The sequence below is a fragment of the Eschrichtius robustus genome, chromosome 9 (assembly GCF_028021215.1).
Source record: "Eschrichtius robustus isolate mEscRob2 chromosome 9, mEscRob2.pri, whole genome shotgun sequence".
NCBI lineage: Eukaryota > Metazoa > Chordata > Mammalia > Artiodactyla > Eschrichtiidae > Eschrichtius > Eschrichtius robustus.
This window is the reverse complement of record NC_090832.1, coordinates 70,590,728-70,662,816: the sequence shown is the minus strand read 5'-3', so window position 1 is coordinate 70,662,816 and position 72,089 is coordinate 70,590,728. Positions and strand designations below refer to the sequence as shown.

The window sequence follows — 72,089 nt, the reverse complement described above, 5'->3', positions numbered from 1 at the left end:
TATCTCAGCCCCCATGGACTCATGGGCCATAGCAGAGGAGGGATATAGCTTAATGAGCAGGAAGACTGTGAAACCAGAGACATAGTTAAACAGCAAGAACAATTAAAGGTTAAAATTAGATTATTATTCCCTTTGATGCCCTTCCCCCATGGCATATCACAAAATATAAAAGCGAAGGGGAGGAAAAAAAAAAAAAAAAAACCAGCAACTGAGAAGGTTACCCTTGAGCCAGCCTATCACAATTGTAATATGGTATTTGATAAAAGAAAAGACATTTCCAAAGGCCACCATTATTAATGCCACCAAGAAAGAATTGGAAAGTTGCAGTTTAAATCATTGGTTCTGTGCCAGTTCTCTTTTTTATATAAATATCAATTCTCACTGTGAGCTACTCCACCTTAATTTAGTTAGGAATACGTTTTTAAAACTGGCTGGCTAGAAGGTGTGACTCAGTGGAGGGAAAGGATCATCAGGTAGGGTAATGCTCCATGAATAGCTGTTATTATTATTTAACATTTGTTAAACACCCACAGTGAGCGAAGCACCGTACTAAACCTCGGGAAGTTGTGGTTCTTTCTCTGACAAGGAAAGGCTAGATACACAGGAGAGAGGAACGCTTAAATCTACTGAAGATCAGGGACGTTTATTTTTCTACTCCAACTTTTCCTTGCTTTGCTTGTCAAATTAATACAATTCCAGGTATTAGACTAGTATTGATAGTAGTTATTCCTTACCCGTATTCAGTGTTTTATACTTTACAAAGGGTCTTATATAAAGATCTCATTAGATAACAGGGCACCTAGTCTTTGGAAGATGTGAGCATTAAGGAGAGAGAGTTTCACTTCAGCAGAAGATGAAAAAAGTAAGAGGGGTCAGCTGACCTTCAGAGCATCACAGGGGATGCTTCCCCACTTGGGGAAGGAGAGAGATTTTTAGGGTGGGTAATATACGCACAAAGCAACTGTCCCTCCCACCTCTGTCTTTCAGCCACCAGTTTCTCTCCCTAGAGGCGGTCAACAAAATCAGTTTCTTGTGTATTCTACCAGAGCTATCAAATGCATGTCCTAGCATAAAGTTTACACGTGTGGTATCATACTGGATGCACTGTTCTACACCCCACTTCTTTCTCCTATATTTTGGAGATTATTTCATGCTGCATTATTATTTGTAATGGCTGCATCGTATTTCAGGTATACATGTGCCATAATTTATTTAATTAGTGTGGTAATAAAGGATATTCAGGAGGGTTGGGTTTTTTTTTTGTTTGTTTTCTGGCTGTGTTGGGTCTTCGTTTCTGTGCGAGGGCTTTCTCCAGTTGCGGCAAGCGGGGGCCACTCTTCATCGCGGTGCGCGGGCCTCTCCCTGTCGCGGCCTCTCCCGTTTCGGAGCACAGGCTCCAGACGCGCAGGCTCAGTAGGTGTGGTTCACGGGCTTAGTTGCTCCGCGGCATGTGGGATCGTCCCAGACCAGGGCTCGAACCCGTGTCCCCTGCATTGGCAGGCAGACTCTCAACCACTGCGCCACCAGGGAAGCCCGAGGGTTGGGTTTTTTGTTTGTTTCTGCAAACTTCTTCTGTTACAATGATTCAGTACATATCCTTGTAGAAACAACTTTCCTGTAAGTGGATTTGCTGGTCAAAAGTGTGCATGAATTCGTAATTTTGACAGCTGTTGCCAGATTCTTCTCTGGAACATCTTGAAATTCTCAACTGCAGTGTATAGGAGTGCCTATTTTCCCCACTGTCACAGGCACAGTGTGTTATCAAAATTGATGATTTTTGATAATCAGATAAGAAAAAAATAGAATCTCATGGTAGTTTCATTTGCCTTCCTTCCAATTATAAGACTTTTTTTTTTTCACAGTTTAAAAAACATTAGCATTCCTTTCTGTGAACTCTGTTTATATCCTCTGTAAGATTTTCCTTTTGGGGTGGTTCTCTTTTTTCTGATTGATTTTGGGGAACTCTTTTAATGCTAATGAAATACATAATCTGAATAGCATATATTTTTTGTAGTATGGCATTTCTCTTTTGACTTTAAGGATAATTTTTCCCTTACAGAATTGTCTCATTTTAATAAATTAGTGAATTAATCAATCTTAGGTTTTGTTTCATATTTATAAGTCACTATTAATACAAGATTGTTTTTAAAAGAAACTCCCTAGTTTTCATCTGGTATTATGATTTTTGTATGTAAGTGATTAATCCATTTGGTATTTATTTGGTGTGAGGTAAGGATCTAATATTTTGTTTTTCTTGATGGCTACTAAGTGGTCCCAACTTCTTTCATGGATAAATCACCTTTAAATTTAAATGACACTTCTGTCAAATATTAAATTCCTCCATAGACAGTAATGTTTTGTTAAGACCATTATTCAGTTTAGTAATCTAGAAATTCGCCTGGGTCAATTCACCAGAGTTTATGCTAGAATGACCTCCTGAATCGAAGTAGATGTGTGTGGCAAGGAAAAAGTGATATGTAGGAAACAGAGTGCCAGCTGGCATTAAGATAGCAAATAGGAACAGAGAAAAGTTAAGATAAAAATATGAAGAAAAAGTAGGAAAGATTCCAAAACAAACGCTTATGATGCAGAAGGTGATCTGCATTCCAGGTGCCCTACTGATAAAATAGGCAATCATCTACTCCAATTGCCCTCATTATAAAGTTTAAATTCCACTACGTGAACTCTAGGACCTACCTGTCTGATCTGGCCTCTGCCTACCTCTCTAGCCCAGGATAGGCTGTTACCCCTACTTGTCTTTCAGGTTTCAGCTTAAGCACTATTTCCCCAGGTCTACTTCCCTGACCTGGCCAGTACTGAATCAGGTATTCCGCTTATGTGTCTCTGCAGGATCCTGTGCATTGTAGAGTCTGTCTAGTCTCTTAATGCTTTCACCTCTGTTGTAGACTTTTCCCCCACCCCCCAGCTTTTATAGACCTTTCTCCTGGTAAATAAATTTCTCTCTGGGAGACTGCCCTTTCTCTTACAATAAGCTCAGTGTTTCTGAGGGCGTTGACTCCGCCCAACACAGAGATCCCACACAGGATTTAGAGCAGAGCCATTTTAGCGCCAATCATGCTCCAAGCCCCAGTGCTTGGTTCAGGGATGGGCGTGTGCCCAAGGAGAGCTAATAGGACACAGTGAAACTTAGACTGGGGAGCCTGAATACAGACTCATACCAGAAGTCATCACAAAACAGGAGGCTGAAGAATGAACCAAAAATAAAGTGGGACTAAGAAATGGGAAGACAGAGAACATCACTTGAAGCCCTAGGTCAATCTGAAACCAGTCTTGTCCCTGGACTGTTTAATGATATGTGAGTTAATACATTTCCTATTTGCCCTCAAGTCACATTGAGTTGGGTTTTTTGTCACTCCCAACTGCAACTTCTTAACCTAAAGGTTAAGCTTCTTAAGGGCAAAAACTGTCTTAATGCTATTGTATTCCTAGCACCATGCCTGGAGCACAACAGCCTTCAATACAGATACAGGGGAAAAAACAGAATAACTAATCTGATAAAGTTCTTTCAAATTCTAAAGTGACAATTGCTTCCATGTATTGATATTCTACTTGCAAAAGATCACTGAGACCGGGTTGTATGGCAGAGCCTGGATTCTTTGCAGGGCTCCCTGGGTCAAAGTCCTTGGTTTTCTCATCTATAAAATGGCAACAATAATACCTAATTTGAGGCTTGACGTAAAAATGATGATAAAATAGGACCTGGGAGCGCGCCCCACTGCTGCTCCCAGTGAGCGGCCACAAGACCCGCCACACGCCCCGCAGGCCAAGTCCAAGGTCAGGTGCGTGGGGACCCATCCACGGTGGATCCTGTGGAGTTCTCCATGTGGACCCAGCATTACTCTCAGTACTGCCAGACTGTGTGGGTCCTCAGGCTGAAATTAGTGCCCAAAGTGCAGAAGAAGGCAGACCAAGCCTGGGCTAGGTCCTGGCAGAGTGCAAGGTGCTGAAGGCCATCAGTGAGTGCTGGGAGCTGACGGCCTGGGAGTAGGCCAAGAACCCGGAGCAGGGGCAGCAGCAGGCCGAGGACAGGGCCCCCCAGGCTGGAGAGGCGCAGGCCTGGACATGACTCTAGGAACTGGAAGTGCTACAGCTGCAGGAGAAGATGAAAAACTTCCTCACCCAAGAGAACCTGGAGATGCAGGTGCAAGACGCATTGGACTCCTGGAAGAGCTACAACTGGGCCATTTCTAGCACAGGGCTCCTAGGGGCCCAGCAAGGACAATGCCCGCCCAGGGCCCAGAAACCATGTGTGCTTGTGTGTGGGGCGGGGGGGATTAGGAGAGTTGAGCCTGATCTGAAATAAAGCATCTGTTGCTTCTTATTAGGAAAGCTCAGCCTACTCCAGCACAGCCCTCACCTTCTGGCCTCTGTACCCACCACTTGGTTAGAAACTCTCCAACACAGTGCCCTGTGCCACCCACGTGCATAGCTCTAAGCACAGCACCAGCCCCTGAGACAGGTTCCATCTCACAGAGGAGCAGACCGGGCCACAGTCCCCTCAGGCAGCCAGGTCATCTCTGAGTATCTTTAAGGTTAGCAGTTAGCAAATTACAACCCATGGGTCACATCTGGGCTGCTGCCTACTTTTGTTAGTAAAGTCTTATCGGAATACAGGCATGCACACACGCACACACACACACACACGATGATAATAACAGCACACATAAATACTTATTCTTAAACTGATTATTTCACCCTTTTTCTCCTGTAGGCTTAATCCTCTTCAGAATCTTTACAGATTATAAAAACCACATAGGAACCCTCTAAACTCGGAAAGGAAGGTATCATGGCTATCTATGAGAGGTTACCCTGATTTTGCAAATAAAATTGTTTTCACTCAGCTTCCAGTTGTCTCTGCTGATGAGAGAATGCAAAGTAGTGGATAATCAAAAGTCATTTATACATGTTTGGGGACCTTGTTGTCTGATGAGTTCAGCAGTAAATTTTCCTTCCTAATTGCATTTTGCCTACAGTGGCACCAAAGTGAGTCTGGATTGTGTGAGCGTAGGTTGACCGGGTGATAAAGAAGCTTAATCATTGTGTCGGGCAGGAACAGAAACCGAAACCATTTTTAAATGTTTTTAAATTTTACTTCATGGAATCCTCAAAGCAGATAATCTACAAAGCAGAGCGATAATGTCAACGAAGTATAAGAAATTTTTTTGTTCGACGCCATCATTATGATTTTTAACATAGCATTATAATTTTTTTATTTTGCAATAATTAAAAAAAAATTTTACCTACTGTAGTTAGAGGAACTTTTATTAACTGTAAAATTTTACACTACTTGAATAATCTCAATGTTTCAATTACCATCTTCTTAAAATATCACAAGTAATGGTTGAAGCATTATTCATTATATTCATAAGTTAATGCTGTTTTAATTCTGTGAGTGAAATGGATTAAAAATTCTTTATGGAGCGCTGCTGATCCACAGATCACATATGAGCAGCTGGGCTTTGGAGAACAAAATGATTCCTCTGTGCATGTATGACTGGGGAGCCAGGATAGGAGGTATAAGAGCATGAATTGGTTTGCAGAGAAAATGTAGCAGTCTCAGCTGGACTGGGAACTATCGTCTTAGGTATGCCTAGTCAGATGTGCAGGTGCAAGGCATTGCTAGAGGATTCCCTTCTTAAATGTCTGTAAAGAAACTTAGTCCTGTAGTGACATCAGCATCATGGCTTCATGAGATGCTCCCGTTGCCTCTCCCTTTCAATCTACAATTAAAATAAAACATCCATAACTCAACAAAGGCTCCTCTGCCCAACACACCAGGACGCCAGAGAGATCCACACGGCTGTAGATCTAAAGGTGAGTGGGTTGGAACATACACAGGAGACAGAACCGGGGGAACAATGGAGGTGGTGCCCACCATCCCCGCCGCAGCCCCAGAGAATGCAGAAGCAGCAGCAGAGGTGACACACACGACTCTGGCCGCCCAACACAGTAGCACCTGCAGCCACAGGGAACCAGGTGCAGTGGAGGTGGCACTCGCAAACCTGACAATCCCAGATGTGGCAGAGGCACCTGAAGCCCTGGCTCACCCGCCTCCCCTCACCACAGCGGGGGTGCCCGCGACTCAGGCAACCCCAGACATGGCAGAGGCATCGACCATCCCCATGCCCCTGATGACAACACCAGCAACAGCAGGGACACTGGAAGCTACAAGGCTCCGGCGGCCCCAGAGGCACAAGCAATGATGACAAGGACACCGCAACACCTCTGGCAGAAGCAGTAGAGGATGCGAAGTGCCAATTCTCAAATACAGCCTGAGGAAGCGCAGGTAAGAGAAACCAAAAACTTGTGCTATAGCGCCACCTACTGAAAAACGAAAGAAAGGCCTCTAATTACCAACCTGTTGACTTGATAGAATCAAGTTCGCAAAAAAAGCTTTACCTAAAGAAGAAAGGCGTTTGCTACTTCACATGCACTGGCAAAGGAATAACTCATCAAGCACCATGAAAAACCTTGGTCACACAGAACCACAAGAAGAAAATGACAGTTCTCCAGAAACCAAACTTAAAGTCATGAAAGACTGTGATCTAACTGATAGAGAATTCAAAATAGCTGTCGTGAAGAAACTTAACAAGTTACAAGAAAACTCAGAGAGGCAGATCAGTGGGCTCAGGAATAACACTAACAAACAGAAATAATATTTTACCAAAGAGATTGAAACTCTAAAAAAGAACGCGACAGAAATTCTGCAGCTTAAAAACTCAATAAATTAGATGAAGAATGCATTAGAAATCATTGGAAATAGAGCAGACTATATGGAAGAGAGAACTAGTGAACTCAAAGATAGAAATCTAGAAATGATTCAGGTAGAAGAGGAGAGAGAACTAAGTTTTTTTAGTGAAGAAACTCTATGAGAACTACCTGACTCCATTAGAAAAGGCAACATAAAGATAAGCATATCCCAGGGGCTTCCCTTCCCTGGTGGTGCAGTGGTTAAGAATCCACCTGCCAGTGCAGGGGACACGGGTTCGAGCCCTGGTCCGGGAAGATCCCACATGCCACGGAGCAACTAAGCCCGTGCACCACAGCTGTGCCACAACTACTGAAGCCGGCGTGCCTGGAGCCCGTGCTCTGTGACAAGAGAAGCCGCCACAATGAGAACCCCTTGCACCACACCGAAGAGTAGCCCCCGCTCGCTGCAGCTAGAGAAAGCCTGCGCGCAGCAATGAAGACCCAACACAGCCAAAAATTAAAATTAATTATTTAATTAATTTAAAAAAAAGATAAGCATATCCCAGAAGGAGGGAGCAGAGAGCTTATTAAAAGAAATAACGGCTGAGAACTTCCCAAACCTGGGGGAGGAACTGGATATACAAGTCCACAAGGCTAATAGAACACTTAATTATCTCAATGCAAACAAAGACCTTCTCCAAGACACATTATATTAAAACTATCAAAAGTCAGTGATTAAAAAAAAGAATTTTAAAGGCAGCCAGGGGATAAAAAGACAGTAACCTACAAAGGAACTTCCATTAGGCTATCGGTATATTTCTCAGCAGAAACTCTACAGGCCAGGAGAGAGTGGAATGGTGTACTCAAAATATTGAAAGATAAAAACTGTCTGACAAGAATACTCTATCCAGCAAAGTTACCATTCAAATATGAAGGAGAAATAAAGACTTTCCAGACAAACAAAATCTGAGGGAGTTCATCACCACTAGACTTGCCTTACAAGAGATGTTGAAAGGAACTCTTCTACCTGAAACACAAGGCAAAAGTAAATAAAACTTTGAGTAAGGTGATAACTAGACGATCAGAAAATTGCAACTCTATATCTGAATAGGTTGTTAAACACAATTATAGTATAAAGGTTAAAGGGGGGGAAAATCATTGAAAATAACTATAGCTACTTCAATTTGAAATGAACCCACAAATAAAAAGGGATAATTTGTGGCAATAAAAACATAAAAAAGGAAGAGGAAAAGAATGGAACTTATATAGGCAAATGAAGATAAGATGCTATCAGCAGAAAACTGACATTTTATCTATGAGGCATGTATACAAACCTTAGGGTAACCACAAAACAAAAATCTAGAGCAGAGACACAAAATATAAAAAAGATGAAACTGACAAAAACATCATAGAAAACCATCAAACTAAAATAGAAGACAGAAACACAAAGAAAAAGAAATAATGACGACATAGAGCAGCCAGAAAACAAAAGATAAAATGGTAGTACTAAGTCCTCATTTATCAATATTCACCCTAAATATAAATGGATTGAATTCACCGATCAAAAGACACAGAGTGGCTGGCTGGAATAAAAAACAAGACCCAACTATATGCTGCCTCCAGGACACTCATCTCAGCTCTAAAGACAAACATAGGCTCAAAGTGAAGGGTTGGGACATGATACTCCAAGCAAATGACAGCTAAAAGAAAGTGGGTGTAGCCATACTGATATCAGACAAAACAGACTTCAAGCTAAAAAAGTAACAAGAGATCAAAATGATCAGCATATAATAATAAAGGGGACAATCCATCAAGAAACAAATCTATTAATATATACGCACCTAATTTAGGAGCACCAAAATATATAAAACAATTACTAACACACCTAAAGGGAGAAATTGACAGCAACACAACAATAGCAGGGAAATTTTACACTGCACTTACATCAATGGATAGATCATCCAGACAGAAGCCAACAAGGAAACATTGGCCTTAAATGAAACATTAGAACAGATAGACTTAACAGATATATACAGACCATTCCATTCAAAAGCAGCAGAATACAAGTGCTCATGGAACATTCTCAGGGTTAGACCATATGATGGGAAACAAAACAAGCCTCAATACATTTTAAAAGATTAAAATAACAAGCATCTTTTCCAACCACAAAAATATAAAGCTAGAAATCGACTATAAGAAGCAAGCTGGGAAAATCACAAATATGTGGAGGCTAAACAACATGCTATCAAAGAACTATTGGGCCAATGAAGAAACCAAAAGAGAAACATTTAAATACTTGAATACGAATGAAAATAAAAATACAACATACCAAAATCTATGGGATATAGCAAAAATAATACTAAGTGGAAATTTCACAGCAATACAGGTCTACTTCAAAAAACAAGAAAAAATTCAAAAACAATCTAAACTTACACCTAAAGTAAGTAGGAAACAAAGACTAAACAAAGGTCAAAGTGGTAGAAGGAGGAAATAATATGGATTAGAGCAGAAATAAATGAAATACAAACTAAAAAGACAATAGAAAAGATCAATGAAGCTAGGAGCTGGTTCTTTGAAAAAATGAACAAAATTGACAAATTTTTAGCTATACTCACTAAGAAAAAAAGAGAGAAGGCTCAGATAAATAAAATCAAAAATGAAAGAGGGGAAATTACAACAGCTACCACATAAATACAAAGGATTATTAGTAAGAGAATACTTTGAATAGCTATACAGCAACAATTTGGACAGTCTAGAAGAAATGGATTAATTATTCAGATCAATCATACAACTTTCCAAGACTGAATCATGAAGAAATAGAAAATCTGAATAGACCAATCACTAGTAAAGAGGTTTGAAACAGTAATAAAAATCTCTCAAAAAGCAGAAGTCCTGAACAGATGGCTTCACAGGTAAATTTTACCAAACATTCAAAGAAAACTTAATACTGATCCTTCTCAAACTCTTCAAAAAAATTAAAGAGATGAGAATGATTTCTAACTCATTTTACAAGACTAACATTACCCTGATACCAAAACCAGAAAAGGACAACACAAAAAAGAAATAAAAGGAATTCAAATTGGAAAGGAAGAAGTAAACTGTCACTATTTGCAGATGGGATTAACTTTATATATAGACTCCACCAAAAAAACTATTATATTATAAATATATGCGCCACCAAAAAAAAAAAAAAAACTGTTAGAAATAATAAATGAACACAGAAAAGCTTCAGGGTACAAAATAAATATACGAAATAAATATATGAAAATCTGTTGCATTTCTATACACTAATAATGAACAAGCACAAAGAGAAATTAAGAAAGCACCCTTCATATTCTTAGTTATGCAGGGTTTAAAGACCAAGCAGGATATTTGAAGATATGCTTTGGGCATTCTTTAAAAAAAAAAAAATAACCTAAACTCAGTGAAATGACCCACTTTTACAAGGAAGTCTCTGGTACCTTTCCCATTATGGCCGGTAGCTGTGTACATTGATATATTATTTCTGTAGTACAGTTTTCCAATTTGTATAAAAGGCCCTGAAATATTTAGCATTTGATTCAATTACACTTTGAGGAGTTATCTTAAGAAAATAATTAAAGACACAAAAGACATGTCATTGCAGCCCTATTGATTATAGGGTGAAAGGTCTAAATTTCTAACTATAATGACATATCTGTAATTTTTAAAATCATGTTTTCAAAGATTATTTCATAGCCAGACAAGATAATTACAATACAATTATTAAGCAAAATACACACACAGAGAAAATTATCCTGGATATCTCTATGAGTGTATAGGGGGAATAGGGGAGTGTGGTAGAAAATTTGCCAGGTACTACTAGGGTTGTGCGATGATGGATAATTTTTACTTCTCATTTTCAACTTGCTGTCTCATCACAAATGTCCGTGATAAACATATACAGCTTTTATAAGTATGAGATCTATGTGCTCCTTGTCTGGAGGCAGGAAGACCTGTTAGGAGGCTGTTGCAATCGTCTGGGTCAGAAATGATAAATATGAGCCAAGGCAGTAGCAATTGGAGGGGGGGGGGGTGTGGCTAAGTGGGAGATTCAGTTAGCCCACCCAGCCCACGTGTATCCTCAGCCTAGAATGATCTTCATCTTTGCTCAGCCAGATCCTCTCATTCTTCATGCTTCCATTCAAATGCCTCCTGCATAAAATCCTTCATATTTTGTATTTTGAAACAATCACACTTACAGAAAAGTTGCGGGTACAGTACAAAGAGCTTTTTCTTAAACCATTTGAGAGTTAAGTTGCCAAGCTAATGCTCCATTACCCCTGAATACTTCTGTGTGTATTTCCTACCAAAAAAAAAGATGTTCTCTACATAACCACATTACAACCATCAAAATCAAAAAATTAATATTGAAACACTAATGGCATCTATTTCTCACTCCAGTCATGTTTTTTCATAGCAAAAGGATCCTCTTCAGAATCAATGTCTCTTTAATTTCATTCAATCTGGAACACTGTCTGTCTTAACTTTCATGACCTTTACACTGTAGAAAATCACAGGCCAGTAGAATATCCATCAATTTGGGTTTGTCTGGTATTTCCTTATGACTAGATCCAGGTTAGACATCTTAGTAAAAATAGCACAGAAGCTATACTGTAGTCCTATTAAATGGTACATGATTGCAATTTGTTCTATTATTGGTTATGTTCACTTTGGTCACTTGATTAGGATGATTTCTGCCAGTCTTCTCAACTCTGAAGTTAATCTATCCCCCTATGTAATTAATAATATTTTATAAGGATGTACTTTCAAACTTTTAATTTATTCATTCATTTATTTCTTATCAGTGTGGACTCACCATTCATTTTATTCTATAGGCTATAATCCATTACTATCATAATTTATTTTGAAGCTCAAATTGACACAGATTTGGCCAATGGGAGCCCCTTCAAGGTGGCTTCTCTATCCTTTAACATGTCCTCATTATTCTTTGAGCATTTTCTTGCTTTGTGGTATGTTCCAAGCTCATTTGTACCTTCCTCGTTCCAGACCTGTAACCATCCATTTCTATGGGGTTGGCCAAAAAGTTCATTCCGGTTTTTCCATGCAATCTTACGGAGACCCAACCCAATACAAAGATGCCTGGTTCCCTTAAGAATGGTATTTAGAAACCGAAGTCTGAATCCTAGGAGTGCTTATTGCTTTCAGAGCGTAACTGCTCCCAGGGCCACTCAGCAGACAGAGATTAGTAATCTTGGGAATACATGTATATGCAATGCCTATAAATCCACACACATTTACATCTACAGCTATTAAGACGTCTGTCTGTATATACTGAAAACCATGAGTTCACACTTAAATCTTTTAATTCCACTGAGTTTATTCAAGCTTTCTCCTTTTCCGTATTTGCAATTCCTTTTTCCAACAGTGAGAAATCTGGCTTCCATTAACCTTATTATAGTTACTTATTTAAACACTTCCCCTATATGTAACCAGTTTCCCATCTTCGAAACTACTACTTCTCTCCTGCATAGACGTCCTCCTTAATCCACGAAGGCTTTATATGACCACACATGGATGTCCTCTGTACCATGTTCAGTCACTGAAACCCCACTCCATATGTATACCCTCTTCAACCAGTTCGTTCTGATACTTCCATGCCAGGCCACTGGCCCCATGTGGATGCCCCTGTCACCCTGCTTATGCTCTGATACCCCACTCCAGGCTATCCTACATGTGTGCCCTCCTCACTCCACCAGGCCACCTGATACATGGGCCTCCTCTTCACTCTGCTTACAAATAATAAAATCTTCAAGTTAAGAGAAAAGAGATACTGGTAGAATTTTTACTCTAGGGACACCCTTGACCAAACCCTGAAATTATTAGAATACTTGAAACACACTCAAGGAAAAGTGATTCCTTCTTTTCTACCCCACAGACCATTCATCAACATAATGATTGTTTAAAAGAGAAAATATATCAGTTTTTCCTTATTCAATATCACACACACTCACTCACTCACCGTGAGAGTCTCCTTCACTTTCACTCATTCCTCTGTGGATTGAAAGTTGGCAAAGGAAAATCAAATTATTAATATTTTTCATGGAAAGCACTGCTTATTACATTCTGTTGCTGGAAAGAGGCTCCTCTTGCAGATTCCTTCTGTTTAGACAACTTTAAAACTTCAATGTGAATTCATAATCCTTTCTTTTCTGGCATAGAGAAAATCAATAATACCAGCTTGGCCAAGGTTAAACTCATTGATTTGGGGACAAAGGAAATAATGCTATGTAAATTCAACCCAAAAGAATCTTGGAAAATTTTGATGTTCTTTGACAACAACCCACCATTGAGTCAACAGTTTTTAGCACCAGCTGCCATCAAAATAAAAATATCAGAATCAATTTAGTGCCCAAGATAACTTTCACATTTCTATGTCAACCTCTTTTTCAAGTTTAATATCAGAAGTCTTAATTTGGACAGAGTTAATGTTTACTTTTTAGGAGGGGTGGTTTTTGGGGTTTTTTTTTCACAAATTAGATTTATTTCAGTTTTTCCAGAAAAGCACTATTAGGTTTTACATGATTTTGTCCATGAATAAATTATTCTGGTCAAAATCAATTTCCAGTTGAGTAAAATAAATTATACGTGAATTTGTTATATATATGTTTTAGGTACTATTCTTGGGAGAAAAATTATGTTTTCATCTGGTTCGCAAATGAATCATGACTCAAGAAAGTTACAACTATTGCTGGAGAATGAATAATAATTGTAGGTGGTCAGAAAAATTACCATGACAGGGGAAAGGACAAGAAGGAATAAAATAAGATGTATTTAAAGAGTTTTGACATGAACAGATATAAGAAAACTACCTCCTGGACATGGCAAAGTGGTTGTATATGTATTCAAATTTGTTACGGTGTAGTTGGGAAACTCAGCACGTACATAGAAGCCACTGGAGCCTTTAAGATATTTAATGACGATACACTGCAGTGCATGTATAAATTAGGTGCATGCCTATATCAGTGAAAGTTCCAGCAGGAAACTTAAGGCACAAACTAAAAGGGTATTTGAAGAGATTTTAGTGAAGGGAATATTTACAAAAGAGTGGACAGGATTAAGGGAAGCCACAGGGGTGATGGAGGAGCCTAGGATTGACAGCAATGAAAAACTATTACCACTCATTCCTAAGCCCAAAGAGGCGAGGAGGGAATTTTCTCAGAAGCTAGCCTGTGAGAGTCAACGCTAGGGGACCAGGATGCCTGGCAGGAACTTTGACCTTAGGAAGAGGGGTGCAGAAACTGCCAAACTGCAGCCCAACAAGTAAGGAGCCAGGATGCTCCACAGGTGAGGACGCTTCATGAGGTGATACATGCACCATCCTCGCTCTCTCCGCATCCTCCGACCTCTCCCTGACCAAATCCACACAAAAGCTGAGGGTAGGGGAGCTGGCTCATCCTGTCTGAAGAAGTCAGTTTCTAAAGCCTGAATAGGTTCAAGGGTGGAGAAGGATCTGACAGGGCAGACACCACCCAACACAGATGCCGCCTGAATGAGTGCACGGGAGGGACTCATTAAGAAATGGAGATACTTGGTTCCACAACAGCATTGGTACACATTTTGGGCGAAAGTATATATTTTAGAATCCTTCCCATTTTCTTAATGTTAGTTTTTAGTCTTCACACTTCACGGTGACAACTTTCTGAGTATAAACAAATACGTATTTCATAATCATTAACTTTCTGACAGTAAATCCAATCCTTTTTCCGTCAGGCAGAATCACTCTCCTAGTTCCATAATCTTGGCAGTACTTTATTACTTTTCAAAAGCAAAGTGTTCATGTAACTTGAAATCATTTGCTTTGATTCCACCTCCAAGTTATACTCATTCACATTCGATTCATATTTCTCTTGAGTCGTTATGAGTATAAATTTTGTCTGGGAGCGTGGGTAGGTGTATGCAGTTAATTTACTGAACTGATCAACGGAGAGGCCGTGTGTCCAGACGACCTGAGTGCCACCACTAGCTCATCATGTCTGTCTTTTCAGGAACTGATCGTATAGGTTGTGTGGTGCAGTGGAAAATGTTCTGGACTTTGGGTCTGGAGGCACTGGTTATGATCCGTCTTTTCATTAACAAGCTGTAGGACTCTGCAAGTCCCTTCACCCCTCCAGCTTCTCTTTTATTTCCATAAAATTATACTCCAATAAAGATGTTAAAAAAATAAAAAATAAAAGGGTTAAACTAATAAAAAAAAATATGGAAGGCAGCAGAGGCTCTGATGTCAGGCCTAGCTTTAAAATTCTGTACTTCAAACGTAACTCTAAGTACCATACCTAATAGGAACCATCAGTTTTGCTACTTATTGGTAGCTTTAGTTTGAAAGGGCTTTTTTTTTTAATTGAAGTATAGTTGATTTACAATGTTGTGTTAGTTTCAGGTGTATAGCAGACTGATTCAGTTATATATACATATATATTTTTTTAGATTCTTTTCCATTATAGGTTATTACAAGATATTGAATATACTTCCCTGTGCTACACAGTAGATCCCTGATGTTTATCTATTTCATATATAATAGTGTGTATCTCTTAATCCCAAAGTCCTAATTTATCCCTCCCCCCGCTTTCCCCTTTGGTAGCCATAAGTTTATTCTCTCTGTCTGTGAGTCTATTTCTGTTTTGTAAATAAGTTCATTTGTATCACTTTTTTAGATTCCACATATAAATGATATAAAATGATATTTGTCTTTCTCTGTCTCATACTTCACTTAGTATGATAATCTCTAGGTCCATCCATGTTGCTTCAAATGTCATTATTTCATTCTTTTTTATGGCTGAGTAATATTCCATTGAGTGTGTGTGTGTGTGTGTTTGTGTGTGTGTATGTCTGTGTATATACCACATCTTCTTTATCCATTCATCTGTCAGCAGGTATTTAGGTTGCTTCCACGTCTTGGCTATTGTAAATAGTGCTGCTATAAACACTGGGGTGCACATATCTTTTCAAATTAGAGTTTTCATCTTTTCCAGATATATGCCCAGGAGAGGGATTGCTGGATCATATGGTAACTCTATTTTTAGTTTTTCAAGGAACCTCCATCCTGTTTTTCATAATGGCTGCACAATTTACATTCCTATCAACAGTGTAGGAGGGCTCTGAAAGGGCTTCTTTTAAACTAATATAGAGAATGCTAAATACTCTAAATTAAAATTTAGATAAAGAAACCAGTGGGCGGCATTAAAATCCTCAGTGAGTTTCTGAGAGTCTAACAGTTCTAGCCTCCCATGAACCTTGGCATTTCCCTGAATTGCATAAATTATGTTTACCATTTCATAGGTAAATATTTACATGCCTGAGTAATGACTCCACAAAGCTATGAGTAATGACAGGATAATTTATGCCCTAGAGTAGATCCATACTTTGTAATTCAGCTCCATTGAAGAAACTCTCCTTACTATCCTTTATATCTTCTTCAATGTCCTAGAACAGAGGAAAGAGCTATTCAGCCCCTGCTGAGGCTGAAGTATTCCCTACAAACTGGTACTATTTACATAGGTAAATAAGTAATTACCTTCATATTTAATACGTACTACACGGTGTATTATGTGTGTTACACACACTATTTCTCACAACTGTCCTTTGATATTAAGTCCAATTTGCTGGTCTCAGAGAAGTCAAGTAACTTAACCAAAGACAACCTAGTAAGCAATAGGACCAGGATTTGAACCTAACAGTCTAGAGCTGATGCCTTCATTCTTTTACCCCAGTGTCTCCAGCAATACTGGTCAGACATATCCACTATATCTCAAACACTTCATTTGTTTTTCATAGAAAATGAAGCTTTGCTTCCTCCCTTGAGGGATGCCTCTGCACTCTGAGCCCCTCTACATGCCCCTCTAGCAATATCCATCCCTCCTTCAGGAATGAGAACCAGGCCTCAAACTTGGCCTCGAATTACAGTGTTCTCCAGCTCTGTATCAGAGCCAACTGACATATCAAGGAGGCTTGTCTTTAGGCATTAAAAGCCCTATCTCTTTTCATTCTTCTTAATTACAGACCACTTTTTTCCCATAAGTATCTACCTCCTCTGTACTTCTACCATAGTTACCCAAGTGTCCAAATAACCTACTCCCTACCTCAGTTCTCTCTAGAAAACACCTACCTTCTAAATGTGCTTTAGAAAATTTTACACCTTTACTGGTCTTTGAGGAATAAAGAAAGACTGGAGACACTGTCCTAGACCGCTCCCCTTCCATCTTAGATTCTGTCTCCTCAGAACAGACTGAGATGGAGAATTGTGTGCAGAAGTTTGGCTGGGGAGTCCTCTGAGGAGATTCACCTGCAAGGAAGTGAAGAAAGAAGGACTGATGGAGGGAGGACCCAGGGGTGGGTCAGCCCTGAAGAGGGGTCTGGGATGAGCCCCACAGTGTACGCTACATCCCATCAGACTGGTGAATCGAATTTGTGTCTTCAGTGTAATTACCTGTTCTTCTTCCCAACAAAGGGTTTTTAAGGTTCTAAAGACCAATCTGGAATCTGTGCAGAATTTAAAAGATACTGAGCTTTCTCTCTTGGGAAAATAAATGGAACAAAGATTATAAAATATGAAAGTTCTAAAGATAATAGAATGAAACTGGGTAATCTGAATGAAAGCCAGTCAAATCTATGTGGAATATAGCATATTACTGATTCATTATCAGGCCACATAGTTTAATTATATTCTATTTACCATGCAATTTTCACACCCTGAAACTTCCCCTGTGAAGTCCATGTGATCTGATTAGAGAAAACAGAGAGAGAGAGAGAGAGAGACAGGGCGGGGCAGGGGACATGTAAAAAAGCTTAGTTAAGGATGGCAGAATGCATTGCAAATTCAGAAACATCTTTAACATGTAAAAGAAATGATACAAATTCATGTTTTGCTTTCTATAAATAAGCAGGTTTTATCTTAAACTATTAGTAAGAATATCCTTCCCTTTCATCTTTCCTGAACTTGAGTCATTTACAGTTTGTAACAGAGAACCATTTTTTAGATCTGACTTAAAATGTAACTCCGTTGTTTCAACTGAATTTAGCAAAGCCCAGAAAGAAAATCCTTTCCTAAGACATAAGTAATTTCTACAAAGTGTTGATTTAGGAGCTGCTGTATTAGGAACATACATTTCATGATTGCTAGGTTCTTCTGGTCAAACTTTAAAGATATGCTTTCAAAATATATATATATACCTCAAGTTCTGGGATCAGGGATTTTTAGTGACTGAAAGATGATGAGGAAAACGTAAAGCTCTTACTTAAAAGTATCAAGTCAAACACATTGGTGGTATTATCTTTGCTGAAGACAATTACTTACTTTTGTCCTAATAAGAGATAATATAGTAAATATGCAAATAATGCTGTTAGGTTAATCTGATCAAATACATTAATAACTTAATAACCACTCTCAAGTTTTGAGAGTGTTTGCATATGAAGAATAAAGAGGTATGTATGTATGTGCGTATATACTTAAAACATTCTCCATAATTTTTATTGTCCTAGGAATTATATTAAATGCACTTTTAAGTCTGTTTCTAAAGGAGCCATAATTAACATTTTATTTTAAATAAATTAGGCTAGGAATAGGATATAAATTTGTGGAAGGCAAAGTTTTTTATCTGTTTAATTTACACCATATCCCCAACAAGTGGAAGAGTAATTGACATAGAGTAGGTGCTCAGTAAATACATGCTGAATTAATAAATTAGGACAAGTTTAGTGAGGACTATAATACAATACTAAGAACAAGAAATGACCCTCGCCATTCAGTGACCATACTTTGTCTTAGAAAGAGAACTAGCAGGCATTTAAAGCAAAGGAGTTCAATCCAGGTTTGGATTAACACTAAAACACGCTATTGACATCTGTCCAAATTCTTTCCACAATCTTGGATTTTTATGTAAATGTTCTGAAATCTTTTAAAATAGCACAACAGGCATAAGCCCAGAACCACGACAGCTTTGTTTCAATATAGAATTAAGAGGAGGCCTATTGATGAAATATCTTTAAGATGAATTATTCATGCTGGGAGATGAACAAATTACTTACTAATTCAGTTGTAATGCTTAACTGTGTTATCTGACCAAGAGATTGAAATGGTCCTGAAAAACTCAGTAGAGGCAAGAGAACTTGGCAAGGAATTGCACCCCATGGAATCACATAAAGACCCTAAATGCTACATTATCATCACTATTATATAATGTGCATTGTAGTTAAAGCTCATTGATATTTATTATCTAAATTGATGCTCAGGACAACTTTGTGAATTAGGTAACAGTACTGAATCATGCAGGAATTTGGGAGTACTAGTTACAACTTTTTGCAGTCTAACCAATTGAAAATAATAATAGTAACAACAATCATAATAATTATAGCTAACACCTAAATAGTGTTTATTTATGTGCTAAGTACTATCCGTGTGCTTTTACATCTGTCAGCAATCATAATGTTCCACATAGGAATCAAGGCATCTGCTATATTAAAGTTAGTTGGCAAATTCAGTTTCCACCTGATGTAAAAACTACAGTGTTTGTCCCTCTCTCCTGAGTTGAAGATAATCAGGGGATGACCACCCTGACTTTTCCACCCAGTGTCCTGCTGTACAGCTGAAACAGACAGAACTGAGGTCTGGATACAACAGGTTCATGTGTCCGGGGCTCTTTTTACTGACAGAGCCTGCAAGTGTAAGCTTTAGGCTTTCCCCAGTTTCACCAATCTCTCACAAGGTTTTCCAGTGGGTGGAAAATGGTTACTGAAAAATGCTGCTGCTCTCTCTGCCCTCTCCTGCAAAGTCAAGCAGATATCCCCCAGGCCTCCGTGGGAAACTGCAGCGGAGAAAATGCGTGCTCCAGTCCATCCTATACCCAGCACCTCCAGCAGCCAAATGAGGAAAACAGAGGACCAGGCAGGTTTAGGAGCTTCCTCCAAGTCAAAGAACTGGCAAGGAGCAAAGCCAGGTCTTGAGTCCTAGCACTCTGAGGGCTGTCCACGTCATATTCACTCTACACGACACCGGAGACCTTCCACTCAAGACAAGTTTGATGAAAGCTGAAAGGCAAAACTCCTGAACACTCTTCCAGAAACGCTCTCATGCCTTTACCAGATTCTCTTTTTCCCATAATTTTTTGCCACATGCTCTGAAAACATACCATTCAAACCACTTCTTTCTGAGCCAAGTTAAGGGATGAAGTGAACAACAAAAAAGAAAAGAGAAAGACACTGTAATTGTATTTTATCTCACATCAGCATATTTAAAAGTTGACTCAGTTTTGACCTTGCTACGGTTCCATTGCTCAATAAGTACTCACTATATTGAATAACACAGTAAAAATCTTCAGTTTACAGAGTTACCAATTGTGCCAAAAATACTAATAGTTCACTTTGTCGAACATCAGACTCAGGAGCAGACGCTACACTATTCTCTTACTTGTATTTTTTCGTCAGTCTTCATTCAACAAGTATCCCAATATGAAACTGCTTGTTCGTTTACTTTCCACTGAATACATACACGTAATTAATATGTGCTAGTTCACGTATTTACCTTACTGTTTATTAACATGCTTAAACTTCAGAGTATGAATAAATTTGACATGTTACCACCAAGAAAAAGTCTTATCGGTCTAATGTCATTAGCAAAGGTCTTTCCTCTAATTTTTTTTTGTGGGTTTTTTTAATAACCAGTTTGAATGATTCATTGTATTTCTAAAGTTCTTTTTAAGAATTCCACTATGGGAATTTAGAGTTTAATATCTCTCATTTAGCCTCTGATCTCTTAAACTATTCTTCCACTGATAAGCTCTCCAATTGCAATTATAGTAACAGATTCTGTAACTTTATTAGAGTAGAATTTGAGATGTGGGGTGGAAGGGGAATTATAAAGATCCAGTCTTCTTCCTAAGAAGTCCTGGCAATATTGGACCCTGTTAGCGTGTCTATGGGAGCCGAGTACTTTTTGTTTCTGCTGTAATTCTTCCTGATCAAGTAAAAAATTAAAAAGGTTAAGTAACTTCAAGACCTCATAAAATCATGACAAAAATCATTTCAGTTTTGAATAAGACAGTAATTACGTCAGATAATGACATCCAGCTCATCTGTCTTGTACTTCCTATGGACAAATTTTCCTGGGTACCATTTGAAATGCTATTTTTTTTGCTTGATCATTTGTTTTTAAGGTTATTGTTCAGACACCCAATATAGTATGTAATATTTGGTTTTATTTTATTTTATTTTTTTACTATTTATTTCTTGAATTTTATTTTATTTATTTATTTTTTATACAGCAGGTTCTTATTAGTTATCTATTTTATGCATATTAGTGTATATGTGTCAATCCCAATCTCCAAATTCATCATACCACCACCATCCCCCCCCCGCCGCTTTTCCCCCTTGGTGTCCATACGTTTGTTCTCTACATCTGTGTCTCTAATTCTGCCTTGCAAACAGGTTCATCTGTACCATTTTTCTAGATTCCACCTATATGTGTTAATATACGAGACTTGTTTTTCTCCTTCTGACTTACTTCACTCTGTATGACAGTCTCTAGGTCCATCCACATCTCTACAAATGACCTAATTTCGTTCCTTTTTATGGCTGAGTAATATTCCATTGTATATATGTACCACATCTTCTTTATCCATTCGTCTGTCAGTGGGCATTTAGGTTCTTTCCATGACCTAGCTATTGTAAATAGTGCTGCAGTGAACATTGGGGTGCATGTGTCTTTTTGAATTATGGTTTTCTCTGGGTACATGCCCAGTAGTGGGATTGCTGGGTCATATAGTAATTCTATTTTTAGTTTTTTAAGGAACCTCCATATTGTTCTCCATAGTGGCTGTATCAATTTACATTCCCACCAACAGTGCAAGAGGGTTCCCTTTTCTCCACACCCTCTCCAGCATTTGTTGTTTGTAGATTTTCTGATAATGCCCATTCTAACCGGTGTGAGGTGATACCTCAGTGTAGTTTTGATTTGCATTTCTCTAATAATTAGTGATGTTGAACAGCTTTTCATGTGCCTCTTGGCCATCTGTATGTCTTCTTTGGAGAAATGTCTATTTAGGTCTTCTGCCCATTTTTGGATTGGGTTGTTTGATTTTTTAATATTGAGCTGCATGAACTGTTTATATATTTTGGAAATTAATCCTTTGTCCATTGATTCATTTGCAAATATTTTCTCCCATTCTGAGAGCTGTCTTTTCGTCTTGTTTATGGTTTCCTTTGCTGTGCAAAAGCTTTGAAGTTTCATTAGGTCCCACTTGTTTATTTTTGTTTTTATTTCCATTACTCTAGGAGGTGGATCAAAAAAGATCTTGCTGTGATTTATGTCAAAGAGTGTTCTTCCTATGTTTTCCTCTAAGAGTTTTATACTGTCCAGCCTTACATTTAGGTCTCTAATCTGTTTTGAGTTTTGGAATTTAAAAGATTCTTGGTGGCGAAAAAGGTGATTAAAATTGCCGAGAGAACTTGCATTATGGAAGGAAGAGAGAAGAGGGGAAATTGGCCTCCATACACAGAGGGCGAGGAGAGGCCAAAGATAGAGGCAGACCACTCCAGATGGGTAGGTGGGAGGTTTACTAAGCAAGGGAACTTACATATGAGGCTGGTCTCAAGTGTTGACGAGATTAATAGATCTCCACACCTGTCTACCAGAATCTTTAAAGTTTATATGGAGGCCTTAACTGGATGCAGTCACATATACCGTCCAGATGGTCTCAATAACACCTTAATCTCTCAAGGCTGCATCCTTGGCAACAGCTCCCACTGTGGGAACTGTGAGCAGAACATGCATTCCCAGGATGGGGGACGGAGTGAGGAGCCTCCCATTGCTCTGGTCCAGCTCACGGGCAGTCATGTCCTCTGGATGACCTCTCCCAAGATGAACATAAAACCTAAAATTATTAAGCTTCTAAGGAAAATACGAAAAAAAGATCTTTGTGACTTTGAGGTTAGAAAAATCTTCTTTGGACACAGGAAGCTCTAATCGTAAAGAAAACATGGACCACTTAGACTTCATCAAAATTAAAGTTTTCTGCTTTATCAAAAGGCTACATAGAAAAATACAAAGGCAAACCACAGAGCAGAAGAAAATTTTCACAAAACATTGTTCTGACAAAAGAATTGTGTCCAGAATATATAAACATCTCCTGAAACTACGTACTCTGTTTCACTTGAATTTTTACAATGATAATGTTTTCCTGTTATGAGTATAGTAACCTCATAATAACCACATGTCATGTCCCAGTCGTAATTAAAATAAATAAATAAGAAAAAGAGAATAAAGCACACCACACTCTGGAATCTCCTCTCCCTCTTCCTTTGCGCCCACTAAAGGTCAAATTGAGAAACGTACTACTATCCACCCTTCCTTTCCCCTGGACAGGCAAAGAAAAGTCTTTACGAAGGCTGAGGAAGTGGATTTAACAAACAATTAGGGAGATAAAATTAGTAATATGAAGGCAAGTCGTCACTCCTGAAATAACAAAAAGAAATTGGCGCATACTGAGGGTTTTTTTCATGATTTGAAGAAATTGGGGCAAAAAGAAAACAATCAAAGAAGAGATGAAAGAATATTTATAGCAAGTTATCTAAAACCAATAGAAGACTAGATAAGAAGGTAAAATTCAAAAGGAGTTGAGTGTGCTCATAACTCTGGTGACTGGTGCTCTGACCATCACTGGGATAATATAAATCAGAGGCTCTGAAGCATCTCGGTAAATGGAAGCAGCATACACTGAGCTGTTTGGTTTAGAGTGATTCTCTCCTATTCATAATTCTAACGAAAAACTATTTAAATATGGCTTTGGACTGCACTGGTATTTTCCATGTCATAATTAGAGCAGAAACTGAAAGTTACAAACCCCCCAAGATGTTCCTGCATCAACTCCTGATAGGATATGTCTGGTTTTAGCTACAATTACTGCAGTTAATTTTCCATTCCAGGGGACTAATGAAATTTGGTGTGTTGCTATCAGTATTTGCCTTGGTTCTGCAGAATGTGTTTTGACTGAAGTGTTATTAGAGTCCCTCCCCCAGCACTACGTGAGAAGCTAAAGATGCTTAAGAGATTTTCAGGTGCTATGTAACAAGCTCTGTTCTAATTAGAAATCATACTACCTCCTAAGGAGTTGGTAGTGATTATCAACTGTGTTATTTTCTTAAAAAGGTAAAAGGAAGCCAAGACAATTGAGGTTGGGTCATTTCCTGAGTATGGCTGTATCTCTGGCCCCTTCACCGCCCCCAACATGATCCCTTAAATTGCTCAGGGAATTCTACTTACCTGGTGTCCCAAGGCCCCCACTGACTGACTCGAGCCTCCTCCTTACGGCTTTCCTGCTTCCTCTTTTACATTTCACCCACTCCACAAATGCTCCCCATCCCAATACGAAGGATACTGAATGTAGCAGTAAAGAAAACTATGAACAGCCTGGTTTAAAAAGACAACCTCTCATCGTAAAAAGAAAACAACCCTGACTCCACATTTCCCTCCACATCCACCAACTTATTTTTCTGCTCCCCTTTTCAGTAAACTCCACCACGGCACCAGATGACTCTTGTCAAGGTCATGGATGTCACCCGGATTGCCCAGCCCATCTACAGTCTGTCAGCAGTGCTTACACAGTGGATCACGCTCTCTTACTTAATACGCTTCCTTCACATGGTCGTGGCATGGAATTCTCTCTCCTCGTTCTCCTCCACCTCAGGAGCTTTTCTTGTCCTCTGATCTGCAGGTTCCTCCTTACCTACCTGATTTTTTTAAACAGTGAAGAGCTCCAAAGCCCAGTTCTCCACACTTGTTCGATTTATCATCACCACCCCCAGGGGATCTTACCCAGCCATCTGAAAGAATGTGTTACAGGTGTTGCTATGGAACAAACTTCAATATATATTGTTAAATGAAAACAGATGAAAGATGGCAAGTTGGATGTGTGCAGGAGTTTAGGGTGGCTGACGATACAAGGATAGAAAACGTCTACTCAGAAAGACTCAGGCACAAATAAACCAAGAAGTCACATTAAAGAGCTGACAATGCAGTCCCCTCAAACCGTAATGTTTTTACTAATTTAACTAGAAATTAAATTTAATTTAAAGCTAAAAAGATGAATCAGGCATACATCCTACCCTCCAGAAATGTATAGTCTGCTGAGGGCAATGAAAAATAAATAGTTACAAAATAAGGAGCAAAATGGTGTCACCCGAGAAATGACAAGTAGGAGTTATGGGAGCTCAGCTAAATAGAGCAGCTTTTAAAAGCTCTATGAAGCTGAAATGATTCTGATTTTTTTTTTTTTACTGCACACTTTCAAAATTAATGCATTTCCTAATTGCCTCTATAATCAAATTGAAATTTCTAAAGTTATCTGTCCCTTATTCATGCTACTATATGCTCTTAATCTTACAATCAGAGTGGAAAAGCCTTTTTACTGAGAACTACTCTATCCCACAAACCTCAAGAACCCGAGAAACACATAGCTAAGGATTAATATTTGGAGAAAAAAACAACTTTATTTCATTTTATTAAACAGAAAGGGGTCAAAATGGAGAGATAAAGACATAAGACACCAGGAAAAACGTAGAGAAGTTGCCCCAAGCAGCTAGTAGATGGCTTAGCTGGGATCTGAACCCATGTCTGTCTCATTCCAGAGCCCATATTCTTTCAGTTTTATAGCCTGGTCTCAAATATACATGCACATTTAAACTGATTATAAAAGGAGGGAAAGGTACCAGCAGAGAAAAAAATATTCCATTTACAGGAAAGAAGGACTTGTTGATGGCACAAGTCCCCTGAAAGAACTAGAGAAACACAAGACATTCAAAAGTGGACTTTTGAAGTACATCCAGGGACTTCCCTGGCCGTCCAGTGGTTAGGACTCCGTGCTCCCACTGCAGGGGGCATGGGTTCGATCCCTGGTTGGGGAAACTAAGATCCCACATGCAGTGCCATGCAGCCAAAAAATGGAGGAAAAAAAGTAGGTACATCCACAGAAACAATGTAAAACATCATAGAAACAGAGAGGCAGAAGAAAGATACAGACTATCTTAAAAATAATTGCCTCATTTCTGATCTTTAGGGAAATCATCATTATTTTCTTTCATTTTCTGTGTCTAAAAGATAAATGATCCTCATTTACCCTCTTCTTGGTTTTTGCCCTATAAACAGGAGAAATTAAATTTAGAGCTAAATCTCATCCAGGCTGGAGATTTTGTTCCCTGCCCACTGCCTTCCAGTTTCCACTTCATCCAAAGACCTCTACCCACCTTCACTCCCATGTCACACATGTCTCAGCTGCTCTTGCCCTCATCCTCTGCTGAAGTCATTATGTCTGGTGGGCCTAATCCACAACAATCTATGTCCCTTCTTAAAACTGCTGAAACACCAGTATTTCTTTGAAGTTTTCCTGGACCTAATGTCATAGAGTCAAATCAGAGGATTTGATCTGTGTTCTAACCAATAGTCATTAGCCATGAATATTCCTATGCAGATTTTGACTGACTTATTCTCATGAATATACACTTGTATTTGACTTTACCTTTTAAAAATTCCTTACAGCTATGCATTCAGTAAATGTCACTGACTATCTCATTGACTGCCCAGCTCAATGACAGTGTTCCAGTAGACAGGTGACAAGACAGATAGGTAGTTAGAAAGATGATAGATAGATAGATGGATAGATAAACACAAATGTTAACCAAAACTAAACACATTATAAAAAATATAGAGATCTTTGAGCTTGGTGATAATTCTGTTTCACAGTCAATTTACTGTATTACTCTGAGAACAATTTGCCATAAACATCAAAGTAACGTTATATGCTTTTTTCTCTCTTTTCTCCAGAGAAATGCACAGTGGGATATGTAAAATGTCAGAAATAATTAGACGAAATCGCACAATCCCATTGTGACACTAAAATATCTCTGAAGTTAAATATTTGCTGTGAAACTTTAAAATCTGGTTTGAAGGCTTCTTATTATAAACAATATAATTTTTCCTTTAATGTAATGGTCCCAGAATTTTTAAAGCGTGATATTATGTGAATATATGTCTCCAAGGGTAAAAAGCCTTATAAATGTAAATGAGACAGTAATTTGGGTGGCAAGATAGACTTAAAATTTGATAATGTCTTCCTCATAAAGAGTTTGGGAACTTTAAAAAAAAGTAGCATCTGAATAATAATGTAAAGATGAAGTTTATTAGTGAATATAACAAAAAAGAAACAGACTCACAGATATAGAGAACAAACTAGTGGTTACCAGTGGGGAGAGGGAAGGGAGGAGGGGCTGTATGGGGGTAGAGGATTAAGAAGTATACATAATAGATTGTATTATGTATAGAATCTATTATGTATAAAATAAGCTACAAAGATATATTGTACAGCACAGGGACTATAGCCAATACTTTATAGTAACTATAAATAGAGTATAACCTTTAAAAATTGTGAATCACGGGACTTCCCTGGAGGTCCAGTGGTTGAGACTCCACGCTTCCACTACAACGGGCACGGGTTCAATCCCTGGTCAGGGAAAAAAGATCCCACATGCCGCACTGACCAAAAAAAAAAAATTGTGAATCACTATATTGTACACCTCTATCTTATATAATATTGTACATCAACTATACTTCAATTTTTAAAAAAGATGACGATTACATTCAAAGAAGAAAAAAATTATATCAAAAATATGTAAAGATTTTATGAATACCAAAATACTGTCATTTTGTCTTCCAGGTAAAAGAATATGGCTTTTTTTCTTTAATATCTTTATTGGAGTATCATTTCTTTACAATGGTGTATTAGTTTCTGCTGTATAACAAAGTGAATCAGTTATACATATACATATATCCCCATATCTCCTCCTTCTTGTGTCTCCCTCCCACCCTCCCTATCCCACCCCTCTAGGTGGTCACAAAGCACTGAGCTGATCTCCCTGTGCTATGCGGCTGCTTCCCACTAGCTATCTATTTTACGTTTGGTAGTGTATATATGTCCATGAAGAATATGGCTTTTTCATTCATTAACCAGTAGCATACTATTTTCCAGGAACCCTCCATTCAGAAGAAATGCTGTGGTGCTTCCCTTTACCCACACGAAATGGAACCCAAGACACTATGCAGCTGAAGAAAAAATTACCGCCTCCTTACAAATGAGAGATTTTCAAGTCTACATAGTTTCCAACTGCAGGAAAATAACCATCAGCTTCTCCACAGTGTAGATTAGAACAGGGGAAAATGAACATTACTAACTGTACCCCAGAAGCCAGTGTGGCTGTGAGACCCAAGACCATCACTGAGAAGATGCTCATTTCCATGACTCTGGTGCTCATCACCACCCTGACCATGCTGCTAAACTCGGCCGTGATCGTGGCCATCTGCACCACCAAGAAGCTCCACCAGCCTGCCAACTACCTGATCTGTTCTCTGGCTGTGACGGACCTCCTGGTGGCCGTGCTCGTCATGCCCTTGAGCATCATGTACATCGTCATGGACAGCTGGAAGCTGGGGTACTTCATCTGCGAGGTGTGGCTGAGTGTGGACATGACCTGCTGCACCTGCTCCATCCTTCATCTCTGTGTGATTGCCCTGGACAGGTACTGGGCCATCACCAACGCTATTGAGTATGCCAGGAAGAGGACCGCCAAGAGGGCCGGGCTGATGATCCTCACGGTCTGGACCATCTCCATCTTCATCTCCATGCCCCCTCTGTTCTGGAGGAGCCACCGCCAACTCAGCCTGCCCCCTAGTCAGTGCACCATCCAGCACGACCACATCATCTACACCATTTACTCGACGCTTGGGGCATTTTACATCCCCTTGACTTTGATACTGATTCTCTATTACCGGATTTACCGTGCAGCCAAGAGCCTTTACCAGAAAAGAGGATCAAGCCGGCACTTAAGCAACAGAAGCACGGATAGCCAAAATTCGTTCGCCAGTTGTAAACTGACACAGACTTTCTGTGTGTCTGACTTCTCCACCTCAGACCCTCCCACAGAGTTTGAAAAGATCCACACCTCCATCAGGATCCCTCCCTTTGCCCGTGACCTAGATAACCCGGGAGAACGTCAGCAAATCTCCAGTACCAGGGAGCGCAAGGCAGCACGCATCCTTGGACTGATTTTGGGTGCATTCATCTTGTCCTGGCTGCCATTCTTCATCAAAGAGCTGATTGTAGGTCTGAGCATCTACACCGTGTCCTCTGAAGTGGCCGATTTTTTGACATGGCTTGGTTATGTTAATTCTCTGATCAACCCTCTGCTCTACACAAGTTTTAATGAAGACTTTAAGCTGGCTTTCAAAAAGCTTATTCGGTGCCGAGAACATACTTAGATTGTAAAAAGCCAGAAGGCATGACTTTTACCAGCCTCGTGAGTGCACGGGGGTAAGGGGTGCAACTTATTAATTCTTGAACATAGTTGGTTCAGGAGGTTTGTAAGTATGTGTGGTCTTGGTTTTTGTTTGTTTGTTTGTTTTCTGTTTTGTTTGAGGCTTGTTATTGGGTGTGCTGTTTTCTACCTCTGGTCTTATTTGTAGTACCTAATTGCAAATAAACACTATCATACAAAAACAGAAATTTCACAGCAGTAATAATAAGGTAAAATAGTAAATACTTTTTACTTTTTTAGCCATTTCAGTTAACTCTGCAATTAAAGAATACCAAAATAAATCTTCATTTGGAGAATTTCTTATTACTTATAAATCAAATATCTGATAACTTGCCCTGGTGTGTGGCATTAATTCTGAGCATATGGATCCAGATGCTTACCAATTCCAGTGGAAATTGCATGACCACATAAAGCAGTAAAAGAAAAAAAAGTGGTGTGCTGTCATCTACTGCTTGCAGACCTGATCTAAAGCCACTTATTACGATTACATGGCCCACTCCTTTCCAGCACAAATAGTACAGCTGGCATGTCTTCTTAGTTCATGATTAAATACACATCCTCATTCTCTAAAGAGAACTTGGAATGAATGTACTGGCACTTTCCTAGGTCTTTGACTATGAATATGAAACATAAGCAAATAATATTATAAAACAATCATGGAAATTGGTCATTTTGTTGCTATTTAACCTGACAGACACATTGGGCCTCCTCCAGTTCTAAGAAGTGTCCCAGCTAAGCCTCGAGTACACTCTCCCTTTCTAGCAGGATTAAGGTGTGAGTACAAGTCTAATTTGGAGAATTTTTAAAGCAGCATTAAGCTGCTGAACCCATTAAGGGGTGCAGGGGGGATCAAATGAGAGAATATATTACCTGAAGAACTTTGTTGGAGACTGTTGCTCCTTAAGTTACCAGCTGTGCACTTGGAAAAAAAATTAAAAATTGAAAATCTGTGTTTACAGCAAAGGCCACCCACTAGCAAATGAGTATGAAATTGTGTCTCCTGGAATCCCTATAGCTTCCATACTGGACTGCAGACTGGGGCCAGGAGGCTGCAGGCGGGACCCAAGGCCACACAGTGCGTGGCCAACTTGGACTGATGGCTCTGGTCATATGGTGGAGCTCGTCACTAAGTCAAGAGTGATGACAGAAGGGACTGAAAGTGTGTAAGTTCTTGGACACTCTTCAGTAAGTGACTGTTCTAGACCTCTGCTCCTGACCTCTCATCCACAGCCTCTCCCACCTCTTCACTCCCCCCAGATCACGTCTCTTCTTTGTTTGTTGAGAAGACATTGCTTTGCCCCCTGCCCGCTTCCACCTCCATGTTTTACCCCTTAATTCTATCCCCTCTCAAATTTTCTGTAATCTTGCTACTTTCCTCTCTCTCTCTCTTTCTCTCCCTCCCTCCCACCATCCCTTCCTCTCCCCACTCTTCTTTAATCTCACCCATCAGTTTGCTCAAGTCTCTTAGACATTAGAACCAACATCCTCTGGCCCTACTTCCCCTTCCAGCTCCTGCTCCATCTCATTCCACACTCTCCCATCTGAGTCTCCCCAGTCATCAACCTGCTCGTTCTACCTCCACTTCTCCCCTTCCACTAACTTTTCTCTCCTTTGCCATCTGGGTATGCCCCTCCCAGTTCCCCCAAAACTGATCTCCCAAAGGATATCAGCGACTTGCCAATGGGCAAATCCAGTGTCCTTTCCTCTGTCCTTATCTACTTCCCACTCTCATCAGCTAACCACCCCTTTCTTGTTTAAGCCCATGCCTTCCAGGATCCCTTTACTAACCTGGTTGTCCAGCTACCTTCTCATTCTTTGCCTCCTTTTCTTCATCCTAGGGGTTTATTCTCAGCTCTCACCTCCTGTATATTCGTACTCCACCCCAACCTCCATCATTTCCACAAATAGTTCCATGCCTGAGGCTCTAAAATGTGTGTCTTTAATTCTGATCTCTCTCTTTCTCAAACCCTAGACCCATGAATTATGTCTGGTGAACATCTCCCTACTAACACTCTATTGGTGCCTCAAACACAGCCTTTCTAAACTGAACTCATGATCATTTCCCACACTCATACCTTCTCCTTTTCCACCTTCTCAATCTCAGATAACAGGATTACTATGCTTTTTATCATTCACATTAGGTAAATGAGATTCTCTCTCTTTGTGGCTTGTAGCAATGTTTGTATATGCACCCCTCTTCTCCAATAACTTGGTCCTCTGCCCTGGACCAATCTTCTTATCTGATCCACCTACCTCTGGACCCCTCACCTGCAACTCTGCCCCTGCACACCTGCCGGATACATTTTCCTAGAACAGTGGTTCTCAAAGCAACATCTCCAGACCAGCGGCGTCAGTATCACCTGGGAACTTGTTAGCAATGCAAAGTCTAGGGCCCCACTGAAGACCTACCACGTCAGAAATTCTAAGGCGGGTGGGGGGGGCATCCATCTCTATCTTAACAAGCCCTCCAGGAGATTCTGGTGCATGCTAAAGCCTGAGATTCAGTCTCCTAGAATGTCCTGTTGATTTCTAACTTCAGTGCTCAAAATCCCTTAGTATTTTCCCACCAGTACAAAATAAATTAAAATTCCTAAATATAACATTCAAGGCTTCTTCACTATGTGGCCTCAAACCACATTTCCAGAATTAAGTCTCAGCACTTCTTCTCACCCACCTCATATTCCAGAAAAGTCTGGAGATTTCCTGTTTTCTGAGCTCCCCTAACATTTGTCCCCACTGCTCCAGAAACCTGACCCCCTGGCTTCCCATCTTTCTTCTCCCTGTCCTTCATCATGGAGTGCCAATGCAATCTCTTCTGCAAAGCCTTCCTGAGGTCCTCTTTCCTCCTCTGTCATGTGAAAGTCCTCTCTCCCAGCTCTATGCTCCCATAGAACCTCACTGGGATCTCTATTATTATATGCATCCTATCTTGTAGTGCATTTGTTTGTATATTTCTTCTGTCTGCTATAGTAGATTGTGAGCTCCTTGAGGGCAGAAACTGTGTCTGTTTCATCTCTGTATCCCCAGGGCCTCCTGGAGTGTTTTACACACAGTAGGCACTCAATAGATGTTCCCAGAAGAGAAACGTAAATGTGCAATGTTCTCTCCGTGAGAAGACCAAACTTTTAAAAACCCATGATGTAATAACACACTTCCTTTTTCTTTAAAACTTACCCTATCATTCCCATCTTTGTTCAAAAACTGCTAGGAATGCTTCCACATGGAAAGACAATGGATTTCTCTCTCCACTGAATAGATGAATGTCCTTTACTGGTTAGGATTCAAGCTAAGCTGCGCTCAAAGAAGAGACCCCCAGGTATAGTAGTTCAAACAAGATAGTTTCTTCCTCTCTCACATGACAGTCAAGAGGTAGGAGGGCAGCCCAGGGTGAGCAGGAGACACTGCTCCACGACGTTCTCCAGGGACTCAGGTCTTTCCAGTTCGTGGCTCTGCCGCCCCCTCAAGGCTTATCCTCATCTGCATGGCCAAAGCTGACTCACCATCACATCCACGTTCCAGTCCATAGAACAGAGGAGAGAGAAATGGAGAGCAATTTCCTTTTAAGGAAGTCATGTGTTAATTGTACACACTTACCTCTCCTTAGAGTCCATTGACAATAACTTGGTCACACGGCCACACCAAGCTATAAAAGAGAATAAGAGGGTGAATCTCTAGTTGGGCAACCATGTGCCTTGCCAAAAGTGAGAACTTTATAATAAAAGGAAGCAGGAGAGAATGGATACAAGGGGCTAATGAGCAGTCTTTTCCACAAGCGGATATTGGTTTCTGTATGTGCAGCTCAAATATTACAAGGCAAGTCCGACAGCTGTCCAGCTAATGGTGATCTATGTGCCAGGATGTTGAGATTTAAATTACAGGTGATTTAACTGAGATTGTACCTATGCTGAAAATCTAGTATTTATCATGACTGTAATATCTATAATATCTAAAAACTATATGGGCAACTCACTTGCTTTCTTATCACCCCCCATATGTCATCATTGAAAATTCTTGGCGATTATACGAGTTTAAAAATTTTAAGAGTCTAAAGAAATAAAAAACAAAGAAGCAGAAGCATAACTAATTTTCACTTACTCATTTTCACTAACTAGATAAACTTCATTTATTATTTACTAGATAAATCCTAATCAAATATATTTTCTCATACCTACCCACCTCTGCCCTTAGCAAAGAATCTATATATGTTTCCTAGTACAAATCAAACCTGTTGAAAAAAATTCTGTTGTTTGGTTTACTCATTTAACTGATAGGGCTAGCTGCTACTGACCACTATTGCCCCTTTAAATTAAAGCTTGAGTGAAGTAACAGTACCTTCTGATATGGTCGGTGTTTCTAGGGTAAACATTAGCAGATTAAAAGTAAAACCCAGGGGTGACATTTCAATCACCTCCATTAACTAATAAATTAGGACTTCCTGGTTTGTGTGCTTGGTAAAAGAATTCTTGGACACGTCACTCCCTTGGAGACCTGAGAGATGCTTTGGTTGTAACTGGTGTCAGTAAGTACCCCTAGTAGCACTGCTACTACTATCTGCTTTGAATAACTGTATAGGCTTTCCACACTTATGAACTTCAGTTTGCAAACTCTGATAATTGTGTACAAGGTCAGCTGCAGAGCAACGTCCAGCAACTAACTGCTGGTTTCCTGCACAAGTCATTTTAGTTTCGACCATCACGTTGATCTTAGTCTACTCATGTGCGTTTGCTTATTTGCTGTGTTTGCTTAATTTTTAAGGCCTTCTACACATAACTTCATTATGTACAGTATTTACAAAAACAGTGAGAACATTAGAAAAAAACAGCAAAAAAGGAGTATATGACTACAATAGAAATACAAATAAAGGTAATTTTTAAATTAAAAGTGATGAGACAGTGACAACCATTGCATATGAGAATGGGATGAAGTCTTTTTCGGTTTACAAGGGCCACCAAGAGCAACATGTGAAAAGGCACTGTGCCTAAAATTATCAACTATAATCAGCAGGAAATAAGGAAAAGTGATTAATGAGATGGGAACATGTCTGAGCATCACACACTGGTTCTAAGAGGTATTTGGGAATGTGTGTGAGCACATTTAGTTATCTCAGTAGAGAACACCAGTGGCGTTTTGTAGTAGGAGACAAGGAGGCTAAATCCTGCAATTAGAAAAAAGCCAGGACTTCCCTGGTGGTCCAGCGGTTAAGTCTCCACGCCCTCAGTGCAGGGGGGCCTCGGTTCGATCCCTGGTCAGGGAACTAGATCCCGCATGCTGCAACTAAAGATCCTGTGTGCTGCAACTAAGACCCGGCGCAGCCAAATAAATAAATAAATATTTTTTAAAAAATAAAAGCCAGTCCCACTCAATAAAGAACTGCCCCACCCAGAATACCATTACCACCATTATCACCACCTGCGGAAAACCCCAGGTGTATCAGCATCAGCGTGGGGATGCTCAGGAGCCTAATGTTAATTCCGGTGTTGGCTTGGGGATATTTGAGAACTTAAAGACTACGCATGGTGAAAGTGCTGCCTATGAACTTTTATTGTAAGCCATGGAGGGTTTCAAAGGCTCGAGACTAATTTGAATCTGCCAATATCAAAATGAGGGTCAGGCCAACACATACAGACACCACATTGGTTAAAGAGTTTCCTGGGACACTGGCAGAGATCATTAAGAAAAGGGACCCAATAAAATGTCTATCATCCAAGAGGAGATATTGATGCTTCAAAGGACTAACTCATATCCTTACCTGCTGGAAATGTTTTTGAAAACTGAAGTCTCACCTAAGTCACCTCAGGCTTAGAATTAAAAGACAATCTCAGGGCTTCCCTGGTGGCGCAGTGGTTGGGAGTCTGCCTGCCAATGCAGGGAACACGGGTTCGAGCCCTGGTCTGGGGAGATCCCACATGCCACGGAGCAGCTAAGCCCGTGAGCCACAAGTACTGAGCCTGCGCATCGGGAGCCTGTGCTCTGCAACGGGAGAGGCCGCGACAGTGAGAGACCCGCGCATGGCGATGAAGAGTGGCCCCCGCTCGCCACAACTGGAGAAAGCCCTCGCACAGAAATGAAGACCCAAAACAGCCAAAAATAAATAAATAAATAAATTAAAAAAAAAAAAAGACAATCTCAGACACCTGTCAGTAGGAAGAATAGCTATTTCAAATGGTAGAAAGGAAGATACTGGATGTTCCTGGGACCCTTAAATCATCCAGGATCCTTAAATTATCCTCCTTTTCGCCCCATAAACCCTGGGGAATTCACCGCAGGCCTCAGCCTTGCCATAAAAAAGGGTTGAAAAAAAAAAAAAAAAGGGTTGAAATTATTCCCTTCATAATAGAAGGGAATCACTCTGAGGGGAGAATTGCTTCAGGAAAGTAATCTGTTGGCTCCCTGGAAGCTCCCAGCACCCAGCACAGAGGGTGGTACGTAGTAGCATTCAATTTATATAATTTATATGTCTGTTGAATTTAATTGAAATGAACACATTGATTACAGACTTTAAGAAATTCAGAAGCAGAAGTATGTCCTGGGTAAGGAGGGTCCCTTCTCATGCAGAAGCGGAATTGTCAAATATTTATAAAGGAAAGAAGGCATCAGGACAGTGATGATACAAAAGAAACAGCAACAAGAGGAGCTGGAAAATAAGATCAGGAAAGTCTTAGGTACTCAAAGAATATTGACTGACCATCTGCTATGAGTGTGGGTAGATTATGGAAACTTTTAATTGAAAAAGAAAAAGGTATAACAGCAATGATATGAAGAAAGCAAGAATACAGCAATGGAAAGAGTAGAGGTCAGAAGGTAATATTGGTGATGGTTTTGGGTCCACAGACACCAAGTGAGAATCTGGCATGAGTTTGACATCTACCTAAGCACTGGGATCTCTGTAAGGGAAAAATAAAAGGGAAAAGAGGGCAGAAAATCTAGGTGGAAGACTATGAGACCCTGGTCTTCAGGGCAGATTTGTAGAAAGCTGATTATATTTATTTTCTATTTGGATAAAATAGAATTTTAGAGGGATTTATAAACATTGCCTTTGCTAAGAGGATGAGGGAAAAATGAGGCAGAGGAGAGCATTTTGCACATCTGATTCTTAGGGAAAGTGAAGATGATACCAGAAGCTCTGAAGAATGGAGGAGAATGAATGGTTCTTCAGAGAAAATGTATGAACAACATGGATACAAGAAACAAGGTCATATGGACATGTTTTTCCAGTTCATGTGGTATCAAATAGTCATATGTCAAGGGATGATTTAGGAAATGCCAATTTATGAAGACATCCAAAGGAATGGTGATGGGAACAGTTCTCTGAGGAAAATTTAGACTTGTAAGCAGCCTAATAATAAACAGACCAGTGACCCCAAGTGTTTCTAGTTCATGGTTAAGCACTCAATAAGAAATTGTCAAATGAATAAATCAATTACTCAGTTAAGCAATCAAGCCTGAGTTGGAATTTGGATAACAAAGGAGAACAAGTCGGGCAATATAACAAAAGTATTTATGCAGGTCAGTTAAAAAAAAAAAAAAGGATGCTGATAAAATACACATTCAGAGGCATGAAGCAGTGATATAAAAAAGCTAAGGCTGCAAGCTGAACCATCAGCCATCCTTTCTAGCTGTACTGTGTGGGTGGGGGAAAAAGAGGTGTTTTATAGAGAACAAGAAGAACATCCAGGGACTTCCCTGGTGGCGCAGTGGTTAAGAATCCACCTGCCAATGCAGGGGACACGGGTTCAAGCCCTGGTCCGGGAAGATCCCACCTGCCACGGAGCAACTAAGCCCATGCACCACAACTACTAAGCCTGCACTCTAGAGCCCACAAGCCACAACTACTGAGCCTGCGTGCCACAACTACTGAAGCCCATATGCCACAACTACTGAAGCCCATGCGCCTAGAGCCTCTGGTCCGCAGCAAGAGAAGCCACTGCAATGAGAAGCCTGCACACTGCAACAGAGAGTAACCCCTGCTCACCGCAACTAGAGAAAGCCCGCGCACAGCAACGAAGACCCAACGCAGCCAAAAAATAAAATAAATAAATAAATTTATTAAAAAAAGAACATCCATAAGGTAAATGGTGTTGACACAGACTATAAAACTTTTGAGGCAGCATGAGTCTTCTTACCTGACAACTTTACCTGAATACTTCTTATCAGTTTCTCACTAATGAAGAACTAATAAGACCTGACTTCCCTTTCTAATCACACACACACACACACATACCCGCAGAAACAAAAACAATGTCCTCAAGCACAGTAAGGAAAGCAAAGGTACGTTTGATACAGGCAAGTGTCCTTGATTGAATGAGTCCAATTAGAAATGCAACGTCAGGTGTACCATGTATGCACATGTCATTTCATGTATGATTGTTGGATACAGTACAAACTGGAATAGGAGCCTATGACGCTCTCAGCCTCACTGGGAATACCTAGGAGAAATCATGATCAGAGTTTCCAAAATATGTCTATACCCAAGACATCTTGCCTTAGAACACCTGACTTGCCCACAAACTCCTTCTAAATGTGTTAGGAGACACAGGCCCAGCTGAGTAAAGCAGCTCTAGGTGGTTCTTGAACCACAGTCCACCATGTGGTACCATGTGACACCCTCTCCCCTATCATCCGTCAGCTGATTGGTCAGGGCAGCAGGCACCGGCCCCAAGAACAACTGTGTCTACAAGCTGGCTGTGTGCTATAGGGTAGCCTGGTACAAAAGCTCCCCCCAGACAGAAAGTGATCAGTTGCAACGATGACATTCTTACCTCTCAGAAATTTGAACAAAAAATATATGAAGAGACATTCCGCTGTCAAGGGAAGCAGGAGTAGAAAGCTAAGCAAAGGGAAGTTGAAAAAAAAGAGTAGCCACCTCGCATCCATGGCAAAGGGGTAGAATGAAGCTCAGTTAATTCCTGCTGCCAAGGAACTAACAGTGTCACCTGTCATCAAGAGCTGCCTCTTACAATTCCTGACAGCCTTCCGGTCCCCAAACTATGCTCCAGATCCTTGAGGTTTAGCTGTAAGAATGTTCCAGAGACTCCTGTCTCTCTTTTAACAGCAGTTACCATCACAGTCAATCACCACCACCTGCCATAACCTGCACTGTTCTCTCTTCCAACCACAGGAGCCCTGTCACACAGAGCTCCCAGGCCTCTGAGCCGAGAGCTTTTGGAACAGGCACGCTGGCTCCATTTGGACAGTAAGTGCCGTTGGACCAGGTTCAAGTCTTTTCTTTCCAGTGACCTTTCTAGGGTGAAAACCTACACTGTTTCCATTACTCCCTGATACCCTTCAGTTACCCTCACGAAACTAAATTAGTTTTTACTCCATGGATTTCAATTCTATCCATTATAGGTTTTTTTCAATTGTTGTTGTTATTTGTCTTTTGTTTTGGTTCCTAGGATAAAGTGACCTACTCTTTGCCCAAGGAGCAAGTGATGTTGATTTCCTTAAGTCTTAGCCTTGGGAATGGAAAGTAGTAAGGAAGGGCAGGGTGGGAGGGCCAGTGGGCAGAGAGATCAAAGTAATGTCTTAGTTCATCAGGGCTGCTACAACAGAAATGCCGTAGAAACAACAGAAATGGTTGACTTATAAACCACAGAAATTTACAGTTCTGGAGGATGGAAGTCTGGGATCAGCTGACTGCCAGCATGGTCAGTTCTGGTGAGAGCCCCCTTCTGAGTTACAGACCGCAGACTTTTCCTTGAATCTTCATATGGCAGAGAGCAGAGAGAGAGACAGGAAGCAAGCTCTCTCATTACTCTCATAAGGGCACTAATCCCATTCGTGTGTGATCCATCCACCCTCTGATCTTCATCTAATCCAAATTACCTCCCAAAAGCCCCACCTCCCAATACCATTGCATTGTGGGGGAGAGGGTTTTGATATATGAATTTTGGGGAGATGCAATATTCAGTCCATGACAAGCACTAACAGGCATCTTTAAAGGGTTTGTGGACCAGGCTTCACTGATTCCACTTGTATCTTCTCCGAGTGTTTTGAGGGCTTTGGGGAGCAGAGTTATGACATTAACAACCACTATGTACTCAGCCAGGCTTAACAGTCACAACCATCCTAGGGGAATAGAATCACCTTCTTTCAACTTAAAAAATGTTGGAAGTCTGAATATACTCCAGCAAATGGGCATATTTCCAGTGAGATGAGCCCTTTCTTAATAAAAATAACCAGGAGAAATTACTAAAGTCCAGCAAGGGTGGGTAGGGATTTAGTCTACTAAAAAAAATAATTTGAAGATTAAGTTTATTCAATCAACTAACTTTTGTTAACATCTCTGTGTCAAGCTTTGCATCACATTGTGTTGTGAACAAAACACAGTCCAGCCATTAAGGAAAATATGATATATTGGAAGAGGAAGTGAAGTAAACAAGTAAGTGATTACAACAGAGCATGATGCGTTGCATAATATATACATGTACAGTGTGGTATGTGAGCAGAGAAAAGAAATAAACAGTTCTGTGGGAGATAGGAGAGGGGAGCCTTCCCTCCAGATTTGAACCGGAACATGATATGAGCTCACTAGGCTAACAATTTATTCAGAGAAGCAGCATGAACAAAAGCATGGAGATACAGAGATGCAGACGGTGTTTGGGGAATGAGATGTGGTGTGTGGTGGCCAGAGTGTGGATTAGGAAGGAGAGTGACAGGAGAGGAGGCTGGCCGGGCAGCCAGGTCCATGAAGGGCCTCAAATCCCTCTCTGAGGACACTGGATCTCATCCTGCAAGCAGCAGAAAAATGCCTGAGGATTTTAACCAAAGGAGAACATGACCAGACCTGCAGTTTGGAAAGCATCTTTGAATGAAAGGGTTTGGAAGAATGAAGACTAGGTAGACAGGTGTTGGAATAGCCAGAGAGCGGTAAGGGGGGAGTCTGTACCAAAGAAGAAAAGAAAGTGAGGGGGAAGAGAGGGTGGGGAGATTTTCAATTTCAGAGATAAAATTGGAGGACAGACAAATCAGTAGATTTAACTGGAATTTGACCTTTTTCAATCAAAAGAGAGCAAAGTTTCAGACTGCCAAGGGGCAGATCATCAATCTCACAATTTGAGGATACAGTAGCAGGAGAGAACAAGGGTCACTTTCTTTGCCAAATGGGCCAATCCTTTTCACACTTTGGAGGTTGTCTACCTTCGCTTAATCACAGTCAACTGGGCAGAAAATCTCTTCTGGGAAATAGCAACAGGATCAGAGGTGCTAATTACACACCTCATTTGTCTGCACTGTTAGCATTACTCCTCAATTGAGCCCTTCTAAACACATTGGTTACTTAATAACTAGGTTAAGCAAACAACCATTACTCTGCAGATATCCATTCATTTATCATTCAGCAAACATTTGCTGAGAACCTACTATCTGCCAAGAACTATGCTAGGTCCTAGATATTCAGCCGTGAGCTAGACAATACAGATTCCTTCCCTAACTGAAATTTAAGTCTAATGGAAGAGAGAGACTTTAAGTAGCATTTTCAATACCGTGTGTTAAAATGCAGTAAAAGCCCGTTTTTCTCATATTTCTGATTTGGCAGGTCTGGAGTGAGTCCTGAGATTGTGCATTGCTAACAAATTCCCAGGTGATACTGATGTCACTGGTCTAGGGACCACCCTCTGCATGATACAGAATCATGTAACTCAGTCCAGAACATTCTCAACCAAAACCATCTGAAGAGAAACTGGCAGGAGGATGAAATCTCCTGCATTTCATACTTTGAGCAACAGCAAGTAATAACATAAAAAAGAAATAACAAGCACAGTACCAGCATACTTGCAGAACTCTGATGACACTGAAGCAGAAAATCTGAGCTCATCCTCGAGCAAGTTGGAATAGAAAGACAGTGGAGATGAGTGTCCACACTTGGGACCTCAAGCAGATGTGGAACCAGTGCCATGAAAGTTTAGAGAACAAGGGCCAGGACAGAGCACTCACCTCATCTCTCAGGCTCTCTCTGTCTTTTTTGTTTGTTTGGTTTTTGTTTTTTGCCCACAGCACAGTGTAGAGGGATTAGATGGCCCCAAATTGTTACAACAGTATTTTCAAAATAATTTCTCTGTGTGTAGTTATGCTTGAGTTAACTCTTCTATCAATAGGTGCACTTTATCCCATGGGTTCATATCTTTTCAACTAATCCTTTTGTTGTCCTAATAAAATCTGTAGATCTTAAAGATCCCCCTCAGGCAACAGTAAAGAGACTGCCTGAGCATGGAGAATTTAACTAACCTGTATCCTGAGACCATGTAAACCATTGGGCCCTTTGTCTTTTCTTGTTTGGTTGTTCTTTTTGTTTTGTTTTTGGCCGTGCGACATGTGGGATCTTAGTTCCCTGACCAGGGATCGAACCCACGCCCCCCGCATTGGAAGCACAGAGTGTTAACCACTGGATGGCTGGGGAAGTCCAGGCACTTTGTCTTTTTAAAGGAAATGAAAAGGACAAGAGAAATGGAAAGGAAATGGGAAAAGGCAGAAAGTTGCTCCTGTTAATTTAGTCAGCTTCTTTCCCACCTGCCTGCACTGGACATTGCAAACCCAGAGTCCAACAGCAAGACACAGAAACATAAAGCAGGCCATAAGGAGACATTGAGAAAAGAGGATTTCCCAAGGAAATGCTTTTTACTTTGCATTTTAATCTACAAAACGTGCTTAAGTTCCAAAATTGACACCACCATTAACAGAAGAGATTTAAATGTGCGCCTAAGTCATCATTCTGAGAAATGGCTCACCTGGCTCCCTGAGCACCACCAGACCATGTTCTGTGAGTTTGGTACCCTCCAGGAAGCTGTGATTCCCAGCCCTGTGTGTCCTGTAAAAGCCTCAATACAGGGAGTAAGCCCCAGATGCGGAGGCACATCATCCCTCCTCACTGAGAGGACTGGCCCTACACTGTCAAGAAAAGCCAAGAATCTTAGTTTTGCTTGGTTTTGTTACATTGGTAGCCAAAAAGTATCTGATAGGGTATTTCTGCAGTTCTACCCTTAACACGCCTAGACTCTTTGGGTCTTTCCTATACTTGCTCTTGGTTACATTCATTGGCTGGCCCCAGGAAAGGAGTTAGATAAGTGAAGTTTGTTTTCTGTGTTCCTCACTCCTTTGATAACCGTCAAACACCCAGGTCCTCCTGTTGTTCCTGGGCTGCCCACAGACCTTCCCTGAGGCACCCACCCTGGGCCAGCAGCCCGTACTCAGAAACCATTTTACTTCTCTTTTCTTCTGGAAACAGTTCCCTCAAGAGCATGGAGAATTTCCCCTGGAACCCACTTTCTGTGGCTCCAGGGAGGCTTTCAACTACAGCAAGCACTGTAATACCACCCCCAGAGAGCAGCAGGCACGTGACCAGGGCCTGGCCAAAGTCCTTCCCTGGGATTCATGCATGGTCCCTGGGGAGTGTAAAAAGAGGAAGCCGGTGACCATATGCTCTGCTATTTGAAGGAGCCTGAGCCAATGAGACCAACACAGGAGATGAGATGAAATAAAAGCTGGAGAGGTGGAAAGAGCCCTAAGTGTTTTTGTTAATGGGGAATTAGAACAGCTAATTCCTCCCACCTTTAAAGGCTTATGATTCTTGAAAATATATCCATGAATAGTTACAGCTTAATAAATTACTCCTCTCAAGTAACATACCGGGAACTGAGTCAAGACTTACTCTGGTGGACTGAAAAGAGAATGTGGAGTAACAACCTAGATTTAAATTCCCACTCCAAAATTACTGCACGACATCGGGAAAAGCTGCTTAGTCGCGCAGAGCCTCAGTTTCTTCATCCATAAAAAAAAAAAAAAACATATATATTTACTCCCTAGGTTGTTGTCAGACTTAAATGACATAAAACTCAAAAAGGTGCCTTGGTAAACTACAAAGCCAGAGAAAGAAAGAGATTGGAGCGGGTAGGAAGTGAAATTAGAAAAATCTCTAAAACTGTGTAAGATAATGCAATGCAAATAAGGGTTCTATTTTGATAAATAATGCTAAGAAATCAGTCATGCAAGGTCCAGAAACTGCATGGCACGTTCAATCCAAGTTCTGGTTTGATCGAGGGAGCCCTCCAGTGGCTGATAGATAGGATGGCTCTAAATTCTCTTCGCGGTGGTGTTCCCAGATGAAGAGACTCATTGTCACATTATGATACTGTGTAACTAGAAAAGACCTTGGAGAGCACTTCCTCTACCTTCCACATTTGAGATGAGGAGACAGAGATGCTAGGAGGCTGTATATACATATTTCGAAAGTTAGAAATCATACCATTTTAAAAAATATTTAACCCTTTATATTTTTCCTAAGAATGTTAAAATTCAACAATTTCCATTTCAACATAAGAGCTACTACTCTTATTTTCAAAATGTATACCTAAGGCATGTCTATAGTGACCAAGACACAAAATGATCACTCGGTAATGTAACCATGGTGCTTTAAACACATTTACATCATGGAATTATTTCAGTACAGATGTTTCGGCTGAAATTGTCCTGCAATTAGAACACCAATATTTCTACCTCTTCAAAACCTGTACTTGTGACCATTACTTGATGCCCCCTACTGGCCATAATGTTATTATCCAAGGTTCAATACGAATTATTTCTGCGTGCTCTACTAATCTACTTCACAATATGCCAGAACATTAGAAAAGTTAACTTTGGGGATAAACAAGTAAATAAAGGAACAAGGGAATATACAAATTACAAGAATACATCAAAAAAATAGGTAATGAAATAAACCCAAAACAAATCATTACTGGAGTAAATTTTTGGAATGTTAAACAATTATGACATCAACTAGTTTCACCTATTGTTCGAGCTTCAAAATATAACTAGGCTGTCAATTTTGTTCTCAGTGTAAAATTTTCCTATTCTGCCATTTTCTATAAGGATGTTCTATTGAACGATTTATTACTGAACTTGACACAGAGCAACAGAATTGTTAAAATTCAGTTGTTAACTGTTGAGAGATGCCATGTTTAGAAGTGCAGGCAGGTCTCTTGTCTCCTTAGGTAGGTTTATTCCTAGGTATTTTATTCTTTTTGTTGCAATGGTAAATGGGAGTGTTTTCTTAATTTCACTTTCAGATTTTTCATCATTAGTGTACAGGAAAGCAAGAGATTTCTGTGCATTAATTTTGTATCCTGCTACTTTACCAAATTCATTGATTAGCTCTAGTAGTTTTCTGGTAGCATCTTCAGGAGACGAAAGACCTGTATGCAGAAAATTATAAGACACTGATGAAAGAAATTAAAAATGATACAAATAGATGGAGAGATATACCATGTTCTTGGATTGGAAGAATCAACATTGTGAAAATGACTATATTACCCAAAGCAATCTACACATTCAATGCAATCCCTATCAAACTACCAGTGGCATTTTTCACAGAACTAGAACAAAAAAGTTCACAATTTGTATGGAAACACAAAAGACCCCGAATAGCCAAAGCAATCTTGAGAAAGAAAAACGGAGCTGGAGGAATCAGGCTCCCTGACTTCAGACTATACTACAAAGCTACAGTAATCAAGACAGTATGGTACTGGCACAAAAACAGAAATATAGATCAATGGAACATGATAGAAAGCCCAGAGATAAACCCACACACATATGGTCACCTTATCTTTGATAAAGGAGGCAAGCATATACAGTGGAGAAAAGACAGCCTCTTCAATAAGTGGTGCTGGGAAAACTGGACAGCTACATGTAAAAGAATGAAATTAGAACACTCCTTAACACCATACACAAAAATAAACTCAAAATGGATTAAAGACCTAAATGTAAGGCCAGACACTATCAAACTCTTAGAGGAAAACATAGGCAGAGCATTCTATGACATAAATCACAGCAAGATCCTTTTTGACCCACCTCCTAGAGAAATGGAAATAAAAACAAAAATAAATAAATGGGACCTAATGAAAGTTAAAAGCTTTTGCACAGCAAAGGAAACCATAAACAAGATGAAAAGACAACCCTCAGAATGGGAGAAAATATTTGCAAATGAAGCAACTGACAAAGGATTAATCTCCAAAATTTACAAGCAGCTCATGCAGCTCAATAACAATGAAACAAACAACCCAATCCAAAAATGGGCAGAAGACCTAAATAGACATTTCTCCAAAGAAGATATACAGATTGCCAACAAACACATGAAAGAATGCTCAACATCATTAATCATTAGAGAAATGCAAATCAAAACTACAATGAGATATCATCTCACACCGGTCAGAATGGCCATCATCAAAAAATCTACAAACAATAAATGCTGGAGAGGGTGTGGAGAAAAGGGAACCCTCTTGCACTGTTGGTGGGAATGTAAATTGATATAGCCACTATGGAGAACAGTATGGAGGTTCCTTAAAAAACTAAAAATAGAACTACCATATGACCCAGCAATCCCACTACTGGCCATATACCCTGAGAAAACCATAATTCAAAAAGAGACATGTACCAAAATGTTCATTGCAGCTCTATTTACAATAGCCAGGACATGGAAGGAACCTAAGTGTCCATCAACAGATGAATGGATAAAGAAGATGTGGCACATATATACAATGGAATATTACTCAGCCATAAAAAGGAACGAAACTGAGTTATTCGCAGTGAGGTGGATGGACCTAGAGTCTGTCATACAGAGTGAAGTAAGTCAGAAAGAGAAAAACAAATACCGTATGCTAACACATATATATGGAATCTAAAAAAAAAAAAATGCTCATGAAGAACCTAGGGGCAAGACGGGAATAAAGATACAGACCTACTAGAGAATGGACTTGAGGACATTGGGAGGGGAAGGGTAAGCTGGGACAAAGTGAGAGAGTGGCATGGACATATATACACTACCAAATATAAAATAGATAGCTAGTGGGAAGCAGCCACATAGCACAGGGAGATCAGCTCAGTGCTTTGTGACCACCTAGAGGGGTGGGATAGGGAGGGTGGGAGGGAGACGCAAGAGGGAGGAGATATGGGAACATATGTATATGTATAGCTGATTCACTTTGTTATAAAGCAGAAACTAACACACCATTGTAAAGCAATTATACTCCAATAAAGATGTTTAAAAAAAAAAAGTGCAGGCAACAGAAAAACATGAGTGAATGCCCTATCTACTCAGATAGCCTTAAGACTACAATAAACTTAACTAAAATATATTCCTTAAAGATACAGTTTTATGCACACTCCACACAGCATAAAATCATACTTTGACCCAAAGAAAAATCACAACCCCTAATAATAAACCAAATTATGCCATAAGCAGTTAAATCACTGATGATCCACTCCTACCTTCACCACCTCATCATCTATGGGGTCTCTGCCTTCCTTCTCCAGTCCCTCAGAGGTGAATCTATCAATACATTTCCCACATAGAGGCGCACCAGGCTCTACTTCTACCTCCTAAATAACTATTTTTGACCCCTCCCCAGTCCTGTTGCATATCCTAAGGGGGGCTGTGTTGCTCCCTGGGTCATCTTTGCTGTCTATGCTCCCAGCTCTTCTTGGCCCTGTGCACCCCAACTCCTAGCCCAGCCTCTTCTTTGGTTCTTACCTGCCAACCTTATTCTACTGTCCCCCTATCCCAGCTCAATGTCTGTATTTGTTTCCAGGGCTGCCATAACAAAGTGCCAAAGACTGGGTGGCTTAAACTACAGAAATTTATCTTCTCACAATTCTGGAGGCTGGAAGTCCAAGATCAAAGTGTCAGCAGACTTGGTTTCTCCTGCAGCCCCCCACCTTGGCTTGCAGATGGACACCTTATTGCTGTGTCCTCACATGGTCTTTCCCCTGGTGTCCCTGTGTGTGTCCAAATTTCCTCTTCTTGTAAGGACACAGTCAAATTGAACTAGGGCCCATCCCAATTGCCTCATTTTAAGTTAATCTTCTCTTCAAAGGCCCTATCACCAAATACAGTCACATTCTGGGGTACTGGGAGTTAGGGCTCCAACATATGAATATTAAAAATGTACTGTATAGCACAGGGAGCTCTACTCAATACTCTGTAATGCCTATATGAGAAGAGAGTCTAAAAAAGAGTGGATATATGTATATGTATAACTGATTCACCTTGCTGTACATCTGAAACTAACACAACATTGTAAATCAACTATACTCCAATAAAATTTTTTTTAAAAATATGAATCTTGGAGGTGGGACACAATTTAGCCCATAACACGGATGGATGCTTAATAAGCCACAGGGAGCAAGATCTCATGCCCATGTGTGATTGAGGATCCCCAGCTCTGATGCTCTGCCCATAGACTGAGCCCTTCCTATCTGCCCACAGAAGCCAAGGTTCGGACTCTTGTTTGACTCCACCCAAGGAGTCTTATCAACCTTGGGAACATCTCCACAGTTCATGTTGACCATTATCTCAGTTACTCTAAACTACTGTGTGGGTCTCAGACGAATCACAGGTTCATCTACCTCCTCATCTATATCATGTTGCCAGAATATTACTACTACCACTTATAATAATAGTAGTTAAAGCATTTATTGAGTTCTAGCCATGCTCCAGGCACGTCTCATGCTTAATTCTCACTATAATCCTGTAAATTTGGTACAGAATACGTGGGAACTGTATTATCTTTGCAACTCTTTTGTGAATCTAAAGCTACTCTAAAATAAAAATTTATTTTAAGAGAATAAAAAGAATAACTGCTAACGGTTCTATCAAATTTTCACTGTTATTTACAAAGTTTTGGTGCATTTCCTTCACTCACTTATATATATACATATTTAAAGGTAAACTCAATTAACAATCTCATTATCTTAGATGTGACACAATAAACCCAAGAATCAAATGCTACTTGATGGATGTGAATGCTTTGCTAAGCTGTACTCTTTAATATGTTCCCTGTAGTTTGTCACTTCATGTACATGTCCTATAAAAAGCTCTCAAAATAGGGGCCTAGGTAGCATATGGTGTATTTATTATCTATGCTTAGCTGTCCCTAGTATCATGCATTGCAATGCTCACAATTATAAAACATATTTTTCTGTCCTGCTTTTCTACCTTGATTATAAGTTGCTGATGGCTTATATTTAGATTTCATCGTAATTAATCTTATGTCAATTCCCTCCCCGTCTCAATTCCACTCATTAAATGGGACTATTCCTAATCTCAGCTGAAATGAATAGGTGTCATATGTCCCTACACTCTAAAGAGAAGTGCCAAATACACATTCAGGACTGGCTAAGAAGCATCCAAAAAACTGAAAACTATAATCCTTTACACCTCACCAATCACCAGGATATTGGAAAGGAAACTAAGAAATTACTTGAGGTTATTGGTGAGGTAACTGAACAGAATTGTCAGTGTTATATTCCCACCCCAACCTGTTACAGGAGTCACCACTCCCACCCCCAGCCAAAGGACAGGGCTTCCCGAGAACTACTCAGACAGAATGGAGGATGAAGGGTGGACCTCAGAGGAGGGCGCCCCAGGGGGATGTTTGCTGAGAGGCAGGTGTGTGTTAGTCTGCCTGGCGCCTGGGAAAGAGTTTAACCCACGTCCTCTGGGGATGGAGAGTGCAGACACTGGGGACTGCTCTTATCTGGAAGATCTTACAGAGAGAAGCTGGCTGGAATGCCTTTGGACTGCAGGGCAAGAAGAGAAGGCTGGGATGAAGAAACCTGCGCTTGCATCCACAGTGGGTGGAGGAGACATGTTTCCTAAGGGCCAGAGTGGGCACAGCAGAAGACAGGCTTGAGTGACCTCTGAGGGACCCTGTCCCAGGGGATGGCTGGAGAGATGGGGTGAGCCATGCAGAAACAGGCTGAAAGGGGTCAGCCAGGGCACACATAGCCAACTTCAGGAAATGCTGAAGCCTCTCAGCCAGGGAGCAGGAAGGCTGTCTGAAAAATCCATAAAATGCGCCATGAGATAAAGAACCAGCATTTAGGCATAATCTGGTTATGACAGAGAACACCAATTCCAGGCTGCAATCACACCTGGTGAGGCAGAATTGCTTCGGTTCCAAATGACCAGAACTGATCTTGAAACTACAGTAAGTATCCTACTAAAACAACATTTTTTATTTATTTATATTTGGCTGTTTTGGGTCTTCGTTGCTGCGCACAGGCTTTCTCTAGTTGCCGTGAGCGGGGACTACTCTTCGTTGTGGTGGGCGGCCTTCTCATTGCGGTGGCTTCTCTTGTTGCAGAGCACGGGCTCTAGGTGTGCGGGCTTCAGCAGTTGTGGCACGAAGGCTCAGTAGTTGTGGCGCACGGGCTTAGTTGCTCCGTGGCATGTGGGATCTTCCCAGTCCAGGGCTCGAACCTGTGTCCCCTGCATTGGCAGGCGGATTCTTAACTACTGCACCACCCGGGAAGCCCCTAAAACAACATTTTTTAAAAACCTGAAAACAAGACATCTTAATAGGTTCTGCTTGAATTAATAGATTTTTTTCTATTACCAAGAGATTAAAACAGGTAGCAGTTTGAAAGGGAGGGAGGGAGGCAATATTATTATTATGCCTCATGCGGCACAAATAGTTTCTGGCAGAAAAGCTTTAACCTTAGAATCGCACAAATTGAATTTTTAAGGGAATGGAAAACCTGAAAGACTGCTAGGAAACGTAGGTGAGAATCACCTTTCAAAATCATATTGATTCTCCCTGGAAACCAACTATTATACAAAATGCAAACTGCAACGCAGGTCTGTTCAGGAGAAAGGGCTTGTTGGCATAGTATCAAATAACGCCCATCAGCCAAATGGCAATCTACTCACTACACAAATAGATGTGTCAGTCCTGTATTGTCAAGAGATAAGTCACTCACCAACTTAAATTAGAACCCGTGAATCAATACTCTGTTTTAGGAAACATAACTACTCTCATCTGCACAGAAGTGCAGGCTTCCTCAGAGAAATTTTCTCATGAATTTCTCACCCATGATCAAAATTTACAATAGCCCTTGCTAAGGTTTTTTTCAAGAAATGATCCCCTGACACTTGAGAACTGTATGTACACAAGGATGACAAAGTCAAGATCTGGAACCTCACATTCTTTAAAGTAATTCTAATAGAAACCTGCAACCCTAGATGCTTACTATGCCTAGAAATTGGTTATGGACAACAAGGCATATTAAGCAGCTGTAAGCCCCAGCACACGTGCCTAATGTCCTTCATTTTGAGGGTTACTGTCTGTATTAGTCTGCTCAGGGTGCCATAACAAAGAACCACAGACTGGGTGGCTTAAACAACAGAAATTTATTTTCCCACAGTTCTGGAGGCTAGAAGTCCAAGAGCAGGCATTGGAAAATTCAGTTTCTGGTGAGATCTCTCTCCCCAACCTGTAGATGGCCCCCTTCTCACCGTGTCCTCAATGGCTTTCCTCTCTGCTCACACAGAGAGAGTTCTTAGGTGTCTCTTTCTCTTCTTATAAAGACATCGATGCTGTCGGATCACGGTCCCACCCCTATGACCTCTTTTAACTTTAATCATCTCCCAAAAAGCCCTCCAAAATACAGTCACTTTAAGGGTTAGGGCTTCAACATATGAATTTGGGGGAGAGGAAAACACAGTTCTGTCTATAACACTACCTTTTCGGTAATAACAGCACATTGATTAATGTTAAGACAGCCTGAGATCAAAATGCATAATTTCTATTGTCTAGCTCTTCAGAGTTCTAAGATAACCATTCAACATACATAACACTTTATTGAGTTAGATACCACTAACTTGAAGTTGGCGTTGTTTGAACTGGGGAATCTGAAGCTTCCAGTGGTACCATACACGCAAAAAGTATTACTGAGGCAATTGCAAGTATTAACAAGATTGCAGAATTGGGGAACCAATAGAGAAAAAATTTCAACTGCTGTCATTGATATATAAATAATGAGCTGGTTACTAATTACCGTTATCTGGTCGTAAAAGCAGTTTGTGGGCTCCCCCTTCAGGTACTCCTTGCCCATCTTCAGTCAAATAACTATAAGTTCAGTGCTCTAATACTAAATATATATTTAACATTAAATATATATATATATATATATATATATATATATATATATATTTCTTTTCAAACATTTCTGAGTCTCTAATGTATACAAATCACACTCAAGATCCTCATGGATAATCAAGGCTCTCCTTAATCCAGCTCTATTTATGTACCCAGCACTGGCTCCAATTATTCCCCAGTATAACCTCTTCTTCAGTCAGGCTACTCTTCTTCTGGCCCTTGGACATCCCATGCTAGTTTGACCCTGGCTTGCACGGCTGGTTTGCCCCTTCTGTCCTTGGTGCTTCAGGACCTTGGAATGAATTCTGAAAGCAGAATCTAGGAAACAGATGCTTCCCAACCTTAGGGCTCCAACAGCTATGATTTAGGGTCTCAATGCCTCAGTCACTTTCATGTTGAGAATTTCCACTTCCTATAAGTTTCACTCAAGTCCCACTTCCTTGAAGAAAGACTAATTTTCCTAGTAATTTTTATGGAGTTGCTCATCTCTGAATTTCAAGATCCATTCCACCCACTCTAGCTATGCAGTACAGCTTTTCTTCCTAGTCTCTTTTTTTTTCTTTTCATAAGCAGGTCTTGAAATGGAGCTTCAATTCCTTCAAGTCAGGTACCACTGGCTTTCACTGTTTTTTTTTAAACATCCAAAGAGCTCAACAGAGTGTGGAAACATCATTCGATAATTTTTTTTTTCTTCAGAGTAGCTTGGGTTCAAACCTTTCACTGCTTCAAATCAATCCTCCGAAGTAATGCTAATTACTGAGGCTGTGCTGCATCTAGCATTCTATTCATGCTTGACATCACAAACCAATTCTGGAGCAACAGGTATGTGACAGCAAGAAAGAAACATAAAAAGAGGGTTGAAAATTGACAAATTCCTTAAAAGAGATGGAAAGAGTCACTGCGCAGTAGTCAAAGAGAGAGTCACTTAGGGAAGTTTTAATGCAGAAAAGAAAGCTCTTATTTGACATACTAAGTGGGAAAACAATTTAGTTTATGTACATTGGTGCTAATTATTTAGATGATAAGAACTAAATTAGGTTATTTTCTTAAAACCAAATAAATTCAAACCTCTTGAACTTCCTGAAATACTAAAGCAAAGTTTTGGGTAGAGTGGGCTAGAATAGATGGGGTGGGGAATATAATTGTATTTTATTTTTTAGATGAATCCTATCACCTAGGAGCAGTTTCTGCCCCTTTCCAAAAGTGAGTGATAGGGGTCACACTCTGGTCTCACCCTAATATTAGGCAGTGATGGAAAAATGCCTTTTTCAGCTCTCTGAATCAATAATTCTCAACCTTTTAGAACTGCAATATTGTATTCTAACTTGCCTTTACGACTACCGCTTCACTAAAAGTCATCCGTGCTATAATTATACACACGTTAAGCATATAAGCTAAAAATACATACTTTTACTAAAATTCTAGACACAAAAGGCTAGGATGGGTTACACTGAATTATCTAAGATAGCCATTCTAGAACCCAAACAACAATTCTCAGCATTTTCTAATACAGAGTACAGTGACTCTGAGCAGAGAGAGCTCATAACCCCTTCTGACTGAATTTCATGATGTCTGATCAGCCAAATGACGTTTCCAAAAGTTTTTGGACAAAGTATTAATTTTAGCTGAACATATCCTGTCTTTGACCAAATCTCCAAAATATTTTTTTACATGACAGATTTTGAGTTGTGCCAAAATTATACAATCAGGATTCCCCACGTAATTCAATGGTTGATCTTACTCAATAAACCATATGCGGTAGGTTGGGAAAAGTGGCCACACATGCTTCATCTCTTTGTATTCATACCCTCTTTGTCATGGAAGTTTGAGCGCCCTCAAACTTGACTCTGAACTTGGCCATGGGACATGTTTAACCAATGGGATGCTAGCAAACATGATGCAAGGACTGAAAAACACTTGTGCTTTGGGGCTTCCCCTCAGACCACCACCACCACCACCACCACCACCACCACCACCACCACATGAAGAAGCCCAAACGAGCCTATTGATGATGAAAGGCATGTGGCCAGTCAGCCTTGCCACCCAAGCCAAGAGCTACCCCCACCCCCGGAAGCAGAGCTGACCAACAGCTAACTGCAGTCTTTTATCTGCCAGTAAATGAGAGCCAGCCTAAACCAGAAGAATCACCCTGTGCATTCCAACTCCCGATGCAAAGAAACAAGAATCAATTAAATGGCTGTTGTCTTAAACCACTAAGTTTTGGGGTGATTTGTTATTCAGTAAGAGCTAACTGACACACCATGAGATTTCAAATAATAGCCTACCATTTTCCTCACCCCTTGCCTTCAACTCCAATGATCCCTTTTTTAAATTGGCCATTGCTAGATCTTTCATTTTTTCCTAAACACAATGGGATTATGGGATTGCAGTCTGGAAACCAATTCAGAGATTTAAGAGATTGTCTCATAAATGGGAGAATGGGAGTGCAATAATTTTCACCAGCTGGGTTTTACTAATATTCAGCTGTCCTATCTCTGCAATGTATTCCAAATGGCTGAAATACACTGATGGCTGAAATACAATCACCAAAGTCCAGCATCTTTTACTCGCAAAGTTACTTGAAATGTAGTGAAACAATGAAAGCTTTCAAGCAGAACAACAGTTTTTCTCTTTTTTTTTTTTTAAATACACCAAGCAGGTGGCATACTATAGCCACAAAACCGGTATTCAAATTTCAATCCATCTCAACAGAAATTGGACAGTTATTTGGCTTCATCATGGATCAAAGCCCCCAGATATCTGTAGTTTTTGTACTAGAGATTCCAAAATTGAACAAGGGAGAACCATAAAACTAAGTTGTAGCCCATCCAAAATAAACCGTTGGTTTATGTCACTGATAAAAATCATTGTTTTAATGCTATTATAGCTACAATTATTATGGCATCTATTTTTTTCTGATTCCTATCATATGATATTTTTATTTTTGCATATTTAATGACTATTCTTGCTTAACTTTAGGACATTTGGATAGACTTCCCCATAAATTTCCAGACTGAAATCCACCTTCATACCAAAACTCGTACTGAATTATTTTTCTCATCAATCAGTGAGGAGGCAAAAACTGACAACTGATAAATTATACTTCAATTTAAAAATTGGTTAAAACCAAAAAAAAAAAAAACGGTTAAACTTAAAAAAAAAAAAAACAATAAGATTCTTGGATGTTAAAAACACTGACAACTAAAGTGGAGACTCATTGCAAACAAACAGGCTGGGGGAGGAATCCTTTTAACATTTTCAGAGTGAAATCTTCAGATGGTGTTATTTCTACGTTTTCTTTCCTGGCGTTTTTATGCTTGTTGCATTTGGGGCAATTCAAAGACAAAAGAGCTTTAAGAGACTAGGCTTGGAGACCCTTTAGAGGCTTTCCCAGTGTTCGAGAAATATGATGGGAATGGGTTAAATGTCTTCATTGAATGTAAGCGAGTGTCTGGCCTGGAGCCAGTCACTGTTTGGACCTTCGACCTGACCAACACGTAAACCATGTATGAGCGACGCGACTGGGTCTGCAAGGACCGAGAGCAACACGAGGAAATGATGGACTACCTCTCATCGCTGGGGGCACAACAGCTCGGTCCATGTCGCCTTTCCTCTTTTCCGGTTCGACGTGGTGTGCAGGGACGAAGTCCTGTACCACTACGAAGTCCAGATGGAGAGCAAGGTGCGGCGGAAAAGCCTGGGCAAGCTCCTCATACAATCCAGCAGATCACGGCCAGCAGCACACAGAGGAAGAGAGTTATGTTAGCTGTATGTAAGCACAATCGTGGCGCCTACAGGTTCTTCAGAGAAGCGCTGCAGTGTGAAATCGCCGACTCTCCCCCAAGCGTGTCCGGATGCTACTCCAATGGGGTCCTGAGCCGGAGGACGAAGTGTGGGGACAGCCAGCACTCCCACGCGGGCGGTCACTCTGGTGGCTGCTGTCCCTGCACTCCCAAGCCAGAACACTTCTCTCAGGCCTGTCCTCTCCCTGGTCTCACGCCGCTTACCAGGTGCCCTCAGAGCTGTGGCCTCCTCAGCCCTCCCCGTGCCAGGCTGCACCCTGAGAGCACAGAACCTTGGGGAGGAGAGGGCCACGCTGCCCCTCCCGCTCTCTCCTAGAAGAGCAGGAGGCCAGGACGGAGCAGCGGGAAGAAGATGCTGTGAGAAGCCCCGGCGGATGCCTGGGCACAAGGCGCATGCTCCCATAGTTGCCGCCCGCTCACTCGGCTCTCGGCTCTCGCGAGAGTGAGAACCCTTCCGCGTAGCGTTCCTCGACTTTCCTCCAGCGGAATGCCAGAGGCACACACCGGCACCACTATCACCACCACACGCTCAACAGTTGGATGGTGGAGTGTTTATACCCACCTTTCTGAAAGTTCTGGAGCCCTGGGTCAGGGTCTGGCTGCTTCCCAAAGAGGAATGGACTCGGTGTAGATTTGGGCTTTTGGGCGTAGAGACAGGCTTCGGAAAGCCTCCCGTTTTGTGGATGGGATGCTCGGATGGAGACCTTGGGAAGGTCTTTGGTGCCGCGACACAAAGAAGCGAGGGAGCTCCTTATGGCTGTGCTGTCATGGATCCACAGTTAGAGCAGAGCTGTGGCAGGGGACCAGACGACTCTGGGAGGAAGGCTGTCTCCCTCACTCCATTGCTGCCAGTGAGGGGCTGAGAGGACCAGGAACAGGTGTGAATGGGGCCTACCACGGGGACTCTGGCTTCTCCGGGCTTTTGGACTTGGCTACATCCTGACCTTAATCTCTTGATCTCATGGCAGTGACTCGAGTTTTTCTTTCATAGAAAAAAGCCGGAGGCTTTGCCTGCTCTTCTCCGTCACCTCTCACCACTGTTTCTGCTCCTGCCTCTCACGCCACCGCAGATACCCAAGTTCTTACTCTCAAGGGGAGAATAACATCAGGGAGCCCCTCGTCTTCCCCCAAAATGGCCCCTCTTTCCTGGCATATTTAGTGCCGTTTCCTCTCCTATCTCGGCGCTGATAGCTCTCTGAAGGTGGGTATCCCTCCCTACCGCCCCGCCTGCTTAGAGAGCCCCCAGCCAGCAGCGGGCCTCTCTGCCTGCACTCCCCAGCCTGGCCCCTCGCTGCCACACAGAGCCACCAGTGCCACTGCCCTGGCCGGCAGTGCAGGCTGCAACGGGAACGCCTCTCAGTGGCCAAACAGCTGCTTTTCTCTCCGGTATCACCTGTGGCAGCAGGTGGGAGCCAGGAGAAGGTCTTCCTCTCCTCTCGTGGGATAGAGTTTAAACTCGCCCTGATCTCTAGGGCGATCTCTTCCGTTGTTCCCCTTCCAGGGAAGAAGATGACCAAATCCTTATCCAGGAAGAAGCACCTAACGCCTTCCCTTGGACAACCTTGAGCTCTGCTTTAGGGAGTGTCCCAAAGGTTCTGCCTTCGTGAGGTTGCTCGCGAGGAGGCCTGTCCGTCCTTCGGACCGCTGTCTGCTCACGTCCCACCCTCTGCCCTGACTCGGGCCGCCCGTGCTGGCAGATCTCTCGGGAGCTGTTCCTGCTTCTCCCCCCCTCCCGCCTCGCCTCCTCCATACCCAACCCCGTTCCCGCCTGTGCAGGGGGGCCTGTACACACGGCCTCCTTCCCCCGGCCCAGCCCTGCGCTGTGTGTTGCTCTTGACTAGCCAGCAGTGGACGTGGCCTTGCAGCTTTACACAGGAATAAGCCCACCTTTGCCCCTACCCTGCTGGCTCCCAGGGGATTTTACCCAAGGGGGAGAGTTTTAATGGCTGGGAGGGGATTGGAGGGCTCATTCCAAGAATGACAGAAGCATATTTAGGAAAAGATTTTCCTCTGATCCCTGCTGTCTCTCAAAGGACACAGGATGATAAATATTTACTGTATTAGATCATGGATTTCTTTTTTTTTTTTTCCTTTAAAAACCAAAACAAGTTTATTAAAGTAAACTTCTTTTTTTTTAGAGATCATGGATTTCTGATGCCTCCCACTAAAGGTGTCCGAAAGGGACCCCAGCGTAAATCCCACATAAGGTGAGTTCAGTGTACGTTCTCTCTTTCTGCTCCCTGGATACCTGGCAGCGAGCCTGCTGGTAGATGGGCGCTTTGTGCTGGGCCCTGCTGGTCCAGCTGCCTCCAAGGGCTGCTGTCTGGGGAGGGGCTGCCTGAGACCTGCGGGTCACCCTGTTGTTGGTTTTGAGCCCATTCAGTTCTCAACTATCAATCTTTCTCCATTTCCCCAATGTCTTGGTTTTGAGAAACATAGCAGGACTTTTGTACCAGGCTTTTTGTTTGTTTCTTTGAGGGATGTTAAAATATTAATTTTGAGATTTTTTTTTTTAGTTGTATTTACCGTATTTCAGGTTATTTTCGTTGATGTCAGATAGATGTGTGTATGACATGTTTATGGTTCTTTTTTTAACCCTTCCTGGTTTGTTTTTTTTAGAGGAAACTTTGAAGGTAAAACTCCTTCTTGATATATATATTTTTTTCTTTAGCAACTTGTTATCACTGGAAGCAAAGGGGAAAAGTGACCTCTTTTTGCATTGGTTATATTTGTTTGTTTGTTTTCATCTATTTATTTATTTATTTTTGGCTGCATTGGGGCTTCGTTGCTGCTCGCGGGCTTTCTCTAGTTGCGGTGAGCAGGGGCTACTCTTCTGTGCGGTGTGCGGGCTTCTTATTGCGGTGGCTTCTATTGTTGCAGAGCACGGGCTCTAGAGCGCAGGCTCAGTAGTTGTGGCTCACAGGCTTAGTTGCTCCGCCGCATATGGGATCTTCCCGGACCAGGCCTTGAACCCGTGTCCCCTGCATTGGTAGGCGGATTCGTAACCACTGCGCCACTAGGGAAGTCCTGTATTTGGTTTTTGGGGTTTTTCGTTTTTGTTTTCCAGGGTTTTTTTTTTGTTTTTTCTTTGTTTGTTTGTTTGTTTTGGCTGCCCCATGTGGCCTGTGGGATTTTAGTTAGTTCCCTGACCAGGGATTGAACCCGAGCTCTCAGCAGTGAGAGCGTGGAATCCTAACCACTGGATTGCCAGGAATTCCCTCATTGGTTGTACTCGTATGTCACAAATAAAAGATACTTTGTTCAGCTGAAAAAAAAAATTTAATATTCTCAGTGGAATCTGGAGTGAAATACTGGACCTCTCCTCTGAAGGATATATTTCCACCAGGGTTTCAGAAACTGTTCATGTAATGCCAAAATGAACTGAAGTAAGAAACACTCCCTTTAAAAAGCAGGTGTCTGATAGGCAGGTCACTTAGATATAAGAAGTTTCTGACTACAAGCCAGTCATTTGTTTTTTTTGAAAACTAGAAGCTTGGTGGAGTAAATACAGAATTAACATTCTCAAGTTGAACAGACTCAAATCTTTATATTAAAACAGTAATTATCTTGCTTGTGTGCTGGATGATGAAAGGTCATTGAGGAAAAAATAGAGGGAATATTGAAGGGCATGTGCTTAATAAAAATGCTCACCCCATCATCTAATGATTAGATATTATTTAATAGCTTATTAGATCCTGGGAGAGAATAGACTAAGATTAATTTCATGATTATAAGAAACCAATACCGAGACTTGCAAGAGGAAGTTTGTTGAAAATTATGCTCTAGCTTTTCTGTGGTTGAAACACTATAACTTCCTGTCATTTAGATAGTGAACTGGGCCTTACATGATCACAGGCTTGGGTTCACATGATAAAAATAAATAATCCAATGAACCTCCTTCCTGAGAGAAAATCTTTCAGAGCTAGAGGAAAAAGAGAAGGCTTAGTCTGTGCAGCCTGGGGTTTCTGTGGTTTACATTATACACATGCAAACACAATCCCTCAGGACACTTAACAAGTAATAAGTAATTATAACCCCTTTATTCAGAATCCAGTAACTAGGTTGACAGTAAAGCAACTCTGTGGGTCTTTCTTTTTGGTGGGTGTGAGTTTATGACAGCAAGTATAACCTTTTCCAAACTTTGAATCGCTATTGACCCTGTATTATATATTCCACATGCCTTACCTAACTTAATCTTCACAAACAACTGTGCAAGATAGATGAGAAAATTGAAGTTAAGGAGGGACTTCCCGGTGGTCCAGTGGTAAACAATCAGCCTTCCAATGCAGGGGACGTAGGTTCAATTCCAGGACAGGGAACTAAGATGCCACATACCACGGGGCAACTAAGACCTCGCACCACAACTACTGAGCCCGCGTGCCTCAACTAGAGAGCCCGCGTGCTGCAAACTACAGAGCCCATGCACCCTGGAGCCTGCGCACCACAACTAGAGAGAGAAAACCCGCACGCCGCAACTAGAGAGAAGCCCACGTGCTGCAACGAAGAGCCCGCACGCCGCAACAAAGATCCTGCATGCCACAATGAAGACCCGATGCAGCCAAAAAAATAAAAATAAAAAATGAAGTTAAGGAGAAAAGATAACTTGCCTGTGATTGTGTAGTTTATAAATAATGAAGACAGGATTTGGACCAAAGAGGAGTTTTGCCAATGACTTCATTTTTAGCCAGTACCTTCCTCTTAACAAAAGAAGTAGCAGTGAGGAAACTAGAAGATCCTAGGTTTTGTGGCTGTAACTCACTTTTTTAAAAAATATGGAACACTTCACGAATTTGCATATTCGTGGAGTGCATTGCGTATGGTCAGGGGCCATGCTAATCTTCTCTGTATCGTTTCAATTTTAGTGTACGTGCTACAGAAGTGAGCACTGTAATTCACACTTGGCCGATAAAGAGAAACCAAAAACGGTAGATTGGCACTACAAATAAACCCATGCAATATATTAGACCTGACCCCTAGCAATATTTTCTTTACCTGCCTTCAGTCATTAAGCTTCAACACTCTTAATCAATGGATATGTATGTCAGCTGGGTTTATTGCATATGAAAAATGCCCAGGAACAAACAAAAAATAATAAGTTGTTCCCAGGAGCAAGTAAGAGATTATTGATCATGATACATGAGAGTTCACTCAGGTGCTTTGATGCAGTTGAGTGAGCAAGAGAAAAGAAGAACAGATTGGTGAAATAGAGCTCCTATAAAGAGGTGGATATTCTCCATGCTTTTGACAAACTTAGTTTATGAGTAGAAATCTGTGCCACAGAGCTTGCCACCCAGCAACCACGCAAAACCTAGTAACGCTTACCTGGTAAGCAGAATAACTTAATTCTCCTGTTTTCAAAGCTAGTAATATGAGACACAAAAGGAAAACATAGGGAATCTAAAGAAATTACAGGGAGATGGAATCTTTGCCAAGGCTGGACTTAGTATTCTGGCAAAGCTTTCTCTAATTAGGATAGGATAGGATATTTTAATCTATAGGATAGGATATTTTCCAGGATAATTTTGAATACACTATTATTGTTAATAATCATTGCTTATGAATTCATTAAGTAAAGAAATTTATATGTGTTCTGCTTGTAGAATTTCATACAAAGTCTTCATGGCAATATCCCAATATCTCTACTCCTTCTTGGGACCTCTGAAGTATTTGTCCTTCACTCACCTTTCTTTTTCTCTCTCCCTATTCTCTTGGCTTCAGCCATCATGTCTATGGATTTGATCCCTCATCTGTATTACCAGCTCACATTTGGCTTGAATTCTAGGCAGTTTTTTCCATCACTGTGTCTGACATCTTCATTTATCAATGTGTTTACTAGTTTCTTTTCAAAGTCATTAGAATGGCCTAGACTAGTCTCGTCGTTGTCCTTTGAGTATGCCAGGCACATTCCCACCTGCAGGCCTTTGCATCCGCCGTTTCCTCTGGCTGGAACACTGTACCCCTGCATATGCATGGCTTGCTCCCTTGCCTCCTTCATGTCTTTAGTGTCAACGAGAGCTTCCTGACCACCCTCTTTAAAACTGCAACACAAACTATGCTAGACCCCTGTATTCCCTGTTCCCTCTCCCTGCCTTACTCTTCTCCATAGCAATTAACACTTCTAAAATTTATGTATTGCTTATTTGTCTATTGTCTATCTCTCCATGCTAGCTTCCGAGGGCAGGAATTTTTTTGTCTAATGTGTTCAATTCTACATCCCTGGTGCTTACAACAGTGGTGCAAAGTAGGCACCCAATATTACCTGTTGAATGGAATGAATGAAAGAATGAATGAATGATTACCCCACTGGCACCTCACATAAAACTCCTTCTTTTTTGTAAATCTGCTCCTCTTCCTCCCATAAATAGTAACATCAGCCTCCTTCCACTCACTCAGACCAAAAATCTCAATCACTTTCAACAATACCTCTCTTTATCCCTTTGTTCAGTAACATGTCAAATTATTTTAAGTCATCTTGAAATCCCACTTACCCACCTCTTACTACCTATTCCATTTCTATTTCCCCAGCCCTGGTCCAGGGTCTCATCACCTCTCCTGCCCTTCACAGAGACTGCTGCATAAGTTCAAGCCTCACTTGCCTCCAGCCTCTATTCTTCCTAAAATGCCATGTCAGATCATATCATGCCCTGTTCTAAATCCTTAGCATGGAATTGAAGACTGTCCATGACCTGATCTCAAACCATTCTGCAATCCTCACCTGTCCACATGCTCTGTACCCAGACGCATTAGACAGCTCCCAGTATCCCAAAGCCATGAGGTACTGTGATGACTCTAAGCCTTGCCTGTGTTGTTCCCTCAGCTGCCCTTGTTCTGAAAGTGTTCCCTGATCTCTCTCTCTCCTCCACTTCCCACCACTTTGTTGATACCTCTGTTCTAGCACTTACCCATTTAATCTTAAATGTTAAATGTTCCTCTCTCACCACAAACCACAATCGCTTTGAGAACTGCCAGCAGGCATCATTTATCTTTATACAAATCATAGTGCCTAGCCCAGTGTTTGATGGAGTAGGGGCTAAGGAAATGTGTATCGACTTGCTGAGTGAAATGTGAGTACATATTGAAAGTTCCATGTAGTGTGATGGGATAGAAATTCTCTAATAGGATGCAGAAAAAAAGGCACCGGTTTAATAAGGGCACGGTTTAGGCTAATTTTTACTCATTATTCAGACCAGATTATAGGACCACTGAGGAAAACCTACCACATGGCCCTAGTCTAAACCAGCACAGACTATGCTTTATTCATAACGCTGGTCTCAATCATACGTGACAGATGAATTCCCCCAGCCCCACGCCCAGCATCACAACTACCACTCCCATTTCCGGGCTGGGCAACTACCAAGCTATGAAATAGAATCATTACTTACATAAGCAAATCAAAATGAAGATAATTGGTGGGAGAAGGGGGAAGGGTGTGGGAGGGATAATTCCATACATTTCGTCTTATTTTATTCATCATATTTGATTTCATTTTATTTCACCTTTAAAAATAAATATATAGAAATGTGCTTAAATGCACAAATGTGACTGTATCAACATACTTTTATTGTATATTCATGTTTTTCTTCTTTTTCTTCTTTGCTAGCTCCCCCTCCCTCACCTTCCCCCTTTTTCGCCTTAGCCCATGTTAACAGTCTACCATAATTTTCTTCCTTCTCACACAAGCATATGAGAAATCTATTAATCATATACACATGTAGGAGTTTGTAATTGTTTGTTTTATAAAAACTGGATTATTTTATGCACTCTTTTCTCAATCATGTTACCTCTTGATAATCCCTCCAAATCAACTGGAATAGGTAGATCCTAGTAGGTAGATTCTTTGTACTGGCTGCATAAAATTCCCCCATCTTATTTATACAGGATAGATTCCTGGGAGTGAAATTTCTGGGTCAGAGTGTATTTGTATTTATAATTTTAATACTGTTGCCAGATGCTATATTACCAAAAGTCTATAACAATGCATATTTTCACCTGCAGTAAATGAGGGAATCCTTTGCCCTGCATTCCCACCAGCAATTGGTATTGTTGGGCTTTTCAATTTCCATCTGTCTGAGAGTTATAAAATGACATCTTGGGGTTACTTAAATTTGCATCTCCAGATCACTAGTGAGTTTGAGAATATTCATATGTTTGCTACCTATCTGAATTTTCTCTTCTGTGAATTGTTTGTTCATGCTTTTTGATTATATCTCTACTGGAGTCTTTTGGCAACTTGTCTCAATTTGCAAGAGGTCTTTGAATATTATAAATATTAAACATTTGTCTGTTCTCTGTATTGCATATATTTTCCCATGGCTTTCATTTGCATTTTGACTTAGTTTATAATATCTTCTGCCATATGTACATAATCAAACTTTTCTTTAACAGTTTCTAGATTTGCAGTCATGGGTAAGGTGTCTCCAGCCCCTAGATATTCCATATAGACACCTAGATTTTGTTATAATATATTAATATTTTTACATTAAAATTTTAACCCATTTGAAATTTTTTTCTTTTGATTTAAGATGCAGATAAAGGTAGGAGTACAAGTTTATTTTTAATATTTCTTTATTTGGCTGCCCTGAGTCTTAGTTGTGTCACGCGGGATCTTTAGTTGCATCATGCAAGCTCTTTTAGTTGTGGCATGTGGGCTCTTAGCTGTGTCATGCGGGATCTAGTTCCCTAACCAGGGATCGAACCCTGGTCCCCTGCATCAGGAGCACAGAGTCTTAACCACTGGACCACGAGGGAAGTCCCACAAGCTTATTTTTTATGTTAATAAACAGTTGTGCCAGCAACATTTATTAAATAATTCATCCTTTCTCACTGAATTGAGGTATCTGCCAGTTTTGCATTTATTAGCTCTCACATATAATGGGATATATATTTTTATTTTTTTTAAGTTATTATCTTAAAAAATTTATTGAGGTATAATTGACATAAAACATTATATTAATTTCAGGTGTACAACACAATGATATAATATCTGTATATATTTTGAAATGATCACCGTAAGTGTAGTCAACATCTGTCACTACACATAGTTAAAATTTTCTTTCTTCACATGAGGACTATTAGGATCTCCTCTCTTAGCAACCTTCAAATATGCTACACAGAATTTTTTTTTTACTATTTTTTTAATAGATCTTTATTGGAGTATAATTGCTTCGCAATACTATGCTAGTTTCTGTTGCACAACAAGGCAAATCAGCCATATGCATACACATGTCCCCATATCCCCTCCCTCTTGAGCCTCCCTCCCATCCTCCCTATCCCACCCCTCTAGGTCATCACAAAGCACCGAGCTGATCTCCCTGTGCTATGCTGCTGCTTCCCACCAGCCAAGTATTTTACATTCGTTAGTGTATATATGTCAGTGCTACTCTCGTTTGCCCCAGCTTTGCCCTCCCACCCCATGTCATCAAGTCCATTCTCTATGTCTACCTCTTTATTCCTGCGCTGCAAATAGGCTCATCAGTACCATTTTTTTTTTTTAGATTCCATATATATGCGTTAGCATACAGTATTTGTTTTTCTCTTTCTGACTTACTTCACTCTGTATGACAGACTCTAGGTCCATCCACCTCACTACAAATAACTCAATTTCGTTTCTTTTTATGGCTGAGTAATATTCCATTGTATATATGTGCCACATCTTTATCCATTCATCTATCGATGGACACTTAGGTTGCTTCCATGTCCTGGCTATTGTAAACAGTGCTGAAAGGAACATTGTGGTGCATGTCTCTTTTTGAATTATGGTTTTCTCAGGGTATATGCCCAATAGTGGAATTGCTGGGTCATATGGTAGTTCTATTTTTAGTTTTTTAAGGAACCTCCATACTGTTTTCCATAGTGGTTGTATCAATTTACATTCCCACCAACAGTACAAGATGGTTCCCTTTTCTCCACACCCTCTCCAGCATTTCTTGTTTCTACATTTTTTGATAATGGCCATTCTGAGTGGCGTGAGGTGATATCTCATTGTAGTTTTGATTTGCATTTCTCTAATAATTAGTGATGTTGAGCATCTTTTCATGTGCCTCTTGGCCATCTGTATGTCTTCCTTGGTGAAATGTCTATGTAGGTTTTCCACCCATTTTTTAACTGGATTGTTTGTATTTTTGATATTGAGCTCCATAAGCACTTTGTATATTTTGGAGATTAATCCTCTGTCTGTTTTTTCATTTGCACATACTTTCTCCCATTCTGAGGGTTGTCTTTTTGTCTTGTTTATGGTTTCCTTTGCTGTGCAAAAGCTTTTAAGTTTAATTACGTCCCATTTGTTTATTTTTGTTTTTATTTCTGTTGCTCTAGGAGGTGGGTCAAAAAAGATTTTCCTGAGGTTTATGTCAAAGAGTGTTTTTCCTATGTTTTCCTCTAAAAGTTTTATAGTGTTTGGTATTACATTTAAGTCTAATCCATTTGGAGTTTATTTTTGTGTATGGTGTTAAGTAGTGTTCTTTTTTTTTTTTTTCTCCCATGTTTGCTTGGCATAAATTATTTAATGTACTTCTGGGTGCAATTTACACCATGTTAACACTTTTTTTAAAAAATTTATTTATTTATTTATTTATTTTTTAATATCTTTATTAGCGTATAATTGCTCCACAATGGTGTTTCAGCCTCTGCTCTATAACAAAGTGAATCAGCCACACACAGACACATGTCCCCACATCTCCTCCCTCCCGCATCTCCCTCCCTCCCACCCTCCCTATCCCACACCTCTAGGTGGTCACAAAGCACTGAGCTGATCTCCCTGTGCTATGCAGCTGCTTCCCACTAGCTATCTATTTTATGTTTGGTAATGTATATATGTCCATGCCACTCTCTCACTTTGTCCCAGCTTACCCTTCCCCCTCCCTGTATCCTCAAGTGCATTCTCTAGTAGGTCTGCATCTTTGTTCCTGCCTTGCCCCTAGGTTCTTCTGACCATTTTCTTTTTTTTTTTTTTTTTGATTCCATATATATGTGTTAGCATACGATATTTGTTTTTCTCTTTCTGACTTACTTCACTCTGTATGACAGACTCTAGGTCCATCCACCTCACTACAAATAACTCAGTTTCATTCCTTTTTATGGCTGAGTAATATTCCATTGTATATATGTACCACATCTTCTTTATTCATTCATCTGTTGATGGACACTTAGGTTGCTTCCATGTCCTGGCTATTGTAAATAGAGTTGCAGTGAACATTTTGGTACATGTCTCTTTTTGAATTATGGTTTTCTCAGGGTATATGGCCAGTAATGGGATTGCTGGGTCGTATGGTAGTTCTATTTTTAGTTTTTTAAGGAACCTCCATACTGTTCTCCATAGTGGCTATATCAATTTACATTCCCACCAACAGTGCAAGAGTGTTCCCTTTTCTCCACACCCTCTCCAGCATTTATTGTTTGTAGATTTTTTGATGATGCCCATTCTGACCGGTGTGAGATGGTATCTCATTGTAGTTTTGATTTGCATTTCTCTAATGATTAATGATGTTGAGCATTCTTTCATGTGTTTGTTGGCAATCTGTATATCTTCTTTGGAGAAATATCTATTTAGGTCTTCTGCCCATTTTTGGATTGGGTTTGTCTTCTTGATATTGAGCTGCATGAGTTGCTTGTATGTTTTGGAGATTAATCCTTTGTCAGTTGCTTCATTTGCAAATATTTTCTCCCATTCTGAGGGTTGTCTTTTCATCTTGTTTATGGTTTGCTTTGCTGTGCAAAAGCTTTTAAGTTTCATTAGGTCTCATTTGTTTATTTTTGTTTTTATTTCCGTTTCTCTAGGAGGTGGGTCAAAAAGGATCTTGCTGTGATTTATGTCACAGAGTGTTCTGCCTATGTTTTCCTCTAAGAGTTTGATGGTGTCTGGCCTTACATTTAGGTCTTTAATCCATTTTGAGTTTATTTTTGTGTATGGTGTCTTTTACATGTAGCTGTCCAGTTTTCCCAGCACTACTTATTGAAGAGGCTGTCTTTTCTCCATTGTATACTCTTGCCTCCTTTATAAAAGATAAGGTGACAGTATGTACGTGGGTTTATCTCTGGGCTTTCTATCCTGTTCCATTGATCTATATTTCTGTTTTTGTGCCAGTGCCATACTGTCTTGATAACTGTAGCTTCGTAGTATAGTCTGAAGTCAGGGAGCCTGATTCCTCCAGCTCCGTTTTTCTTTCTCAAGATTGCTTTGGCTATTCGGGGTCTTTTGTGTTTCCATACAAATTGTGAATTTTTTTGTTCTAGTTCTGTGAAAAATGCCACTGGTAGTTTGATAGGGATTGCATTGAATGTGTAGATTGCTTTGGGTAGTAGAGTCATTTTCACAATGTTGATTCTTCCAATCCAAGAACATGGTATATCTCTCCATCTGTTTGTATCATCTTTAATTTCTTTCATCAGTGTCTTATAATTTTCTGCATACAGGTCTTTTGTCTCCTTAGGTAGGTTTATTCCTAGATATATTATTCTTTTGGTTGAAATGTTAAGTGAGAGTGTGTCCTTAATTTCACTTTCAGATTTTTCATCATTAGTGTATAGGAATACAAGAGATTTCTGTGCATTAATTTTGTATCCTGCTACTTTACCAAATTCATTGATTAGCTCTAGTAGTTTTCTGGTAGCATCTTTAGGATTCTCTATGTATAGTATCATGTCATCCGCAAACAGTGACAGCTTTACTTCCTCTTTTCCAATTTGGATTCCTCTTATTTCTTTTTCTTCTCTGATTGCTGTGGCTAAAACTTCCAAAACTATGTTGAATAATAGTGGTGAGAGTGGGCAACCTTGTCTTGTACCTGATCTTAGTGGAAATGGTTTCAGTTTTTCACCCTTGAGGACGATGTTGGCTGTGGGTTTGTCATATATGGCCTTTATTATGTTGAGGAAAGTTCCCTCTATGCCTACTTTCTGGAGAGTTTTTATCATAAATGGGTGTTGATTTTGTAAAAAGCTTTCTCTGCATCTATTGAGATGATCACATGGTTTTTCTCCTTCAATTTGTTAATATGGTGTATCACGTTGACTGATTTGCATATATTGAAGAATCCTTGCATTCCTGGAATAAACCCCACTTGATCAAAATGTATGATCCTTTTAATGTGCTGTTGGATTCTGTTTGCTAGTATGTTGTTGAGGATTTTTGCATCTATGTTCATCAGTGATATTGGCCTGTAGTTTTCTTTCTTTGTGACATCTTTGTCTGGTTTTGGTATCAGAGTGATGGTGGCCTCATAGAATGAGTTTGGGAGTGTTCCTCCCTCTGCTATATTTTGGAAGAGTTTGAGAAAGTTAGGTGTTAGCTCTTCTCTAAATGTTTGACAGAATTCGCCTGTGAAGCCATCTGGTCCTGGGCTTTTGTTTGTTGGAAGATTTTTAATCACAGTTTCATTTTCAGTGCTTGTGATTGGTCTGTTCATATTTTCTATTTCTTCCTGGTTCAGTCTCGGCAGGTTGTGCATTTCTAAGAATTTGTCCATTTCTTCCAGGTTGTCCATTTTATTGGCCTATAGTTGCTTGTAGTAATCTCTCATGATCGTTTGTATTTCTGCAGTGTCAGTTGTTACTTCTCCTTTTTCATTTCTAATTCTGTTGATTTGAGTCTTCTCCCTTTTTTCCTTGATAAGTCTGGCTAATGGTTTATCAATTTTGTTTATCTTCTCAAAGAACCAGCTTTTAGTTTTATTGATCTTTGCTATCGTTTCCTTCATTTCTTTTTCATTTATTTCTGATCTGATCTTTATGATTTCTTTCCTTCTGCTAACTTTGGGGGTTTTTTGTTCTTCTTTCTCTAATTGCTTTAGGTTTAAGGTTAGGTTGTTTATTTGAGATTATTCTTCTTTCTTAAGGTAGGCTTGTATAGCTATAATCTTCCCTCTTAGAACTGCTTTTGCTGCATCCCATAGGTTTTAGGTCGTTGTGTTTTCATTGTCATTTGCTTCTAGGTATTTTTTGATTTCCTCTTTGATTCCTTCAGTGATCTCTTGGTTTTTAAGTACTGTGTTGTTTAGCCTCCATGTGTTTGTACTTCTTACAGATGTTTTCCTGTAATTGATATCTAGTCTCATAGCGTTGTGGTCAGAAAAGACACTTGATACGATTTCAATTTTCTTAAATTTACCAAGCCTTGATTTGTGACCCAAGATATGATCTATCCTGGAGAATGTTCCATGAGCACTTGAGAAGAATGTGTATTCTGTTGTTTTTGGATGGAATGTCCTATAAATATCAATTAAGTCCATCTTGTTTAATGTATCATTTAAAGCTTGTGTTTCCTTATTTATTTTCATTTTGGATGATCTGTCCATTGGTGAAAGTGGGGTGTTAAAGTCCCCTACTATGATTGTGTTACTGTCAATTTCCCCTTTTATGGCTGTTAGCATTTGCCTTATGTATTGAGGTGCTCCTATGTTGGGTGCATAAATATTTACAATTGTAATATCTTCTTCTTGGATTGATCCCTTGATCATTATGTAGTGTCCTTCTTTGTCTTTTGTAATAGTCTTTGTTTTAAAGTCTATTTTGTCTGATATGAGAATTGCTACTCCAGCTTTCTTTTGATTTCCATTTGCATGGAATATCTTTTTCCATCCCCTCACTTTCAGTCTGTATGTGTCCCTAGGTCTGAAGTGGGTCTCTTGTAGACAGCATATATACAGGTCTTGTTTTTGTATCCATTCAGCCAGTCTGTGTCTTTTGGTTGGAGCATTTAATCCATTTACATTTAAGGTAATTATCAATATGTATGTTCCTATTACCATTTTCTTAATTGTTTTGGGTTTATTATTGTAGGTCTTTTCCTTCTCTTGTGTTTCCTGCCTAGAGAAGTTCCTTTAGCATTTGTTGTAATGCTGGTTTGGTGATGCTGAATTCTCCTAGCTTTTGCTTGTCTGTAAAGCTTTTAATTTCTCTGTCAAATCTGAATGAGATCCTTGCTGGGTAGAGTAATCTTGGTTGTAGGTTTTTCTCTTTCATCACTTTAAATATGTCCTGCCACTCCCTTCTGGCTTGCAGAGTTTCTGCTGAAAGATCAGCTGTTAACCTTATGGGGATTCCCTTATGTGTTACTTGTTGTTTTTCCCTTGCTGCTTTTAGTATTTGTTCTTTGTATTTAATTTTTGATAGTTTGATTAATACGTGTCTTGGCGTGTTTCTCCTTGGATTTATCCTGCATGGGACTCTCTGTGCTTCCTGGACTTGATTAACTATTTCCTTTCCCATATTAGGGAAGTTTTCCACTATAATCTCTTCAAATATTTTCTCAGTCCCTTTCTTTTTCTCTTCTTCTTCTGGGACCCCTATAATTCGAATGTTGGTGCATTTAATGTTGTCTCAGAGGTCCCTGAGACTGTCCTCAATTCTTTTCATTCTTTTTTCTTTATTCTGCTCTGCAGTAGTTATTTCCACTATTTTATCTTCCAGGTCACTTATCCGTTCTTCTGCCTCAGTTATTCTGCTATTGATCCCTTCTAGAGAATTTTTAATTTCATTTATCGTGTTGTTCATCTCTGTTTGTTTGCTCTTTAGTTCTAGGTCCTTGTTAAACGTTTCTTGTGTTTTCTCCATTCAATTTCCAAGGTTCTGGATCATCTTTACTATCATTACTCTGAATTCTTTTTCAGGTAGACTGCCTATTTCCTCTTCATTTGTTAGGTCTGGTGGGTTTTTGCCTTGCTCCTTCGTCTGCTGTGTGTTTCTCTGTCTTCTCATTTTTGCTTAACTTACTGTGTTTGGGGTCTCCTTTTCACAGGCTGCAGGTTCGTAGTTTCCGTTGTTTTTGGTGTCTGTCCCCAGTGGCTAAGGTTGGTTTAGTGGGTTGTGTAGGCTTCCTGGTGGAGGGGACTAGTGCCTGTGTTCTGGTGGATGAGGCTGGATCTTGTCTTTCTGGTGGGCAGGTCTACGTCTGGTGGTGTGTTTTGGGGTGTCTGTGGCCTTATTATGATTTTAGGCAGCCTCTGTGCTAATGGATGGGTTTTTTTTTCCTGTCTTGCTAGTTGTTTGGCATAGGGTGTCCTGCACTGTATCTTGCTGGTCATTGAGTGGAGCTGGGTCTTGGCATTGAGATGGACATCTCTGGGAGATTTTCTCCATTTGATATTACATGGAGCTTGGAGGTCTCTTGTGGACCAGTGTCCTGAACTTGGCTCTCCCACCTCAGTGGCACAGCCCTGATGCCTGCCTGGAGCACCAAGAGCCTGTCCTCCACACAGCTCAGAATAAAAGGGAGAAAAAAAAAGAAAGAAAGAAGAAGATAAAATAAAATAAAGTTATTAAAATAAAAAATAAAAAATAATTAAGAAAAAAAATTTTTTTAAGTAATAAAAAAAAACGGATAGACAGAACTCTAGGACAAATGGTAAAAGCAAAGCTATACAGACAAAATCACACACAGAAGCATAAACATACACACTCACAAAAAGAGAAAAAGGGGAAAAAATATATATATCATTGCTCCCAAAGTCCACCTCCTCAATTTGGGATGATTCATTGTCTATTCAGGTATTCCACAGATGCAGGGTACATCAAGTTGACTGTGGAGATTTAATCCGCTGCTCCTGAGGCTGCTGGGAGAGATTTCCCTTTCTCTTCTTTGTTCACACAGCTCCCGGGGTCCAGCTTTGGATTTGGCCCCGCCTCTGCATGTAGGTCGCCTGAGGGCATCTGTTCCCGCCCAGACAGGACGGGGTTAAAGGAGCAGCTGATTCAGGGGCTCTGGCTCACTCAGGCCGGGGGGAGGGAGGGGTTCGGATGCGGGGCAAGCCTGCGGCAGCAGAGGCCAGCATGACGTTGCACCAGCCTGAGGCGTGCTGTGCATTCTCCCAGGGACGTTGTCCCTGGATCATGGGACCCTGGCAGTGGCGGGCTGCACAGTCTCCTGGGAGGGGAGGTGTGGATAGTGACCTGTGCTTGCACACAGGCTTCTTGGTGGCTGCAGCAGCAGCCTTAGCGTCCCATGCCTGTCTCTGGGGTCTGCGCTGATAGCCGCGGCTCGCGCCCATCTCTGGAGCTCCTTTAAGTGGCGCTCTTAATCCCCTCTCCTCACGCACCAGGAAACAAAGAGACAAGAAAAAGTCTCTTGTCTCTTCGGCACCTCCAGACTTTTTCCCAGACTCCCTCCCGGCTAGACGTGGTGCACTAACCCCTTCAGGCTGTGTTCACGAAACCAACCCCAGTCCTCTCCCTGGGATCCGACCTCCAAAGCCCGAGCCTCAGCTCCCAGCCCCCACCCGTCCTGGAGGATGAGCAGACAAACCTCTCAGGCTGGTGAGTGCTGGTT

At 40.6% G+C, this 72,089-nt stretch overlaps 1 protein-coding gene and 2 pseudogenes across 1 annotated transcript; 2 read left to right on the top strand and 1 right to left on the bottom strand.

Annotated features, from left to right (window-relative positions):
* Nucleotides 1-27,946: 27,946 nt before the first annotated feature.
* Nucleotides 27,947-29,044, top strand: HTR1E (5-hydroxytryptamine receptor 1E). The gene has a single exon (XM_068551501.1). The coding sequence runs from the start codon at nucleotides 27,947-27,949 to the stop codon at nucleotides 29,042-29,044; it is 1,098 nt and encodes a 365-aa protein (XP_068407602.1).
* A 20-nt stretch (nucleotides 29,045-29,064) lies between these two features.
* On the top strand, nucleotides 29,065-55,145 carry LOC137769154 (N-alpha-acetyltransferase 40-like; annotated as a pseudogene).
* Nucleotides 55,146-59,595: 4,450 nt separating this feature from the next.
* LOC137769755 (U6 spliceosomal RNA) lies at nucleotides 59,596-59,715 on the bottom strand (annotated as a pseudogene).
* Nucleotides 59,716-72,089: the final 12,374 nt, after the last annotated feature.

Excerpts from the sequence above, each read along its gene's own strand:
- HTR1E (XM_068551501.1), top strand. The coding sequence starts at position 27,947 with ATGAACATTACTAACTGTACCCCAGAAGCCAGTGTGGCTGTGAGACCC.